This window comes from Ailuropoda melanoleuca, chromosome 3 (assembly GCF_002007445.2).
Source record: "Ailuropoda melanoleuca isolate Jingjing chromosome 3, ASM200744v2, whole genome shotgun sequence".
Taxonomy (NCBI): domain Eukaryota; kingdom Metazoa; phylum Chordata; class Mammalia; order Carnivora; family Ursidae; genus Ailuropoda; species Ailuropoda melanoleuca.
The window spans coordinates 4,447,282-4,518,167 of record NC_048220.1 but is presented as its reverse complement, the minus strand read 5'-3'; the positions used below and the strand labels follow the sequence as shown (position 1 = coordinate 4,518,167).

Below are 70,886 nucleotides of genomic sequence, written 5' to 3'. Positions count from 1 at the left end.
TTCTAGAAGTTCACAGCAAGCAGGACGTAAAATACACATATTTCTTGGGTATGGGCTTTGTCCCATCTCTGGTATCCAGGCCTTTTCTCTCCACTACTTTTCTCCCCTTTGCCCACTTACATAGCACAGCGCTCTCTGTCCTTAAATGAAAGCCTCCTCCATGGCTTTATCCCCGTTCCCTTGTCCTTACTTCTTTCCATATTGTCCTCTCTCATCTTTTCACCTAAGTCTGAAGTAATTTCATCTAGCTGCTTCTGATTCCTTATCTTCCACTAAGCCTTTTACCACTGTAAGCTGACTTCTGCCTTCACTGCTCTGCTGAAATTAGCTCATTTTCCAACCAGCAGCTCTCTTTTCAGTCATCATTCTGTTTGACTCACTCCTTCCTCCCCAGCCTTCAGTTCTGAATCTCTTTCCCTCCCCCCTACACTCTCACTCGCTCTGATGGGGGTTGGCTGCAAGGGTTCATTTCTTGACTTTTTCCTCTCACAACATGAGGAGACAGGTGGCCCTGGGTTGGAGTCCCAGCTGTGTGGTCATGGAGAAATTATTTAGCCATTCTGATCCTCAGAGTCCTCATGTGTAAAACGATGACCTTAGTGCTAGCCATCTAGCAGGTCGTCCTATGGATTAAATGAGGTGAGGTGCGTGCCTCTCCTGTTAGTGCAAAACTCAGTGCAACTGTGAGCACTCGGTTAGCACTCCCTCCTTGTACTAGTCAGGCCTCTTCAAAGAAACAGAACCCATAGGCTGAAGAGTCCCCACGATCTACCCTCTGCAATCTGGAGGCCAGGAAAGCCAGGGTGTAGCTCCACTTCAAACCCAGAGGCCTGAGATCCGGGACGGAGCGTGTTAAGTCCTGGTCCGAGTTGGAAGGCTCAAGAGCTAGGAGCACCGTCTGAGGGCTGTTGCGGCTCAAGCAGAGCCAGCAGATTTGTCCTTCCTTAGGCTTTTTGTTCTGTTTGGGCTCTCAGTGGATTGGATGATGTCCTTCCACACTGCTGCGGGCTGATCTTTACTCGGCCTACTGACTCACTAGGGAGCACCCGAACAGTAACACCTAGAAATAATAACACTTTACCAGCTATATGGGCTTAGCTTAGTCCGGTCAAGCTGACACATAAAATTAACCATCACACTCATTAGATACAGAATGCCTATTGTGTTTTACTTCCTAGTCTAAGGGCTAGAGAACAAGGCTGAAATGGGCTTATAAATTCAAAATGCCACTTTCAGGTCAAGCTGGATGTTTTCTTGGGCCTCTCAACCATATTCTGCATGTATCCTGTTTGTACATGCTTTCCTTCCATGAACTGGGATTCCGCCTATATTGTAAAGCCTGAAATTCCATGTGCTGCCTCGACAACGCTGAGCCTCATTGGCTCCAGAGACCTGGCTATGAGTTCTCCTGGTCTCCCTGCCCCCACGCAGCAGGAAAAGCACCCTACTTAGCTGTCCTGTCAGCCAGACCAGGTGCACCCCTCCCTGTCCTCAACCTAATGGGTTTCGCCTCCCTACCAGCCCATGAAATGGTTCAAACAAGCCGACTGCATCTTCTCACGGTAACCAAGGGTCACCTCACTTGTCATCACAAAGCCTGCTTCCCACAGCCCCTTCTGGTTCACAAGTGCAGCCCCTGAGTGGCCCTGCACGGTGGGTAGCTCCTCCTTCCCCAGGCTATGAGAATATGTGACTGATAAATTGCTGTCAGTCTCTTCTGTCTGGTGCTGGGTGTCATGTGTTCAGTCATCTTGTGCTCTGTAAGGCGCGGGATCCCTCCTTCACCAGTGGGGTAAACAGAGGCCATCGGAACAGTACTGCTCTTTTCAGTGGTAATCTAGAGCAGCCTTCAGGACCTTTCCCTATTTCTCTATTACTTCCTCTTCCTGTCCTTACATGTCAAAGCACTTTTTTAAAATTTACTCACTTATTTCATTATTTGAGAGAGAGCACACGATGGGGGAGGGGGCAGGAGAGGGGGAGAGAGAGAGAGAGAGAATCTTAAGCAGGCCCTATGCCCAACACAGGGCTGGATCTCAGAACCCTGAGATAATGACCTGAGGTGAAATCGAGAGTTGGATGCTTAACAGACTGAGCCACCCAGGCGCCCAAAGCACTTTCTATATTACGTTTATCTCTCATTATTTCATGATAATGGGTACATTTTTTGTTTAGTTTCTTTGGCAGATAAGACATTTTTCTCACACAGATCTCTTTATCCTGTCCCTTCTAATGCTGCTTCCCCCCCCCCACTTCCCTCAGAGGGTTTTATTGGCATAATCCTCTGAGCAGGAATTTATAGTTTCGGGAGTCAGTGACATTCAGGGATGTGTCTGTGGATTGCACTTGGGAGGAGTGGATTCATCTGGATTCTGCTCAGAGGAACTTGTATGGGACAGTGATGCTGGAGAACTACAGGGACTTGGTTTCACTGGGTAAGGACCTCTCATTCTAACTCAAAACCTCCCTACTGACATCTTTCCCCACCTACTGACACCTTGTACAACCGCAGAAGTTCAGAAATTTGCACTTGAAATCCGATGTGATAGGTCATTGTTTTAGGGTGGTTGCTTGGTGTCCTCTTTGGACATGGAATGGAAAATGGAACCTTCAGAAGGCCTGACGGGGAAGGGACAAGGACAGGTACCAGGAGTGGTGGTAATACTCAGTTCAGAACCCAAATTTAGTATTTCTCCTCCTGAGCAGGGCATCAGCTTTCCAAACCAAATGTGATTTCTCAGCTGGAACTCGAAGAACTGAGCTGGATGAAGAAAGAACTTTCAGCATGCCTCTCTCCAGGTACGGATCAGGCTGCAGGGACTTGTTATATGAGTGTGTCCCCTTGGGAGAAATCACCGCAGAGCTCCCTGGGTCTCCAGGAGGGACCTGCATCCCTGCCTGCAGTATATTCTCTCAAAGGCCTCTGCATTACTCATATCACTCCTCCTTCCTCTGTCTCGCAAGAGTCCTCACTGTGGAGGGAGGGAATAGTGTAGGAGGGTTAAATGAGTTACTACACTTTTGGCACACATTAATTGCTGTGAACATCAGTAAATTTTACCAATTATTATTGCTTTGCTGTCTTCATCTGTATTTTGAATCCCTGTCTTTCTATCTTCCTCCATGTTACATTCTCTTTCCTATTTCATGCGTTTTTCCTATTGGCCATAACCTGTATCCATGGCTTTCTTTCCCTTATTCATTTAAACCTTTGTCAGCTTTCTTAAAGGAAACTAATGTTTTTCTTCCTCAGCTGCAAACTTGTATATGTGTTTTATAGTCTTCATTTAAAAACAAATGAAGATGACTTTAGCCTTGTTATTTTCACTAGTAACCTCACGTTTTATACATTCCCTTTCTGATTCCTAAATTTTCAACTGCACCCCATTCTCCTCTAAGCACTTAATGCCTCTCAATCTTTGTTAACTGTTTCTAATCCCCCTCACAAATGAAATTTGTTAGAAGTTATTGCTGACTTTCCTCTGAAAAAATACATTTTACAGTCTTATATTCTCTACTCAATATGAAAGCATTGATCACCATTTCTTCTTAAACATTTTTTAAATTAAAGAGATAGACACATATTTTTTTTTAATCTCTGAATAGTGTATGGTTACCGAAGTATAAAGCAAGAAAAGAAATCAATAAAAGAACGTACTGACAGGAAAAAAAGAATCTTACGAACATTGCAGCAGTTTCCAGTAAGCTTTCTAAAGGATGGGATTTTACAAGAATCACTGGGTCAAAAGATGTATTTTTTATGGCTCTTGCTACATATTGCACAACTTTGGATATTTTATGCCTTTTAATGCTAATTTATTAGATATAAAATGATCCCTTATGGTGGCTTTAATTGCCTTTACTATAGATTCTGTGGTTTGATTACTATTGCTATATGTATTTATTCTTATGTAAATAATTTTTTCATTCAACAAACATTTTGTGAGCACGAGGCCCTGTTCCTAGCACTGTGGCTATAGCAATAAACAAGACAGGCAGTTTCCCCGTGGAGCTTATAGTCTAGTGGGGGAGATAGTAAATTAATAAAGAAAGCAAGCATGGAGGGAGAAGGGAAAGGAAAGGAAGGAAATGAATAGCGTAGAGTCTTAGTGCTGTGTGGAAAAAGCAAGCAGCATAAGGGAACTAGATCAGTTAACAGAAGCTTTATTTTAGACGGAGTGATCAGAGAGGGCCTCTCCTTGAAGGTGGCTGTTGAATAGATAACTCACAAAGTGATGGGCCATGTAGACCATTCTGGGCCCAGGGAACAGGTGCAAAGACCCTGTGGTTGACTGCATGGCCTTGTTTGAAGGGAAGACTGCCAGGAGATGTAAAGATTTCCTTAGTCTTTCCGTCCTTCTCTGAAAAAAATTTATTTCTATTTTTTATTAAATTTCTATGGGCCTTCTTCTCATTCTGAGTGTTCCTTCTTTCTTAATAGCAATCTTTTTAAATGCATACATGAATTTCTTTTGTCTATACAAGAATATTTAAGTTATTTTTTTGGTTTGTTTCATTTTTTAGTATATGTATACAGCATTTTTCCTTTGTTCTCTAGATTACTTTGGTAGGTTTATAGATGCCTTTTTCATTATCCTACTGTCATTTTGGTGGGTTTTCTGGAGGCAGCAGAGGCAAACACATGTATTCTTTTTTTTTTTTTTTTTTTTNTTTTTTTTTAAAGATTTTATTTATTCGACAGAGATAGAGACAGCCAGCGAGAAAGGGAAGACAAGCAGGGGGAGAGGGAGAGGAAGAAGCAGGCTCATAGCATAGGAGCCTGATGTGGGGCTCGATCCCATAATGCCGGGATCACGCCCTGAGCCGAAGGCAGACGCTTAACCGCTGTGCCACCCAGGCGCCCCAAACACATGTATTCTTGATCCTGGGTTTTCCTCTCTCTTCTTTATTGGTCTTTCAGGCTTCTCCACTGGGCTAAATCCTAAATATTCTTCATTGTTTATGAATCCATTTCACATTATATTTGCCTTGTCTCTCTGAATGTCTGTCTAGCCACTAGTATGCAGGCTCACTGAATTGTCATGATTGAGCTAACTTTGCTTTATGTCTCCTGCCTGGCACGTTGCCTGCCAGAGTAGGTATTTAATATATGTTCGTTAAGTGAATACTGAATGGCATCAAGTAGAATTTTTAGAAAATAAGTGAAAATACAGATTTGAAAGTTATAATCCTGTGACATTCATATCAATGAGTATTATTAATGATCAGGGAGAGGGAATGAGAAGGTCAAGGCAGCAAGGACGGAACCCTAAAGGACAATAAGATTGACTTGGGGCCAAAGATGCCACAGTGAAGGGGACAGAAAGAGTTGTCAAAGGAGAAGGAGAGAATGTAGGGCGAACCAAAGGAAGAGAGAAGCAGTGGGAGAGTACAGCATGCCAAGTGAGAACTGGAGGGTGCTGTTGGCCTTAGCTAGAAGGGCATTAAGGATCTGGCCTGGAGAAGAGCACTCTTGGTGCAGAGGGAAATGTGCTGTGGGTAGATGAGTAAAGAAGCAAACAAGTAAAGACATTACAGACAGTTTTTTCAACAGGGTTCACTTTAGAGGAAAAGGAAGAAAGGGCAAGAGCTGAGACAAGTCAGAGGTCGAGCGCCTCTGCTTTGTTTACCAGTGAAGAGACTCAAGTGTATTTACGGGAGCAGAGAGGAGAAACTAAAGACCCAGAAAAGTGGAGCCATAGGATGAAGCCCGAAAAATGGGTGGTGTGCTAATTGTGGGTCTTGTTTTTTCCAGATTTTCTTCAATGTTACTGCCAGATTAAGGTACCATTTAGTCTTCTGTTCAAAACCAAGACAAGAAAGCGTGGAGGACTGAGTGCTGTGCTCAGCTCTTCTCCAGCCATCATGACTCACTCCTCATAACCATCCTATGGGGTAGGTACTGCCAGCCCTCCTCTCAGTGGGAGAGACGGGTTCAAAGGGGGAATGACATGCCAGAAGTTGAACACAGGTTTCTTGTTTTGTTTTGTTTCTGCCTTCGAGTTTAATGCTAATTCTGAAACAAAAAAGTTACAGCTTTCTTTCCCTGCCTTGCTGTGACTTATTTCCAAGTACATCTAGCAAAGATAGAACCTCTAGGTCACGGCCCAATTTTTCTTTTAGATGATTGTTTTCTTTCTTTTCTTTCCTTTTTTTTTTTTTTTCCTTAAAGAGAGAGAGTGTGTGTGAGCTTGTGGGGGGCAGGGAGGGGCAGAGGGAGAGAGAAAGAATCTTAAGCAGACTCCAGGCTCAGCACACAGCCCGACACAGGGCTCAATCCCACAACCCTGAGACCATGACCTGAGCCAAAATCAAGAGTCAGATGCTTCACCGACTGAGCCACCCAGGTGCCCCGGATGATTGTTTTCTTTTTCTGTACTAAGGTTTTCATGTGTATAGTTTTGGAAAGCTTCATTAGATTTTGCCTCTATTTTATAAAAGCTGAGTAGAAAATATACAGAGAGAAGTTCTGTTAGAGACAGCATAAACTTGTTAATGTTGAAACACAGATGGGAATTATTAGTAATGTGGAAAGCAGTGAATTTTTAGCCCCAAATCAGTGGTCATTAGACTTAAATCCGCTGGTGAAGTACAGTCATGAAGGAAACAAACAAGAACATGTGCGTAGTATTAAAATCTATTACCAAAGATTATGTCTATAAAATAAGATACAGTTAGGGCTTCTGTAACATTTTAAGCTCTCCAGGAAGCCACCCTTTACTATCTATATTTACTATACTATTTCTACTAAACGTAGAAACCTATTATTTGTGTTTTATACACGATTTTGTATCATTCTCAGAATGAGAATGGGTGACTCTGTGTGTGTTTGTGTGCGCACACACGTGTTAACATATATGTACATACATGGAATTTATATACTTAGTTACAGAGTTCCTGTTTACCTTCATGCTAACCTGAGACTCCCTCGTGTTTGGTACAAACACATGTCTTTGCCTCCATTAATAGGAAAACTAATCTGAAAGACCATCATACACGTAGACGTATCCACAGTGCATTGATCCTTACACAGGGCAGGCCCACATCTGCCCCGAGGCCTCAGCACTGCTACTTCCTGCTGTGTGGGATGCTTTCCCTTCAGTAGTCCTGTGACTCCCTCCTTGGTCCCTAAAGTCTTGGCTTCAGTATCACCTTTTCATTGTGGCCTTTCCTGAAGACTCTATGTGAAATTACAAACCATTCCTCTCACCCATCACGTTCCCTATTTCCATATTATTGCTTTTATTTTTCCCATGAGGTAGGCCTTCTAAATTCTAAGTATTTTACTTATTTATTATGTTGATTGCCCCTCTTTCTCTCATGGAAATACAATTTCCTTAAGGGCAGAAATGTGTTTTGTTCATTGTTAGCACCTTAATCAGCACCTGGCTCAATAGATATTTCTTGAAGAGATATTTCATGTTCAGAGGCTCCATCTGGCTGCTACATGGAGAATGCCCTGTACAGTAGCAAGACTGTTCAGTAGGAAGTCCAGTCAGGTGAATATTGAAATTATCTGGTGCAGTGGAAGGAGTAACTTACCGACTACACAGGGGATTGAAGAAAGACAAAAAGAAATGAATTGACTTGCCGAGCAGGACCTGCTGCCCGAGAGCTGTACCCACCCCAGTTCTCTGCAGGCTCTTGGCCTCTACTGTGGCTAGTGTCAGCCATACAGACTGAAAGGATCTGTGTTCTCTCAGATGCCTCTGTCCTGGGGGCTCTTGTTCATGTCCTGACGTGTACCAAAATTACATAAACCCTATAACTAGACATTCTAAGACAATAAGGGAGTATGGGCTATCACTCGAAAGTCCTGTTTAGGAAGTAAGGAAGAGGGGGCTGTATATTGTTTAACACGAAATAATAATGGTAATGATAACAACTAACAGTCCACGAACCCTTATCCTGGCCAAGCACATTGCTGTGCCTGTTACAGGGTCCTTGTTTAATGAGACAGCAAAATAGCAAGCATCTGAGACCTCATCCAGTCCTAGAAGAGCTACAGTTTTTGATCCTTAGTGCTCCAGTCCCAACCCCTCAACACTTCACTAATTCGGAGTACAGCTACCCTAAGAATTTTGTTTTCCAGGGATACAGTCATGTGATCTGAGAAAAGTAAAATTTCCTCCCCTCTAAGTTGTCTGATGTACTGGTCACACTATGGGAACAATATTAAATAGTAAGCATCCTTTCCTTGATTCTTTTGTTAGTGTGAATTCTATTATTTTATGTGTATGCTTGGTATGTTGCTTATAATTTTATTTTTAAATCAGGATCCAGCATTGGATATTATCAGATACTTTTGAAGTATCCCTCAGGTTGGTCACGTGTCCTTTTCCTCATGTCCTATTAATATAGTAATAGATTCCTAATAGCAAGCATTCTGGAACTCCTAGATAAATCATTTGTTCAAATCGAATATCTAAGTAATATTTCAGGAATGGCATAGGAGTGCTATAATTACTAAATCTTTCATGTTTAAGAATGTGTGTTTTGGTTTTCTCTGCGCATGTATAGAGTACTGGACAGGGGCAATTCTTGAGTCACATTGGTCTTTCCTCAGTCCCTTGTAGAGATGGCTTCACTGTCTTTGGTATTCCATGTTCTTGGAGCAATTGCTTCAGTCAGTTTTTTAAAAAGTTATTGGTAATCCATTTTTCTTTTCCCACAGCAAATCTCCAGAATTAACTTTTTAAATTAGATCTCCAAATTCCATGAAGCTATACTGAGTCTTACTATTACGTTTTCTTTAGTATATAGTGATGTTTCAACTTAAAATTATTTAGTATTTTACAAAATAGCAAATATTTTGTTCTCATTTTTAGAAATGCCATATATACAGAAGAATATGTAAAATACATGTACTATTTTGCAAAAAATCTACATATTCTTCTAAGTTCTTTATAAATATTAACTAATTTTTGTTCTTTTTTTTTAATTTTAATTTATTTGACAGAGAGAGAGACAGCCAGCGAGAGAGGGAACACAAGCAGGGGGAGTGGGAGAGGAAGAAGCAGGCTCCCAGTGGACAGCAGGGAGCCCTATGCGGGGCTCGATCCCAGGACTCTAGTCTCATGCCCTGAGCCAAAGGCAGATGCTTAACGACTGAGCCACCCAGGCGCCCCACTAATTTTTGTTCTTATATCAACACTATACAATAGGTGCCATTTAACAGATGAGGAAACAGGAGCACAGACAGGTTAAGTAACCTGCCCAAGGTCACACAGCTAAATGGACCCAGGCCTGGCTCCAAAGTTGTTGTCTTAACCATTATGCCATACTGCTTCTCTTTATGGTTCATGACAATACAGATGAACGAATAAGGAAAGCAAACATCCTGGCACTAGAACCCAGGTTCGGAAACAGAACATTGCCACTATCTTAGACATGCTTTGTGTGAGCCTCCTCATTCACATCCTCTTACCCAAGACATAACCATTCTTCTCGTGTTTGTGATAATTCCCTTTCCTTGCTTTTCCTTACAGTATTGCCATCCATAAAGGGATCTCTAAACAATACATTTAGTTTTAGTATGTTTTTAAACTTTATCTGAATGGACTCTTACTATATATATTTTTGTGTGACTTTGCTTAAATTATTTATTCATTCTGATTATCCTATGTAGCTTTGGTTAATGTTCTCTGTTGGTTCGGGCTGCTATAACTGAACACCATAGACTTGGTAGCTCTAACATCCGCCATCTATTTCTCATAGTTCCTGGAGGCAGGAAGTCTAAGATGGGAGGCCAGCATGGTTGACTTTCTGGTGAGGGCCCTCCTCCTGCTTCATAGACAGCTGCCCTCACATTGCATCTGCACATGACAGCAGAGGGAGGGGAAGCAAGCTCTGTTTTGTGTGTCACTTCTCACAAGGGCTTTACCTTCATGACTCAATGACTTCCGAAGGTCCTCCCCCTCCTAAACTTATCTTATTGGGAATCAGGCTTCAACACATGAGTTTTGGAGAGACACAAACAGGACATCCTTAACATTCACTGTTTTCAATTATCCTGTTGTCATAAATACTTCACAATTTAGTTATCCATTCTATTGTTGGTAACACTTGGGTGATTTCCAGTTCTTTGCTCTTGTGCACAATGTTACCTTAAAAATTATGAATTGTGGTGTACCTTTGCAAAGCAGATTCCCTAAGCGTATGTACCTGCTGGTGGGTTTGTTAAATCCCAGTCTGTGTGCCTGTCTTACATTACTAGGTAGTGTTAAACGTTTTCAGACACCTGAACCAAATTACATTTCCACCAGCAGTAATATAAAAGTTCCCATTACAGCTCATCTTTCTAAAATCTGAAGCTACCAGTCTACACTTTTCAAATTTTTTTACTCAGGTGGATGTTACTCATTGGAGCTTTAATCTCTCTTCTCCTGGTTACTGTTGAGATTGGGTATCTTTGCTTGTTAACTCACCACCAACGTTTCCTTTTCTTAAGTGCCTGTTTAAGTCTTTTGCCCATTCTTCTGGTGGGCTTACTGTTCCATGGACATTGTTTTCCAGATCTAGTTTCTAGTCCTGTGTGGGCCATGTGTTGCAAAGATCTCTTCCCAGTATGTCACTGTTTTTGTTTGCTTCCTTTTTGATGCCTTTTGATGACTGGAAGCATTTCATTTTTCTTCCAGTGTTTATTTTCCAGGTGGTTTTTATGTTTTTTCCTCATTCTCCTGTTTTTATTATTTTAAAATTTTATTTCTTGAACCTCTACATAATTTCCACATTTGTTATTTTCTGTGTATCATTTATCTTTGAATGAGGGCAGTACTGTCTGGAGTTTGTATTTGTCTAGCAGTATGAATGGCTCCTCCTTTGCCCTTTATGTTGTTTACTGGGTAGAGTTTTGATTGCACAGTTGGATGTGATACAGTGATGGGGCAGGAGGCGGCCTCCAGTTCATGTGTTGCCTGTTGATATTCACACTCGATTGGATAGGTCCTTTCTGGGATTACCTGGTGGTGTATGTGTTTTAGAAGTGGACCTGCGTGGCTTTCCACTTTTTCTCTTATTTTACATAAGCAGCTCAGGTTGCAAGGAGGCGGTCCAGTTAATGCATCCTTCATGCTTCATAGTAAAGCCTCCTGCCCACAGGCCTTTGGTTTGTTGGTTTAGTGTTGATCTTGGCTGTGGTAATTTTGATCAAGCTGACAGCTGATTCTCAGATTGTAGTTTTCTGTCCTCTGCCTCTCATTGCCCCCCCCCCCAGCCATTTTGTTGAGGATAAGTGGAATCTGAGAAAATAAAGTCTGAGTGGCCACAAGGTCCTTCCTTCAGCCCCATCTCAAGCAGCTCAACAGATCCTGCTTTCCCTCTCCCTGCCACCAGTTCACATCTCTAACGAATGGCTATTTAGGAAACGGTAGGGCTCTGTCAGACCCTCTTACCTAAAGAGAATGAGAAACTTGTAGCCTGTTGAAAGTTGGTGGTGGGGGGAACCTTTAGATTGTGTCATCCTCCTTTAAGTTTCAAGTAGGCTGTGGTATTTTATGTTCCAAATAAGCATATTCCTGAAGGGTAGTTTATATGCATTGTCTTACTTAATCCTCATCAGATTATTTTTATCTTTATTTTATATCTGTGAAAACTCCCAGAGGGTAAGTTAACAGCCAGAGTTTAAGCCCAAGTGTGTCTGACTCCAGAGCCAATAATCTTTTGCAGTGTCACACTGCAGTGTTGTACAAAGATTTAGTGTCAGAATTAGAGGCAGCATTGCAGGGGGGAAGAAACTGCTGGTGGGAATATCAGGTACAATGTGGCAGGGCTTTCTGATCGGCCTCCCCCTGATCCCAGCCTGTCTGTATATTTTCCCTTCATTCCATCTCCATTATTCAGCCTTGTCCAGAGGTCAGTGATTTCAGTGTCCATCCCTCCTGATACATAGGCTTACTCTTTTCTCTGTTTACTATCTCCTCTAGTTCTCCTGTTATTTATGGACTGGTTCACTGTTCTTTCCCTCCCTTCTGGTTTTCTTCCTAATTGTAGGGACATCCTTTTTTTTTTTTTTTTAAAGATTTTATTTATTTATTTAACAGAGATAGAGACAGCCAGCGAGAGAGGGAACACAAGCAGGGGGAGTGGGAGAGGAAGAAGCAGGCTCATAGCAGAGGAGCCTGATGTGGGGCTCGATCCCATAACGCCGGGATCACGCCGTGAGAAGGCAGACGGTTAACCACTGTGCCACCCAGGCACCCCTGTAGGGACATCTTTTAAAGCTCTCACATGTGCCCCACAGTTATTCTGTTTCTTTCATTCCCACCTTATACAGTTTTTTGTCTCCCAGCACAGAAACCAATGTGTATTTGAATTTTTTATTTTTTTCAGACTGGGAGACAAGACTTGAAACCAAAGAACAACTACAAAGCCCAGCATTACTGAAGATTTATCCTATGGGGTAATAATGGAAAGGGAAGGTCTCTGGCCTTCTTCTTTAGGGGAAGCCTGGGAACCTGATAATTGGTTAGATGGGTGACAGAAAACCCAGGACAGACATCTGCGCCAAGTGGCCATTACTCATAAGGAAACCCTCCCTGAGAGGAGGGCATGTGAAGGTCATGAATTTGAACGACGTTCTAGTCAGGGGTCAATCCTTGATATACAACAAAGTATTCCTGTGGGACAAAGGCCCCATAATCAGAATTCACACGGAGAAGACACTAAACAGAATTCTGAATTAATTAAAACGCAAAGTATGTTTGTAGGAAAGAAAATCTATGAATGTAATGAATGCGGGAAAACCTTCAGCCAGAGCTCATCTCTTCTTAAGCACCAGAGGATTCATACCGGGGAGAAACCCTATAAGTGTAATGTATGTGGGAAGCACTTTATTGAACGCTCCTCCCTTACTGTACATCAAAGAATTCATACTGGAGAGAAACCCTACAAATGTAACGAATGCGGGAAAACATTCAGCCAGAGCATGAACCTTACTGTTCATCAAAGAACTCACACTGGAGAGAAACCCTATCAGTGTAAAGAGTGTGGAAAAGCTTTCCGTAAGAATTCATCCCTTATTCAACATGAAAGGATTCATACTGGAGAGAAACCGTACAAATGTAACGAATGTGGGAAAGCTTTTACCCAAAGCATGAATCTTACAGTGCATCAGAGAACTCACACAGGAGAAAAACCCTATGAATGCAATGAATGTGGGAAAGCCTTCAGTCAGAGCATGCACCTTATTGTACATCAGAGAAGTCATACTGGAGAAAAACCCTATGAGTGTAGTGAATGTGGAAAAGCCTTTAGTAAAAGCTCAACCCTTACTCTGCATCAACGAAATCACACTGGAGAAAAACCCTACAAATGTAACAAATGTGGGAAATCCTTTAGCCAAAGTACATACCTTATAGAACACCAGAGACTTCATTCTGGAGTAAAACCTTTTGAATGTAATCAGTGTGGAAAAGCTTTCAGCAAGAATTCATCTCTTACTCAACATCGGAGAATTCATACTGGAGAGAAACCTTATGAATGTATGGTATGTGGAAAACATTTCACTGGGCGATCTTCCCTTACTGTACATCAGGTTATTCATACTGGAGAGAAACCTTATGAATGCAATGAATGTGGAAAGGCTTTCAGCCAGACTGCATACCTTATTGAACATCAAAGAATTCATACCGGTGAGAAACCCTATGAATGTGATCAGTGTGGAAAAGCCTTCATTAAGAATTCATCCCTTATAGTGCATCAGAGAACTCATACAGGAGAGAAACCATATCAGTGTAACGAATGTGGAAAAGCCTTCAGTCGGAGCACAAACCTTACGCGACATCAGAGGACTCATACGTGAGTTGAGTTTTCATTGAATCCTTCACCAGGATTAACTCTTCAGTGGTAATCAGGAAGTCATGTAACATAGAAACCTAATAAATGTAATGATTGTAGGAATCTTTCAGTTGAAGTATAAGTTACTATATCAGATAATACCACTGCAAAGAAACCATATAAAACAGAGAAATCTTAATTCAGAATGTAAAACACTCCTTTACACCAGAAGGTTTAAATAGCTAATGTTCTAAACGATGGAGATTTGTGCTAAAGATAAGTTCTATTGTGTCATACTGTAGATCTCCTTTGGATATCAGAGACTTCACACTGGAGAGAAAAGGTGAGAGTGCTAAACTGGACAGCCCAAAGACCTGGTATGTAGTCCTGATCTGCCACTAACTTGGACAAGTCACCTACTTTCACCAGGTCACAGTGTCCTTATTTGGTAAATGAGGGATTTTGAGCTTAGAAGGTCTCCAGGATCCCTATTACCTCTAAAATGCTATAAACCTATAAATATAACCAATACTGGGAAATCCTTGATCTTTTACCATGTTATATATGTTATCTAGATGCTCCTATTCCACAATCTGGTTTCCCTGGATGTTTTGAGTCAAAATTCTCTATGTCTACCAAATCCTGTTATTATCCATCCATGTCCCTCCCTTCCCCCTGCACTGTTATTTTCTCCCCTAAAACACAGGCTGGTTGCTACCCAGGTGATGGAATAGTTGTACAGATCTTAATGCAACAGCATGCTATTCTGACTTCTCAAATAACAGGCATTAAACTACTGTTAAGTAACCTAATTATTTAGAAAACAGTATAACTTAAATATAGTCTCTAAGTACATAGGATTCAAATATGTATCTTTGTGCCATACTCTATCAAAGGGAAAGAAGAAAAGGCTAAACACTAATGGACACAAATGTGACACATTAACAACATCTTTGCAATTCAAAACATATTCAAAACAATCGTAGGTTTTATATACCTCTAGTGATGACAGTGGTTAAAACAGTTTCATTTATTCATACATACTTATTAAGTGCTAAATATATAATAGACATGATTAGAAGATCAAAATGGATAAGATACAGTCTTTGTTTTTCAAGGGCTAACCTAAAAAACTGGCCATGGGATGGGAGAGGAAAGGAAGAATTCAAACAATAATGAGGCAGAATCTAGATAATCTGGTAACTGATTAAATGTAACTTGAATTTATTTGGGTGGATGGAGTGCCATAATTAAGAATACATAAAGTTGACCGACTTTTGAGGGCAATGGTAAGTTCAGTCTGGGGTCATTTTAATGAGTCTGAGTATCCAAGTGAAGATTCCTGATAGACACTAGAATAACTGGCAGGACAGTTACGAAGGGTACTCTCAGAGTACTGTCATTGAACGGGAAGTGGAGGAAGTGAAACCAGGAGGAGCTGAGAGGAAACAGCAACCAAAAGGAAAATGAAAAACAGAAGGAAAAATTAGAAGATGGTGGCACAAAGGTAAAAGAATTTCACATAAGGTAAGAATAGTTAATATTTTCATATGCCATAGAGGGTTAAAGTAAGATAAAAATTAAAAATGGCCTTTGGTTTTGGTTACTGATAACCTTTGTTAAATATTAGTGGGTTGAAGAGTGAATTAAAGGTTGAAAAGGACTCATTAGCTTGCCTGAGAAAGGAGATACTGAGAAAGATAACTAGAAGGAGACTGGCATTGAGAGTGGGCGTATCTGTCAGAAGAGCTTTATGGCTACAAATACTGGAAAGCCCAGTTAACAAGGCTTACAAGCAAGCAGGAATTTTTTTTTTTTTCTCACATAACAAATCTGGAGGTGGGTGGCATTGTTTCAGAGACAAAATTAATTCAATGTCTTTAGTTTTATGGCTTTTCTATCATGGTCATATCATGGCCGCTCTGCTTCAGGTAAAGTATCTGCATTCAAGGCAGGAAGAATGGGGTGGGAAGCACTAGCAACATCTGTGCCTTTTCTCAAAAAAGGTTGTCCTAGAAGCCCCTCAGCAGATTTTGCCTTACATCTCATTGAGCACAGCTGTGTCATATGGAGGCCAGGAACAAAAGGAGGCTGAGAAAAGAAATACTCTTCCAGCCTCTAAAGTGGAGGCAGGCAAAGAAAAGGAGGTTTGAGCAAGGTGTTGTTATGGCCAACGAACAGTCTGGCGAGAGTATGTTTACATGGCCACTGAAAAGAAGAGGTGTGGGAGAGTCGAAGGTGCAGGATGGAAGGGATGGGGAGCTCAAAGTGGGAAAACAGGATTGGGACAGAGACAGAAGCTAAAGGAAACTTTTTCAAAGGAAGGGAATTTTTCACGGGGAGAGGTGGGACTCAGGAAGTGATGGGTACAGAAGATGTTTGTGGGTGGCAATGGAAGAGGATCCCTGTGGACACTGGGTCCCCGGGCAGGTCAGTCTCTTTGGGCTATGTGACCTCTAAGCTCTAACTCTTGGGAGCTGGAACAAAGACAGAGGGGGAATGAAACAACTGTATCCTTGGAAAATTAGATCTTTTATATTTGTCCCTTACACCTAGTTTCCTCCTTTACCTTCACATATTTTTTCTAGAGGAGGCAGAGAGAAGACATGGATAGAAAGTAGATGAAAATGATAAAGACAGCAGCAAAATAAAGGGTCAGAAGGAAGGCACAGGACAAGGGGGAGAGGAAGAATGAAACAATGAAGCCTAAGACGATGCAATAACTCAAAATTGGTGAAATATTAACCTTTAGAGGAAGCAGCTGGAGAAATGGGTCAGATACATGGAGGCTGCACTACTTTTTCAGGAGTTTTGGATGCCTTAGGCCCTTGTATGTCAGTTCTCAGTCATTCTGGGCAACAAGTAAGAACGACAGTCTCTGTACCTCTCCTCTATCACCAGGGCCAGGACTCCGGGTTCCACTTAGTAGACATGAAGCCTCGGGCAAGACACTTAACATCTCGGTGCTTCACTTTTCTTATTCTTAGTAGCGCAAACCGCGTTGCTTCGGATTACGGTAGATACCCATGTAAAGTGCTTATAAAAGTGCCCAACACATAGTTTGTGCTCCATAAATATGTTACTATCATCCTCAATTACCTGGAAACAAAATAACATTCAGATTCCTTAGCATGGCATCCAGAAAATTGTCTTAGAATCCTCAATTACCTGGAAACAAAATAACATTCAGATTCCTCAATTACCTGGAAACAAAATAACATTCAGATTCCTTAGCATGGCATCCACAAAATTGTCTTAGAATCACTAGACCCTCAAAACCAGTGCCGTGTACGCAGCAAGATTATGTCACTGTGGGAGGCGGTCCCTCCCCGGGACTGTTGTAACAGCCTCCTGCCTAGTTTCCCTGTATTGCCTCTGACCCCACTAGAGGCTCTCCCCCCCTTCCCCCGCAAAATGTCAAAATGTGCTCTGCCACGTCACTCTCGCGCAGACTCCTTCAGTGGTTGCCCATCCCGCACGGAACGAATCCAAAGGTCTTCTGATGGCCTTCAAGACCCCTGGTCCCCTTCAAACCTCCCGTCCAACGCTCCCTTGTGTTCACTGTGCCCTCTCCAGTCCCTCCAGCCTTGCAAAGCCTCAGGCTCAGCAAGGACACACTGCTGTCTCGGGACCTCGCCGACCCCTCCCCTTACATGGCTCTTCCCCCACGTATTCACACGGTTGCCTCCCTCGCAGGAGTCCAGTCTCTGCTCACGTGTTCCCTCTTCAAAGAAGATTTCCCAAAACACGACTTAACATCCTCCCCACCCCCGCCCACTGTCCCAGGTTTCCTGACACTGTCCAAGCGCAGGTTCCACTGCTCTCTCCCCAGACCCTAGAACAGTGCCTGACACACACGTGCTCCCAAAGTGTCCAGAGGATGAAATCTTCCATAAAACCCCAAACAGAAGGCTGTCGTGTGACCTAAGTCACCCTGCTTCCTAAGCCGACAGTTCCCTGACAAGCCTCAGGTCACATTTTTTACTTTTTTTTTTTTTTAAAGTCACCACTGACAAAGTTAAAACCTCTTCTTTCCTCCCCGAGCTCCGCGAAAACGTGTATTCAGAGGCAACTTAACATCCCCAGTGGGATTTCCCACAGGTCACCCCATCCCCGCCCGCCCCCGCAGAAATGAATGCCACCGCGGCCTCCGGGCACCTTCCTCCCCCGGCGAGCCGCCGACCTCCAGGTCCACTCGACCTCCTTGGCGCTTATCCCGGGCCCCGTGGCCGCCACCCCGGTCCCCGCCGCCGGCCCCGCACCCCTGCCTCGCGCCCCCGCCCGGCCCCCGGGCCACACCGCTACAAAGGTGGTCGTCCCCGCGCGATCCTCCTTCAGGAAGGCGCCTTTTGCGGCTTCTCACCTCTTACTCCGTCCTCGGGACCGCTCCTCACTTTATCCCGTCGTCAACTTCTCGCTGGTCTCTACCTTTCCCGGGCGTTACTTCAGGGCTGAGGTGGACTCCGAGTCTGACTAGAACGGAACGAAAGCGCACGGGGAAGAGCTGCGCTAGGGGCACCGCGACGACCCTGCCGTAGCCTCTGGGAAATGTAGTTTCAGTACGCAAAGCTGCCAGGAGTCGTGAAGGGCGAGGCCCTATCTGCGCAGGCGCATGATATCACTTTCTCCGCCTAGCGCAGGCCAGCGCTTCGCCCTCTGGGAAGTGGAGTCTGGGAAGCCGAAGGGTTGCAGTCCTCGGACTCGCGGGTATTCGGCTCAGCGGCTCCCCGGGCAACGCGCAAGCGCAGTTCCGACCCGGGCTGCCGACTCCAGCTCATTGTGTTCCGCCTGCGATGTGGCGGTTGCGGTTTCTCGCCGCGGGCAGAGGCTCCTCGAAGGGCAATCCGGTGGTGACCAGGCACGGTGGCCAGAGCCGCGTCGGGAGAGCGGGAGCGGCCGTGGGGTGGTCGGGCCCGGGGGTCAAGGGCAGAGGGAAAGAAGGCCGAGTAAGTACGGGTCGTAGTCCGTTCTGGAGGACGCTGATCGGATGCCCTGAACTTGCCGGGACATATGGCTGAGGTTTGATTCTAAAGAGGAAAGGGGAGGACGGCCAGGTGCGGGCTGTTGGTTTTAGGGTCCGAATGTGAGTGTGCATGTGGAGGAGGATGCGGTCCGGGCCTCTGCGTGTGTCTCGGAGGAGCCAACTTCGGGAAGCCGGTGGACGCTTCGGGCGTGGATGCTCCGGGCTGGGTCGGAGCCCTGTCTGCGGACCTCGCCGAGGCCGGGGCAGCCGCTTTCGCAGCAGCAGCTCCCGCGGGGACCGGGTCGGGGGCCGGAGGGTGGGTTGTATGAATGAGACTCCCAGCACCCTCCCCGCCACCCAGCCTCACAAATGCACTGCCTCTTGCCCACCTCTGGCTCTTTGTCACCCAGACTGGGCCCCTGAGGGGGAGAGGCCTGAGCTCAGAGAAGGGCTTGGCCCCAGAGGCCTTGACAGTGAAGATCCAGCCGTCCTAGCTTGCCTCTGGAGGAGAAAAAAGACCATCCTTCCCCACTTCCTCCATTCCCCTCCCAGGCAGGGGAGAAACTTCTGTTGAGACCTGTCAGGGTAACTTAAGGGTAAAGGCCAGAGGGTGGGTAGAAAGCCTGGGATCTGGGGCTGAAGGGTGCTTTCTGCAAGGAAAAGCCCACATATTTAAGATACAGAAGGGAAGATGTGGAGGATTTGACTCAGATGCTGGGGGAAAGTGTGAGGGCTGGGAATGGCTGGGAGGGATTCCCTTTACAGTGGAGGCCAGCAGAACTATCCTCAGAAAGAGGAGAGAGAATTGGGAGCAAATAGGAACCAAAAATCTACTGATTCAGGGTATTGGAGGACTGCCAGGATGTGACTGCTCACAGCCTCAGTCTGGACTGTCCTGTGATCTCTTTTAACCCAGTTCTCCTCATAACAGGTGTGTAGAAGTTTCTAGCCTAAGTCCCGCTCTGCCGGTCCCTGAAAGGGCTTATGAAAGAAGGAATGGCCGTCAGGCACCTGCCAACCATGGTCCAGGTGAGTGGGGAGTTGCTGCAGGGTTCCCCCCTAAATTGCCTTAAAAGTTTTGAAAGTAGAGGTTGAAGAGGATGGGCTTGTTTTTTTACCCTGACCAAGAGCTTTTTTCTTAATCCAGTCTCAGCTGGAGGCCTGACCCCATTGCTCCTATATGTGTATATATATATATATATATATAGAGAGAGAGAGAGAGAGAGAGAGAGAGAGAGAGAGAGATAGACCCTTGGCTTTCTTCTCTGGGCTTCTCCTTAACTCCTTCTCAGGGCACACCAGCTCTCTAGGCTTCTCAGCCAAGAAGTTTCCAAGGAAGGCGCTAATTGTGATCAGAGGGGACAAGGTCATATTGTCCAGAATGACTATTCCTATGGGAACCGTGTATATATTTTGGGGGTGAGCAGGTTGAGCAGCCGAAGACAAGCCGGAGTTGCTAAGCTTCAAGTAATAGGCGCTGGGTACATGGGCCATGTTCTCTAAGACATGCTGGAAAGATGAGAGATGTGGAAACTGTCCCTACCTTCTTGGAGTTAACAGCCCAGTGGGGGGAATCCGAAAGTAAATGAGAACTCACAACAAAGTGGGACAGTGCTTTGCTGGGCCTGCACAGGTGAGAAGGGAGTTGAGGAAGGCTGCGCCCAGGAGGAAGTGTGGAAACCGAGGCCTGGGTAGGATTTGGTCATGGGGCGGGGTAGAGGCAGGGCTGGGCAGATTGAGGGTGACGGGAGAAAATGTTTGGGGCAAAATGAACAGCAAGTATGAAGTCTCGGTGCTGAGGAGTCGCATCTTCTCCACAATACGTGTTTCTTCAAGGCCGGAAGTAAAGTCTGATAAGGCTCAGCCATTAGGACACCCTGAGAAAATGCTTACGTTGTCACAGAACACCAGCCCCGCACTATGCTAACAGTCCCGCACCTCTCAGCTGGCTCCTGGGGACTCCCAGAGTGCTGTCGGAGGGGGTCACCGCGGGTCACCAGGGACGGGTTTGCTGTTACAGGAATCCGTGACCTTCAAGGACGTGGTCGTGCTCTTCACCCGGGACGAGTGGGCGCAGCTGAGCGCCGCTCAGAGGGCCCTTTACAGGGATGTAATGCTGGAGAACTACAGTCACCTGGTCTCTCTGGGTNTTCTGGGGGGGGGGGGGGGGGGGGGGGGGGGGCTCCGAAGGCTGATCTCACAGCTGGGGATCCCTTTGGGACTCTTGTAAACTCTTAAACTGGTTCCATACAGAAGACTGGGCTAGGAGTGGGCTGATCGAGGATGTTCTCTTCAGGGCTGCTGCTTGCCTACCCCTGGTGTTCTGGGGACGTGACCCCTTTGGAGTCGAAGTGCAGATGCTTCGAAGGTGACGAGGTTGAATCCTTCTCCGTTTCAGCACGGAGGAGGATGTGGGAACAGATGGTCTGTGTCAGGCCCCAGCCATCTGTTCTTCTTCTGGGAACTCGCCTGTCCCCTGGCCTTCCTATCAGGTCACCTTTTCCAGGAAGTCCCAAGGACTGGGTCTCCTCCTTGCAATGATTTTACCGCAGGTATGAACAGATGTGGTCCATTTCCCCCCTCAAAAACAGGACTGTTAGGATCCCAACCAGATGTGTTTTCCCAGCTGGGAAAAGGAGAAGAATGGATGCTGGAGGACGCGTCGGGAGGCCTCTGTCTTGGTAAGAGCCCTGCGTGGGGGAGGCACCGGCAGGGACTCCACAAATACTCCAGGCCCATGGACTGCGAAACAACATCTTTTCCCTTCTCGTTCACCTCAGTATCTGATGGCCACACTGGTCCCCGTGTGCACGTGGGCCCTCCTCTCCCCGGATTTTCTTCTCCCTTCTTTAGCATAGATTCATAGTCTCCAGTGTGGAAAAGGCCTCCGGTGTAATCCGGGCAGCTCCCAGCACCCCATGTCTCGTTTAGCATCTAACGATCTCTGCTCACGGTTCTTGGGGACGAGGAACTGTGCCAGGTTGCAACAGCAGGTGCGATGGGCCAGCTCGCCATCTGCCTTCTGAGGCAGCCCTCCCAGCGCACACGGCACACTTCTTCACCGTGGCCTTCATGTTGGTTCCTCTGTGTGTACATAGATCCGGCCGGTATTTAATTATTCCCTGCCCGTTGTCAGCACCACACTGTGCCGGAAGCACCAGGTGAGGCCCGCCAGGTTTATGCTTTGCCGGGTCGCTCACTTGGTACCTGGTAGCTGGCACAGACTTGTAGCCTGAGGATACAGAGAACATGACAGTGGGTGGCGGTTACTTGAGTCGCTCTGTGGGTCTGGTAGCTTAAGTGCGGGAGCAGGGGTGCCCCTTCCTTTGCTCCCGAATTTTCTAGAGAGTGTGTTGCCTCGTCTAAGACGTTAGGACATTTCCCTTTGAGCTGGCATTTTGTAGGCTGGAAAAGTATTTTTTCAAACCTTTTGGTACTGATTTTTCACCCAGCAAAACAGGCAGGGATTTATATCCTACAATAAATAACTCTATTCCCGGGATGTCTAGGATCCAATCTGTTACGGAATTTAAATGTCTTAACTCTAAAACTCAGTTATGCAAAAAAAAAATCTTCTAACTTACCCCAGTAGCGTGCTGAATTTGCATTTCTGCCATACCCAAGCTAGGGCATTTTTTAGTATTTCGTTCTGTATTATACATGTGGTGTCCTAATAAAAGAAGGGGGGGTGAGGGAATTAAGCAAAAGAAATTCATCCACTGTCCTGCCACTCTAGCATAACATCATCCATTCTCCCATCACTCGTCATTACCGCTCGTCCTTTCTTGTACTTGGGTGGGGGGAGTATGAAGATGAAGGAGTTTTTATATATTCCTAGAAGAATTTGACACTCAGGTGTGGGTAATGACATGAAAAACCAGGTGGTCGTCGTTCAGGCCCTCCCAGGTGCCTTTCCCGACCCTCAGGGCCCAGCACCTCATATTCCTGAGTTGCCTGGACACCCCAAACCTTGAGCCGATTCTTGAGGGGTATTCAGTGGTTAGCCCCGATCAGGGATGGAAAAAAGTCCTTTTTTTTTTTTTTTTTTTTTTTAAGATTTGAGTTCATTAAGAAATGAATACATTTGAGAGAGGGGGACAGAGAGGGCACAAGCAGGGGGAGAGGGAGAGGGAGAAGCAGACTCCTCACTGAGCAGGGAGCCCCATGTGGGGTTCAGTCCCAGCGCCCCGGGATCATGACCTGAGCTGGAGACAGACGCTTAACCGACTGAGCCCCCAGGCACCCCAGAAGTCTTATTTTATACTTCCCAGTAAAGTTTGATAGCCGTTCCTCTCATTATCTATTGAAGATACATTTTTACTTTTGAATGGAACCATCTTTTTTTGTTTTTCTTTTTAAAGATTTTATTTATTTATTCGACAGAGATAGAGACAGCCAGTGAGAGAGGGAACACAAGCAGGGGGAGTGGGAGAGGAAGAAGCAGGCTCATAACAGAGGAGCCTGATGTGGGGCTCGATCCCATAACGCCAGGATCACGCCCTGAGCCGAAGGCAGACGCTTAACCGCTATGCCACCCAGGCGCCCCTGTTTTTTTTTTTAGCCAGAAATTGCTGTTACAGAGAAATGGTAGTCCCTTCCAAATATGTATTGCCCTCTTGTCTCTCTCTAATTATTATTATTAAAGCATTCATTAGTTCATTTTTAGTTTTGGTTTTTTTCTTATTTCTGTTTCACTTCATAATGACTGACTAGGACTTCAAAAAACCATCTAGAACTTCTCCATTGTTGCACCAATTACCCTTGGTTTAGAACAGACACTTATTTTCAGTCGTAGGAAGAAAAAAAGTCTTTCTGACTGGTTTTCTCTTCTCTGGGCCATGTGCTAGCAGAGGGAGCAGAGAGTTGGCAATCGGGCACCCGGAGACCATCATCCTGCCGGGTGTTTTCCGAGGGCATTTATGCGAACTGCCTCATTCAGGCCTTACAGCCTGTGAGGCAAGTCACATCAACCCCACTTACAGAAAACCAGGCCTCAGCACGGTTAACAAATTTGGACAGATTTAATGTTGTTATTTCCTGGCAAGTCAGGATAGGGGTGAAGCCAGCATTGAAACCCATCTGACCCTCAAACTCATTTTCTCCCCTCCTCCAAAATAGCTTGTCACCCACAAATTGTGTACTCAGTAAACCTACGGATAGCCAGCTGGTCCCTTAATTTGGGTCGTGTGCTACTAACTTTTTTAGTTCTTTCATATTTATTAATCTGTGGAGGTTTCTTTCTGTTACATCAGTTATACATTTTACCAATTAGCTTTAAACTGTTGGGGTTTTTGTTTTTGTTTTCTTTGAGCCATGAAGTGTATTCGTTTACAACCGAGCATAGATAGCATTTATCTAAAAATTTAACACTTCATATTATGTCTTCGTCCTCATTTCCAATTTTGTCTGCTTTTTTCCCCCTCTCTTATATTTGTTGGGAATTTCTTTTTCGGAGAACCAGCTCTTATTTATATTTCTTACAGGTTGTAATTTTATTTCTACGCATGTGGTCATTTCCTTGTTTCACGTATTTTGATGGCTGTACGTTCCGTATACAAAAAAGAATCCGTCGTATTTTTTGGCAGTTTGAAGAGTAAGGAAACAGCACCCATTCCCCCCAGCTGAAGAAACAAAATGTAGGGGCACCCGTGGAGTGCGGTGCACCCCGCGTCACTGCCCCTTCCTCCTCTCCGTGCCAGCCAGAGCTGCTAGCTTGAATATGACACCAGCAGCCCTGCGCTGCTCGTCATGGTCTTACCACGTTTATCTGTAGCTCTGAGCGATCGTGTTCAGCTTTGCAGTGCTTTAAAGTTTGATACATGTGTTGTACAGTTGATACCTTTCCCCAAGTTGCACTTTTTTTAAAGCCTTGTTGAGATGCGTAGCCCTGCACTTTGATATTCCCTCAGTTTTTCCATGCTTTTTCTGGTAGACCTGTAGGTTGTTTCCAGACTTTGCTGTATAGGATAATGCTGACTCTTTTTTTTTTTTTAAGATTTTTTATTTATTTATTAGACAGAGATAGAGACAGCCAGCAAGAGAAGGAACACAAGCAGGGGGAGTGGGAGAGGAAGAAACAGGCTTCCAGCGAAGGAGCCTGATGTGGGGCTCAATCCCGTAATGCTGGGATCACGCCCTGAGCTCAACGACTGAGCCACCCAGGCGCCCCTGACTCAATATTCTTATACACGTTTTCTTAAACACGCCTTCTTTGGGATTCTTTTTTAGGCGTGATTCCTAGGTGTAGAAATACTGGGATTCAGGGGCGCCTGGGTGGCTCAGTCATTAAGCGGCTGCCTTCGGCTCAGGGCGTGATCCCAAAGTCCTGGGATTGAGCCCCACATCAGGCTCCTCCGCTATGAGCCTGCTTCTTCCTCTCCTACTCCCTCTGCTTGTGTTCCCTCTCTCGCTGGCTGTCTCTCTCTCTGTCAAATAAATAAATAAAATCTTTAAAAAAAAAAAAAAAAGAAATACTGGGATTAAGGGTATATGCTTCTTCCACTCTGCTAGAGTTTCCCAGATTACTGATTAAATTAGCTCCAAATTACACAGATGGTTGATGCAAGTTCTTCTTACTTTACATTCTTGCCAAAATTGGGAACTGTTGGACTTTTAAAAATTCTCCCAGGCCCATTCCTGCGAAATGGTATCTCCCTGTGGTTTTAATTTACATTTCCTTGTTTCGTAGTGAAATTGAACATCTTTTCGTGTGTTGCTGATTTGTGTTCTGTGACTTACATGTTCATATTCTTTGCCCGTTTTCTATTATAGTTTTTCTTTTTCTTAGTCGTTTGTAAAAAGTCCTCTGTATTCAGGAATCCAGTATTTTATTGGTTAATATGTGTGTCACCCTATAGTTTCTCTTTTCTCTTTACAAACAGAAGTTCTTAATGAAGTAAAATATATCAGTCTTTTGCCTTAATGATCTTTATTTTCATGCTTTTGCTGTTGTGTTGAAATGATCCTTTTTACCCTTAGATCCACGAGGGAAGGACTTGGTCTTGCTTATTCTTATATCCTCAGCACACCGGGTCCCAGTGTGTATTTGTTGAGCAGAAGCATGAATTTCTAATAGTACTTAACTTTTGTCTTTTTTTTTTCCTGTAAAATCTTGTCAGAGGTTTATTTTTAATAGACTTCCTTTTTGAGTAGCCTAACATGGGGCTTGAACTTGCAACCCTGAGATCAAGACCCGAGCCGAGATCAAGAGTCAGTTGCTTAATGAACTGAGCCACCCAGGCGCCCTGTTAATAGATTTCTTAAGGAATGTTTGACTCTGCTGATCCTTTCTATTTTATCTTGATCTAGTTCATTGGGGTTTTTTTTTTTTCCCTTTATTTCTTACCTTTGACTTTCTTGGAGTTTATTCTGTTCTTTCTATTTTTAGTGTTAAATTTTATCACAGTAATACATGCATTTCATGAAACTGTGGTATTTATTACAAAAAATGAGTGGCCCTTTTGTCCCCCCTTTTCCCCCTTCTCCCCACTGGAGAGATAGCCACTTTTGTCTTCTTTTAGCTGATTATTTGATGTACTTCTTCCAAATAATGACGTTTTTCTATCCCCAACCTAAGAGTTCCCTCTGACCTCTTTGCAGTTAATCCCCCCATCCCTAGTCTCAGGCAATCCCGGGATCTGCCAGGATTTCATAGGAACGGACACGTAGGCTTCTGTGTCTGACTTCTGTCACTTAGCACAGTATCTCCGAGACAACTCCTTGCCGTTTCACGTGTCAGAAATCCTTTGCTGTTGCCGAGTCAGCGCCCTGTCATATGGCGATAGCTCTGTTCAATCATCGTTAACGAGCATTCAGGTTTGGCTAAAGCTGCTATGAACATTCCCGTGCAAGGCTTGTTGTGTGGATATATTTTAGTTCGTATGCTCTTTGCGGACATATGTTTTCACTAAGGTATGTGTCTAGAAGCAGGAATCGCGGGTTGTGTACTAGTTGTGTGTTTAAACTGGGAAACTGTTTTCAGTGGACACGAGGTCCGGGTCCTCCTTTCTGTACTGGATGGGACTCCAGCACCCTGCCGAGCAGCAGCTGTGCGAGGGGCCATCCCTCCTTGTTCCCCATCTTAGGGGGAAAGCACTCGATATTTCACGATTATGTCAGGTGTGGATTATTTTGTAGATGCCCTTCTGACGTCAGGTTGAAGAAGTTGGCACATCTGATGAGAGTTTTATCGTGACTGGATATGGCATTTCTCTCAATGCTTTTCTGAATCCTTAAGATGCTGCTGTGGTTGATCAATTACATTGATTGGTTTTAAAATATCAAATCTGCATTCCCGGAAAACCCAACTTAGTTTTGCTTTATTGTTTTTGAAATATTGCTGGACTAAATTGGCTAACATTTTGTTAAGAATTTTTGCACCTGTATTCATGAGAGTTAGTCTGATCTGTGCCTCATAATATCTTTGTTTTTGGTATCAGAGTAACGTTAACCTCACAAAATGAATTTGGACGTTTCACTTCACTATTATTTTGAGGGAAAATCTGGATAGAATTGGTGTTATTTCTTCATTTAAACGCTTGATCAACCCAGTGAAGTTTTCTGGGCCAGGAACTTTCCTCACGGGAAGGTATTAAACTGCGCGTTCAGTTTCCACAGCTTCTCTTCAGTGGGCCACAAATGTGAGCTGCCTCAGCCTCCCCAAACCCTGAGCCCTGTCACTTCAATTCGTGGAGCCTCCTGGGCTGTTTTGGTCCCTGTGCTGTGACCTGGACACTGTCCCCAGGGCCTAAATCCCTAGGCCTTCCCTTATCTGTTTCCTTTTTTTCCAGGGATCTCCATCTTTCCCTGTCATTTGTCCATTGCCTAAAAAGTTGTTTCTTTCTCTCTCTCTCTCTCTTCCACTGATTTTCTAATTGTTTCACAATGGAAATTCTCAGAGTTTTCAAATCCTGCCATCATTTTTAATTTCTAAGAACTCTCGTGCCTCTGGATATTGCTTTATCTGTATGCTCGTACTCACATTTTGTAGTTAAAATATTTTACCTCTAAAGATAAATGATTTTTTTTAAACATTTTCTTCTCCCTTCATAAGCTCTGTGTTCTCGAAAATTTCTCTTTGATTATTTCAATATCTCTTTCCTGTTAGAAGCTCTCCCCCGCTATCTGGTAGTCCTCGATTGTTCTGCCCAGGGAAACAGTGGGGGGATCAAGGTCCTTTTTGGAAGCTCTGCGTGGGTGAGTGGGGCTTGAGTCTTTAACACGGCTCTCCTGCCGCCAGCTGCCCTGGTGTCTTCGGTCCAGAGCACCTTTGGTTTACTCCCTCAAAGAGAAAAGTCCTCCGGTCCTCTGCCAAGTTGAGAGAGGGGAGTCCCTGAGCTCCTCTGGGTTGGGGAAGGGATGGGGGCGCCTAAAGGCTTTGTAAACTGATCTTAAACCAGTGCTGCATAATCCACTCCCCACTTCCGGATGTACCTGATGGTGCCAGTTCCTGAAACTCTTGGTGATTTGGAAGTAAATTGGGTTAGTTTCTGGTCCCTCCCTGGGGGGGACCTTTTGAGTACATTGTAAAGGGGACTTTCATGCCTTGTATGAAACCCTGGAGTTCCATAGTTAAGACCATACTTTGTTTTTCGTAACGTGGGACAATGCAGCTAGGGGTATTGCTCCTTAGTTCAGCCCACCCTGAAGTGACCTGGGCTCTGGGGAGAGCAGACTCTGTGTGCTCCTGGGGGTCCAGGGTCTCCTAACCTTAGTTCGTCTTCAATGTGGGAAAACCAGGGTGCATTTGACTCCCCTCTTGACTAGATGAGTGTTCTCATGGAACACTAAGCATTCAGAAGACAAATATTCTCTTAAATGTAGATGATGGGATTGTTTTATCACAATCAAGAAAGGGCTTTAATAGATATAACTAACCAGCAGCTGCTAGAAAAGAAAGCCAGCAGTTGGTTCTTTTTGTTGAGCTACAGTATCCTTTTTGAAAACCATCTGCTGGATTTTTTTTTAAGTAAAAATGTTTCATAGTAATACTAACCCAGAAAAATACACAAATTATAAGGGTAAACTCAACAAATTTTTGCAGTGTAAATACTGTATAACTGGCACCTATAACAAGAAATAGAATGCCACCAGCACGTCAGAAGCCTCCCATCCCCTCTATTTCTTTTGTTCTGAAGATACTACTACCCTGACCATAGGTTTGTTTTGCTTGTCTTTAAAGTTTATACAAATGGAATCATCTAGTATCTACTCGGTGCATACAGTATGTTTGCGATTTATCCACGTATGACAATAGTTGGTTCATTCTCACTGAGGTTCAGTATTTCACTCCGTAAACCTGCCAACATTTCTACTTTCTACTGCTGCTAGGCATTTGATTCATTTCTAGCTTGGAACTGTTATGAAGTGTACTGCTTTGAATGTGCCTCTACGTCTTTTAGAGAATATACACGTACATTTCTCTTGGGTATGTAGCTAGGAGTACTGTCTTCATGAGTATTCCCGCTTTAGTTGACACTGCCAAGTAGTTCTCCAAAGTGGATATACCAGCAGTATGTGCGGGTTCCATATCCTCCTATAGACCTAGTATTACCATTGTAATTTTTTTCACACCACTCTGAGGATTTATGGAGTTTTAAAGATTTATTTGTTTATTGTAGAGAGAGAGCGCACAAGTGGGAGGAGCAGAGGAAGAGGGAGAGAGAATCTCAAGCAGACTCCTCGCTGAGCACGGGGCGACTCGGGTCTTGATCTCACAACCCTGAGATCATGACCTGAGCTGACGCCAAGAGTAGGATGCTTACTTAACCAACTGCGCCACCTAGGTGCCCCTAGAATCCTCTTTTGTAAAAGTACCTATAGGTTTTTCCCTTATTTTCTATGTAGTTGTCTGGTCGTCTCTTATTGATTGATAGGGTTGCAATTTGGGATTTGAGTCCTCAGCTGTCGTGTGTGTGTGTGCACGCGTGTGTGTTGCAAATGTTGTTTCCTACTCTGAATAATAGTGTCATTTGATAAACAAGATAGTCCAGTTAATCAGTGTGTGGGTTTTTGTGGTTTGGTTTGGTTTTGTTTTTTCTTTTTGCCCCTTGTAGTTAATGCTTTTTGTGTCCTACATAAGACCTTTAAGGCCGTGAGGATCTTTGTTTTCCCGTAGCCGCTTAATTTTTTTGTCTTTCATACTTCAGTCTGAAATCAACATGAAAGATTTATCGTTCATTGTTTTCCATATGGGTATTCAGTTGACCCAGGATGGTTTATTGAAAAGACTGTCTTTCTCCCCACTGTATTGCAGTATCTCCTTTGGTGCATGAGTCTGATTCTGGGTTCTTTAATCTCTTGCATTGGTCTGTTGGTATGTACGTCTGTTTCTAGACTCTATTCTCTTTCTTTTTGTCTAATCTTGTGCAATACAATACTGTTTTGATTACTCTAACATTATAATGAGTCTCACAATTGATGATATGTCTTCAAGCTTTGTTCTTTTCTTTGCTTTTAGAATTTTTGAATTGACTATTCAGCTTCCACAAAATTTCTGCTGGGATTTTAATAAGAATTGGCCTGAGTCTATAGCTTAAATGGGGAGAATTGGTAGTATTCCATTCTGTGAACATGTTATATCCCTATATTTCTTTAGGTTTTCTTTATAATTTCTCCGAAATTTTTTGCCATTTTATGTGTATGGTTCTTGCACAGCTTTCATTATATTTATTTGAGTATTTTTGTTTTTGGTACAGTTATAAAATCTCTTGAAAGTTTTATTTTCCGGTTATTTGTTGCTGATAGATAGAGACTGCTGGTTTTTATATATCGTTCTTATGTCCAGCACCTTTACTAAGTTCCCTTGTTAATTCTAAAAGATAGTAGATTATTTTTTGTTTTATATGAATATAATCATACTATCTGAGAATAATGATATTTTTATTTTTTTCTTTCTTTACCTTGTACCGATTAAGACTTTTAATACAATGTTAAATAGAAATTGTAATAATGGAGTGCCTGGCTGACTTGGTCGAAGAGCACGTGACTCTTGATCGTCAGGGTCATAAGTTCAAGCCCCGCTTTGGGTGTAGAGATTATTTAAATAAACTTAAAAAAAAAAAAAGAAATTTTGGTAGCAATTTCAAAAATAACTATTATTTTAACAATATTTAGCAATATTATTTAACAATAAGGACAATTAACAAAAAAACAGACTTTTTTTTTTTAATTGCAGTCTCAGGGGAATGTTTTCGATATTTTCAATTAACTGTGATGTTTTGTGTAGATTTTTTGTAGGTACTCTTTACCAGATTAAGGAAGTTATATTCTACTCCTAATTTACTGAGTTTTTATCACGATTGGGTATTGAATTGGGTCAGATGCTTTTCAGCATCTGTTGAAAGAATGATGTCATTTTTCTCCTGTATTTTGTTAATATGGTGAATGACACTGAGTGATTGAAATGTGAAACAACATTGAATTTCAACTTATTTGTGATCCATTATCCTTTTTTATATCACTTTTTTATGTTCCTTTTGCTGAGTATTTCTTTAAGGAATTTTGCGTCTGTGTTGATGAGAGAGAATGGTCTGCAATTTTTTTTTAATTGTCCTCATCAAATTCTGGCAGGTTGTGCTAACCTCATAAAACCAATTAGAAATGTTTGTTCTCTTCAGTGCTCTGAAAGAGCTTGTATAAGATTGGTGTTATTTCTTCCTTAAATGTTTAGACAGATTCACTAGTGAAACCATCTCTGCCTGGCAGTTTCATTGTGAGAAGGTTTTATTTATTTATTTTTTAAAGATTTATTTATCTGAGAGAGAGTGTGTGTGTTGGAGCACAAGTGGGGGGAGGGGCAAAGGGAGAAGGAGAGAGAGAATCCTCAAGCACACTCCCCACTAAGCACAGAGCCCAACGCGGGGCTTGATCCCAGGACTCTGAGATCATGACCTGCACCGAAATCAAAAGTCAGCCGCTTAGGGCCGCCTGGGTGGCTCAGTTGGTTAAATGTCTGCCTTTGGCTCAGGTCATGATCCCGGGATCCTGGGATCGAGCCCCACATCAGGGTCCTCCGCTGGGAGCCTGCTTCTTCCTCTCCCACTCCCCCTGCTGGTGTTCCCTCTCTCGCTGTCTCTGTCCAATAAATAAATAAAATCTTTAAAAAAAAAAAAAAAGTCAGCTGCTTAACCTACTGAGCCACCCCAGGTGCCTCTGTGAGAAGGTTTTATTTATTTATTTATTTTAAAGATTCTATTTATTTATTTGACAGAGAGACAGCCAGTGAGAGAGGGAACACAAGCAGGGGAAGCAGGAGAGGAAGAAGCAGGCTCCCAGCGGGGAAGGGAGCCCAATGCGGGGCTTGATCCCAGGACCCTGGGATCAGCCCTGAGCCAAGGGCAGACGCTTAACAACTGAGCCACCCAGGCGCCCCTGTGAGAAGGTTTTAAAATGAAGATTCAATTTATTTATTGGATGTAGGACCATTCAAATTTTCTGTTTCTTTTTTTGTACCTTTTTAGGAATTTGAGCCTTTGGTCTAAGTAGCCACACTTCTTAGCATAAAGTTTCCTTATTACGTTATTGTCTTATAAGTCTCTGTGGAATCTATCCTGATGTCATCTTTATTATTATTGATATTAGTAATATGTGCCTTCTCTCTATTCTTGATCAGTGTTCCTAGAAGTCTATCAATTTTTATTAAGTTATCGATTGATTTGTCTTTATTATTCTTTCCTTCTCCTTTGTATTTCATATGCTATTTCTCTAATTTCTTTTTTTTTTAAGTTTTATTTTTTTTTTTTAATTTTATTTATTTGACAGAGATAGAGACAGCCAGCGAGAGGGGGAGCACAAGCAGGGGGAGTGGGAGAGGAAGAAGCCAGGCTCATAGCAGAGGAGCCTGGTGGGGCTCGATCCCATAACGCCGGGATCACGCCCTGAGCTGAAGGCAGACGCTTAACCGCTGTGCCACCCAGGTGCCCCTATTTCTCTAATTTCTTGAGGTGTACATTTCGTTCTGTACATGACTGTAGCTACATCCTGTCAGTTTCATTTCATATTTTTATCATCATTTAAATTATTTTCTAATTTTTGTTGTGATTTTTTTTCTTTCACCTATCAGTTATTTAGAAATGTATTGCTTAATTTAGAAATATCTATGGATTTTTTTAAGTATCTTTTTGGTATTTTGGTGTTCATTTCCAGCTTAATTCTACCCAGTTGAGAGAACATATTCTGAATGCTCTCAGTCCTGTGAAATGTATTCATTTACAGCTCAATATAAGGTTAGTTTTGGTAAATGTTCTGTATGCATTAATAATATGTACTCTGTCATTGTTGGGTGTGCTGTTTTCAAGTCTACTAATTGGGTCAGATTTGTTTGTCAGATTGTTGAGATCATGTCCATTCTTAAAGGTTTGATTTCTGAGTTATTGAGGGTGGTGTGTGAACATATGTTACTAGGATTATTAAGATTTCTCTATTTTTGCTTTTCATTTTCTTAGTTTCTACTTCATACATTGTGAAGTTATGTGCAAATGTAGATTCGTTATATGTTCCTGGAGAACTGTCCCTCTGTCATTGTGAAATATCTGAAAGTCTATTTTTTCTAATATTGTAAGATTTGTCTAATATATACAACCAGCTTCCTTGTGGTTAGTGCTTGCATGATAAATCCTTTTCATTCTTTTCTATATTTCTATGTCTATATTTTGGTATTTCTCTTCTAATAAGCATTTCGTTGGATTTAATCTAGTCTTATAGTCTTAGTTTTTTAATAGGATATTTAAACCAGTTACTAATATGTATGGAATTGGATATCTGTTATCTTAATATTTATTTTGTGTTTTACTCACCTGCTTTAAATTATCTTTTGTCTTCCATTTCACCTTCTCTTGCTTTATTTTCATCCTGTATTAGCTTGTTAATATATCTTCTTTAACTATTAGACTTTATTGCTAGTACCTTAAAATATTAACTCCATTTTCTTCCACCTTTCATGTTATTTTTACTATGTATATTTCATTACATAAATATTTTCAGCCTCTCAAGACATAATTATTGTGTGCAGTCTTACATGTATTCACATATTTACTTTTCCTATTGCTTTTCATTCCTTTTTACATTTCCATGTTTCCACCTGGGATTTTCTTATGCCTAGAACATTCTTGTTATTGGTTTTTTTTTAATATGAGTCAGCTGGTGACACAGTCTCTGTTTTTATTTGTATAGCAATACCCATTTCATATTCACTTTTAAGGATATTTTCTTTCTATTGAATTCTGTTTGTCAATTATGTTCTTTGAACACTACCTGATGTTGTCTCATTGTCTTCTGGCTTCCATTGTTTTTGTTGAAAAGATGGCTGTCACTCTTATTTTTTTCTTCTTTAAAAGTAATGTATTTGTTTTCCTCTCAAGCAACTGTCAAGATAAACTTGAGTTTTCAGTAGTTTTGTGCGTAGGTGTGTTTTCTTTGTATTTATCCTGGCTGGAATCTCTTAGTGCTTCTCAAATTCATTTTTCAGCCTTTATTTTTTTCAAATAACACTTTTGTCCCATTTGTTTTCTTCTCCCATTCCAGAATTCATCACACATATGTTGTCTCTTCATCATGTCTTCTATTTCTCTTTTCAATTTTTCAGCAGGTTTTACCATAGATGTTTTCTGCTTATGTATTTTTCCAGTGCACTATTGCTCCTTTCTGCCATGTTCAGTATACTACTATTAAATCTATCTGTTCAGTCTTTTTTTTTTTTAAGATTTTATTTATTTGACGGAGAGAGACACAGCGAGAGGGAACACCAGCAGGGCGAGTGGGAGAGGGAGAAGCAGGCTTCCCGCTGAGCAGGGAGCCTGATGTGGGGGCTCTATCCCAGGACCCTGGGATCATGACCTGAGCCAAAGGCAGACACTTAACGACTGAGCCACCCAGGCGCCCCATATCTGTTCAGTTCTTAACTTCAATTATTATATTCTTTTCTAGAATTTTCATTTGATTCTTTGGTTCCAATATTCTGTTGAAATTCTCATTCTTATCTGTTTTATTGAACATATTAATCACACTTATCTCAAAATCCATGTCTGATAACTTTCATATCTGAGTTCTATGGCTCTTTGTCTATTTTCTGTTTTTTCTCTTGACTTAATTTCTTAGTACTCCTGGTACATTTTGATTGAATCCCTGATATTGTATTTGAAGAAGTGAAGAGGCTCTGGGTGATGTTATATTCCTCCAGAGAAGATTTGCCTTTTCTTCTGGCAGATAGTGAGTGTAAGGGAAGCATCTTAATCCAACCGGGGACATGTTATTTGGAGCTTGGGTTGTGGTGTTTATAAAGCTTTGCCTATCTCTTGTTTGCCCTTGCTACTAGGTTGTAGCCCTCCAGGAGTGCCTACTGAGAGCATTACATGTTTACTCTGAGCACTACCGCCTTCTTTGGAAGATCCTGCTCTCAGTTTTTGGCTCCATATTTTCTTAAGACTAGAAAATTTTGAAATTCTGCTTAGCTTTGGTCTCTTGCCCTGAGAAGTTTTAGAATTCAGCAAATTCTATAAGGAAAAAAACCAGTAAGTATTGGGATTACCTTTCTGTATTTCTCTTCTCTATCAAATATTGGACTATCAGGTTGGCCTCAAGGGATATCTGATGCCTTTAGACAGAATTTTTGTTTCTCAGTTAAGATTTTCCAGTTGTTTTCTGCAGGAACGTCTGCCACAGCCTACTTCATAAGGTCCAGAAGTGAAAGTCAGCCCTTATTATGTTAAGATTTGACAGTCCTGGCATTTAACTGACCATTTTTGTTTTGAGCAACATTATTCTGAACTCACCAGGATTTTAGCTTTAAAATGTACATGTTTAACTTTCTTTTCCAGATAAGTAAAGGGGTTAGTTTAGTTTGGTTTGGTTTGGTTGATTATAACTCTTGGTAGGTTTTCTGGAGTGTGTAGGAAAAAAAAGTGATGAGGAAGGCTCGTTCTTGATAGGATTTTCCAGAAATCTTTGCATAATTGCAAAATAGTATCTAGCTCTTATTATTTCATTTCTTAGTGCAAAGTCTTAAATAGACTTAACATAAAAGGCAGATATTCACCAATACGTAGGAAAAACTAGTATGCAGTCCAGAACTCTGCTTGGTAATACAGACATACCTCATTCTGTTGTGCAGATACGCATTTCTTACAGATTGAAGGTTTGTGGCAACATCAAGCAAATCTGTTGGTGCCATTTTTCCCACAGCATTGGCTGGCTCACTTCATGTCTCTGTGTCACATTTTGGTAATTCTTGCAATAAAATTGAAAACGGCTGGAAAGGATTCCTTTTAAATACCATTAAGAACATTCATAATTTATGGTCAGAGGTTTCAAAATATCAATATTAATAGGAGTTTGGAAGTTGATTCCAGCACCCATGGATGACTTGGAGGGGTTCAAGACTCCAGTGGAGGGAGTCACTGCAGATGGGGTAGAAAGAGCAAGAGGACTAGCATTAGAAGTGGAGCCTGAACATGGGACTGAATTGCTGCAAGCTCATAAGACAACATGAACGGATGAGGAGTTGCTTCTTACAGATGAGCAGAGAGAGTGGTTTCTTGGCATAGAATCGCCTCCTGATGAGGATGCTATGAAGGTTGTAGACGTGACAACACAGGACTTAGAATAGGACGTAAAGTTAGTTGATAAAGCTGAGGCAAGATTTGAGAGATTGACTCCACTTTTGAAAGAAGTTCTACTGTGGGTAAAATACTATCAAAACAGCATCTCATGCTACAGAGAACTCGTTCTTGAAAGGGAAGAGTCCGTCGATGCAGCAGACTTCATTGTTGTCTTATTTTAAGAAATCCCACAGCCACCCCCGCCTTCGACAGCCGTCATTCAGCGGCCATCAACACTGAGACCAGACCCTCCGCCAGCAAAAAAGATTTTGCTGAAAGCTCCGATGCTGGTTAGCACTTTTTCGCAATAAAGTATTTTTTAATTGTGGTATATACAGTGTTTTTCTAGTCATGATGCTGTGCTACTTAATAGACTACAGTATAGTGTAAACATAACTTTTACATGCACTGGGAAACCAAAAAATTCATTCGGCTCACTTTATTGCAACATTTGCCGTATTGCGGCAGTCTGGAACCAAACCTGCAGTATCTCTGAGGTATGCCTGTCCCGTGAAACCAGGTGAGACGATTGTTGAGTAAGTGCAGAATTGGTCTGTGGGGAGAGAAATGATTCTGTCAGATAATGCATGGAACCATGGCTCGTATCCCAGTAGCAGAGTCCCATTTCTCGTGACTCGTATACTGCTTTCCCCAGTCAGGGCCTCACCCTCTAAGATATACTGGGTGTATGCAAGCAGATTTGCTGCTTTGTTCCTAATTTTCCATCCTCACACATACATCCTCATGGTACATTTTCCTCACACAGATGTTACATTATTCATATGGTTTAAAGACTTCCTCACCAATAGTAGGAGGTCCTAATTTTATTAGTAGGTACGAGTATTTTACACAACCTTTATAGTGGCCTTTTTATTAGCCATCTGAATGGTAAAATGAGTCTATAAAACATAAAAATGTTGCTTTTAGTAGTTACGGGAGTTGAATTACTTTTCTACCAAGTGTTGACCTCTAGTTTTCCTGGTTTCTTAATGCCGCATCTAGCTTGTTAAGACCATACCACTAAAATAGACAAGGTACATTTTTTTCTTATCTGTTAGCATATTAGGGTCTGTGTAGGCTTTTTGAGGCTTAGAAAGTCAGGTAACGTCTCTGTAATCACAAAGAAAATGAGTATTGTACTGAGAATCCCACCCCAGGCCTCTGACTTCTGAACTCAAGCTCCCAAGCTGTCCTGCTTCATACATCTTACATTAAATCAACCCCTTCCTGCCACGTCCTCTGCTCACCTCTCTTCCCCTTTCCTTTCCTACCTTCACTTCAAGAAGCCCTCAAAACTGCAGACTCTTTGTTAGCATTATAAACAGGCTCATCTTCCTACCCCAACTAGATAAAGCATGTTTATGCTTGATATCTTTCAGACTGGATGACTATGCCTGTGAGTAAGGACTCTACTCCCAAGGTGGATATTCCTGACGAAGACTTGGATCAGTGGATGATAAAGGAAGGATTCACTAGAGATGGTCACTGGAAATACGGTGGCCTGTTGGAGTGGCAGCATGGAGGCCAGGTGGTACTTGCTCACCAGAGAACCCCCTCTTTGCTCAGCACCCGGGCCAGGGAAGAACCTGGGAGGCACTGCACTGTGAGCTCATCTTTTGATCAGAGTCAGGGATTTCGGTCTAGCCAAAAATCCTTCGAGTGTAGCGAGTGTGGAAAAGTCTTCACTAAGAGTTCAACCCTTAATAAACATCAGAAAGTTCATACTGAAAAACTGAATGCAAATCGGAAAACTGTTATTAAAGAGAAACGATATGAATGTAGAGAATGTGGGAAAGCCTTTCACCAGAGCACACACCTCATCCACCACCAAAGAATTCACACTGGCGAGAAACCGTACGAATGTAAGGAATGTGGCAAGGCCTTCTCCGTGAGCTCCTCACTCACTTACCATCAGAAAATTCACACCGGAGAGAAACCTTTCGAATGCAACTTATGTGGAAAAGCTTTTATCCGAAACATACACCTTGCCCACCATCATAGAATACACACTGGAGAGAAGCCTTTTAAATGTAACATATGTGACAAAGCCTTTGTGTGCAGGGCACATCTTACCAAACACCAGAATATTCACAGTGGAGAAAAACCCTATAAATGTAATGAGTGTGGGAAAGCCTTTAATCAGAGTACAAGTTTTCTTCAGCATCAAAGAATTCACACTGGAGAGAAGCCCTTTGAATGTAATGAATGTGGAAAGGCCTTCAGGGTGAACTCTTCCCTTACTGAGCATCAGAGAATTCATACTGGAGAGAAACCTTATAAATGTAGTGAATGTGGGAAAGCTTTCAGGGATAATTCATCCTTCGCTCGACATCGGAAAATTCACACAGGAGAGAAACCTTACAGATGTGGTTTGTGTGGGAAAGCCTTCAGGGACCAATCAGCCCTAGCCCAACATCAGAGAATTCATACTGGGGAAAAACCTTATACGTGTAATATATGTGAGAAAGCCTTCAGCGACCATTCAGCCCTCACTCAACATAAGAGAATTCACACTAGAGAAAAACCTTACAAATGTAAAGTCTGTGAGAAAGCCTTTATTCGAAGCACACACCTTACTCAACATCAGAGGATTCACACAGGAGAGAAGCCCTATAAATGTAATAAATGTGGGAAAGCTTTCAACCAGACTGCAAACCTCATTCAGCATCAGAGACATCATATTGGAGAAAAGTGATAGCATTATAGTTTATATGGCAGAGCTTTGAGACTAAGTATGTTAATTATTGAATGTAAGAGAATCCATTCCAGAGAATAGCCATGAAATCTTACCTGAAGATGGAATTTTTGTTTACGGAGAGTCAAGCTTCACAGTATTGTGGGTTTGAGAGTTTAAGAATGGCTGCGCTCCTAGTTCGGAATGGCCTCAATTGAATACCAGTAATGTTTAATTACTCTGGATTATCAAGTATCATAACCAAAATGAAGCTTCATTGATAACATAGAAATTAGATAATCAAATTTACATTTTGACTATTAAGAGAAAGTATAAAATGGTAAAAGACCAGGTTGAGAAGCAAAGGAACAAAAAAGTAAGAAAATGATCTATAAGCATTTCGCTCACTTTTATATAAGAGGGTTTCTGCTTTTAATGGAACCCTTTGTTCTCATCCACCCACTTTCCCAGTGTAGGGAAAGTACAGTCACCCATGCATTGGCCCCGGAGTTACTTAAATTATGTTGTCCACCTTCTGCTTCAATCCATCTTGTCAGATTTCCCTGACTTAAGTGTCCACTGGCTGCTTACCCATATTCTCTTTCTGGGACAACTCATTTGAATGGTGTGTCCCTCTTGATTTAGCACCTCCTAACTGGTGACATCGTGTCACTTATCACCACCCCATTTGCCCTTGGGGAATGTGGGGATCTGGCCTCGTACACAGTCTGTGGTTTTGGATATCTCACCCAGACCCAGCATTCAGAACTTGGGACCCCCGGGAGGCAGAGGGCGATCAAATTTCTTGAGTTACCCAGTTCCTCTGGGCCCCACCTTGACTCTGACACTGGGATGGTACCTAAGAGTAGGGGCTTAGTTTGTGTAGACATTACCTCCAATTGTTCTGCACTGTACTTATCCCACAGAGAGCAGTCAGGGGCCTGCTCACTTCGGGTGTGACAGTCCAACCACCTAGCAGTGTTTTAGGCCCCCTCCACTACTGTGACTTGCTATTCCTAACCAGCTGACGCAAGTTGAGCCCCAAAGCCAGTTCTCAAAGGCTCTGATCCACTTTCTTTCCCTGGCTGGCAGTCCTCTGTGTCCCCTGCACTAGAGTATATATCTGTTACCCCCAGAATATGAACTGCATCCTGGTCCCCACCTGCCCTTCCTTTCTTCTGTCCAATTTTCTGAAGGTCTTGACTGTGTTCACAGGACAAACAGCTTTGAATTTCTGCTTTTGCATTTGAAAGTGGACATTTCCTCTCCTCCATCTGAGTATTCTACTATTTAAAGACTGTCCCATTCTGACAGTGGTGAGCTACCTGTGGAGTAATTCCATGGGTCAAGAACTGGTCAACAGCATTGTGACGTTCTCTGGGAGGACACTGTCCATGCCCAAAAGTTTTAGCGATACTCTATTCCTGCAGGTACAGTTCCTTCTCCATCTTTGGTCCTTCACTGCTCTCAGTAGAAATCACAGAGAGAAAATAACATGTGTGCCTTCACACGCACAGCCTCTGGTAGCACTGTCCCCTTCCCCACCACAAAGGATGGGGAGCCCACATGACTGCAAACTGGAACCATGTCATGAAGATGGAAGAGCAAGTCAACCATTGTTCCGGGAAACGGAGTGGCGAGTTCTTAGTCTGTGGAGGTGCTCGCTGTCAAGTCAGGCAGCCCACTGGCCCCACAAATGCTGCACCTTGACTCCCAGATACAGAAGAGGATAGTCTGTATTCTGGTGGAATCTGTAGACTCCAGGTTGAATACAGACTTGGAAGCTTCCAACAGCTCTAAAGCCTAAGTTCTCTAAATTCTACTTCTGTGGAATAAAGGCTGCCAGTGTGGGCAGGCATCTCCTGGGAGGTGATCAGCAGCTCATACTTTCTCCCCTATTAAGCTGCAGGGGAAACAGCATTTCAAGGGGTGACTTGGAGCTCTTTGTACGCTGGACCCACACATGTTCATCTGCAGCCTCATAGGGCTGGCAACCCCAGATGCCACAAGAAGCATGGAATCCTGCTTGCTGCTACAGATCGATGCCTTCAGGACTAGCCATATGGCCTGGTCCTAAAAATCACCCTCTTACCTCGAATCCCCGTGGAACAGTGCTCAGCTGAGTTCATTGTTCACTTTGTGTTGAAGGAGACCGGCTGCCCTCCGAGAGCCTCCTCCATCCCCGGGGCAAATCCAGCAGCTGTTCCTGCACTGGAATCCATGCAGCCGAAGGCCCTCAAGTCTGGGATTGCTCCCTGCCCTGTCAGTGCACAGAGTTTCCAGTGCACCTGCGACTACGCCATCACAAGATAATGAATGAGCCAGCCTCCCCACCCCCTCAACAGAACCAGAGGTGGGGGGCAGAGAAGCAGATCTAGACCCCGTCTCCTACATCAGACACATCAGAGCTCCCCTGGCCTGTGGAATCACCCAGTGGGCAAACCCAGTGGGAGTGCCAATTTCGCTGTGCCCGGGGGAAGGGTTTGAGAGGAGGATTAGCCCCTAGACTTTGTTAAATTCATCATTGTCTGGGCTCCCGTGAATACCCCTGAAACTGACAGCTCTTGGGGGGAAAATAATTGCTCCAGTTTCCCTTTCACATACCTCTAATGCTGTCACGTCAGGCCCTCCCATCTCCAGCTGATAGATCGGGCACCTGCATTCTCCCTTGCCACCCGAGCTTGCCGAGCTCTGCCAGCAGTGTCTGCCCAAGACGTTGCCTTCCTCCATATTCAGCAACAGCTTTTAGAATGGCACCTTGACCCTCAACAGACTGGGGCTTCCCGGTTACAGTGCCTGAGCCTCAGAGACTTGGAACAAAACAGCCCTAAACTGCATGCATCTTTGGTTGAGACAGCAATTTTCTTGAACGTGAATTTAGTCTAAGTGCATAGCCTCCAGCTGTCTGACTCCTCTTCCCTTTGCACTTTGCCCTCTCCTGCCCTTCACTGGATTAGCCAGCAAGGCGACGTGGACACATAACACACTCCTGCCCTACTCCTGCCTGCAGTGGGAGGGGTCCCAGCTTCCGGCCCCACCTCAACTCCTGCTAAATATATTTTTTGGTAATATTTTTACTTTTAGTATTTTTATACCAGTTTGTGAAGGGGGGAAAAAATACAAGGTTTGATCGTTTCCCATCCCTCATGAAGTTCTCAGTTGTGCTAATGACCATTCTCTGCCAGTGCCACGGTTTGGTCATTCGGGCATGTTCCTCCTCATCCTGTGTGCTACCCTGTCTACCACGCATCACTCTTCTTAAAATTTGTTGCCACAGAACGATCCATCAGTGTGTCTTTCTGAAAATAAATGAGAAAAGTACACAGTGTTGTAAGACGTACAAGCTGTATTTGTGTTACCTGGTTATCTCTTAAGACATAGCCAAAAATAGCGCTTCTGAGTGTTTTTATCTTTATATCCTGCCCACAGTGAGCATCCAAACTTACCCAGCCCCAGAAACCATAGGTCAGGCTGTGGAACAGAAAGAGTTGTATCCCCAGTCGCTGGGGACAGCAGTTAACCTGTGAGGACATCCCTCAGACCAGGCACTGTTGTAAGTGCTCTGCACATACTAACTCACTTAATCCTCACAATTATGTGAGACTGTCCCATCCCCACTTGAAAGTTGAACAGAGAGGTTTAAGAGCATTTCAGAAGTTGCACAGCTGGTAACATGCATGATCTGAGGACGTGACCCAGGCACTGTAGCCCTAGGGCACACATGCCTCCCTGCTGCACTCAGCCCCCTCCTTCATGGACACATTCTAGGTCGCTTGACTCCAGACATTGGAGTGGAGCTGATGTGCCTATTGATGGGAGGGGGGCGGTATTGTATCAAGTCCCCAGTCTTGCAACTGTGTTCCAGACATGGTTTTCCAGACCCACTTCCTCCACAAAAAGACCTTTCCTGGGTTGGCAAGGTAGAAAGGGCTCGGGTGCTACTCGAACCTGAGAGTACAAGAACCGTGGGTTCACAAACACCTATCAGCCCTGGGATATCTCATGGGCACAGCCTGATAACTAGGGTGGGTCCTCAAGGCAGGCCAAATGACAGTAATTACTAGGAGTGCCCTTCTGGAGGTATCCCAAAAGCAGAAAGCTGGGGCGCCTGGGTGGCTCAGTCAGTTAAGCATCTGCCTTCAGCTCAGGTCACGATCCTGGAGTCTTGGGATTGAGCCCCACATCAGGCTCCCTGCTCAGTGGGGAGTCTGCTTCTTCCCCTGCCCCTCACCCACTCTCTCTAAAATAAATAAAATCTAAAAAAAAAACACAAAACCCACAAAAGCAGAAAGCCAAAGCTAGTAGCTAGAGAAACAGAAAGTGAGCGATAGCCATTAATAGTTTCTGCCAGCATGGTACATACACAGCATATGCATGCATCTAAGTACTGCTTTCATGGGACTTAAATACAAAAGATATGTACTGCAGAATGAAACACAAATAATTAGCCAAATAATTGTAGTTTGTGGGATGTGTATTTACACAGATGGGGTACCACAAAAGAGCATGTGAGATGCCCAGCTATAGATTGTGTGGTTGTGTGGTTGCATTGGGCTTCACTAGAATTAATTGACAACAGACAAAGCACAGTTGAGTGAGACGGAAAGAGGTTTGGACACATGAGGCAGGAACTGGCAGAGGCTGCTTAAATGCCATTAAAAAGGTGTGGGTGGAGCCCAGAGTCAGGACTTGCATTAGCAAGATGGGGTTCCACAGGAAGAGGCGGGACCACGGCCCGATCAGCCACTGCAGCGAGCTTGGCTGGCGCTCTAAACACAAGCTGTGGCCGGGTGTCAGGTTTTGCACTCCAAACTTCTAAGCTACAGGTGGTTGCTATGGATGAATAAATTTTACCAGAGCCTAGATATTGGGAAATTTTCCGATTAGTTTGTTCTTTCCCAATTAATTGTCCTTGCACTGAATAAGAAATTCCAAAATTGGAAGGACTTAAATACAGAAAGTTAAAAACTTAACCACATAAGGCTCAACTGCTAATTTATTTCAGCAATATAATTCAACCAAGGTATAGACTGCTCACACCTAATGTTATCATTTCTAGCCATTGTGATGGGGGAAATGGGGTTATAAATATTTACAGGGGGAGATATACCAGATTCCCCCTAGTGCATTGCCTCAGGCTCCTCACCAATCTTTCTGGTCCCCCCCCCAGAGCCACCTCCCACTCCAGACATTAGTGACTTTGTCCACCCCACAGATCCAGACCCAGCACTCACCTGTGTAAACCCTTCCATGGCTCCCCTGGGCCAACCATGGGAAGCAAAGCCTTCAAGACCCTTCACAGCCAGACCCGTGTAGAATTCATATTTTGATGAGGGAAATACAGTACAGCTTTCTCTAGAGAGCAGTTTTGAGGAAGGAATGCTATTTGGGGGGGTCTGAGATGGGGTCTTGGGATCAGTCAGCTGAGGGGTTTGTGTAATGAGTGGGGTCTGCATGAGCATTGACTGGTAGGACTGGGAAGGTGGATGTTGGGAAATGGGGTCAATGATGTGGGTATCTGCAGGGATCAAGGTGACTCTGGCTGTCAGTGACTATGGGAGAGGCTAATCATCTTGGCCAAGGTCACTTACTAACATGGCAGAGCTGGCATTGATCTCAAGAAGTCTTAACCTTGACACTATAATTTCTAGATACAAAAGCCAACTGAAGGAAGTCTGCATGGAAATTTCCATGTCTGGCAGATTGGGATGGGAAAAAAAATAACTCAGAAGTTGATAATATGGGTAAGTTCAACATTCAAGAGCCCTGGTAGAATAAGCTAATAATACTTCATCGGACAAATATCAGTGAACAGCATGTGGAACCTGACCCATGTGCCCTTCCTGCTATGTCTATTTCTGAGTCTGCAAGCAAATATGAGAATGAATTGCAGCCAGATACAGGTGCTGGGAGAGGGCAGGGCCCATAGCAGCGTCCCTGTAAGAGCGGGAAGCTGGTGCCCCAGAACGGTGATTTTGATATTGGTGTGTGGGATGGAGGGGAAAGACACAGGAAGCACGGACTAGTGAGTATCCTGCCACAATAATCCACAAAGGAAGCGATGAGGCTCAGTGTCCACACCCGGTCCCTTCACCAATCTGCCTCTCCACACCCTCGACTGCCTTTCATCAAAGCCTCCCCTCAGGGTCTCTGCCTTCAGAACTACACCCCATCTTGGTTCCTGCTCCACAGGCTGAAAGGTCATCTCTGAAACTCCCAGCCCCCTATAGCTGTCAGTACTCTGTCCACATGGCAGCAGGCTTCCCTCCTCAAAGCCTAGGAAATTGAAAATATTTACACTTGGGAATTTTTCATATTTAGGAAAAAAAGGTATCAACATAATGGAGGATTTCTGAAGAGGTTTGATTCTATAAAATGACGGTGGAAAGATTCACTTGGAATTGTGCACTTTATTCCAGTTTAGAAGGAGTCTTGCAAATTGGTGACTACATAAAAAAGCAGCAGAAAATGCAAGTCAAACTTCTGCGAAAAGTTACATTTATTCAACAAGAAGTCACTGAGTGAGAGACAATGAAAGTAATGAATTTGGGGGAAATTTCCAAAGACCACAAAATGCAATAAATGTGACAAAGCTATAGCAAATGTAATAGAGGTGTCGAAAGATTCACACTAGTGAAAAGACATAGCACAAAGTTAATATGAGAGAGGCCCTCCTTATATGACTATCCTCACACTGGACACAGATGGCACTCTTACGAAGAGGTGAATAAAAGTTCATATCAAAATGTAATCTTCTCCTGCTTTAGAGAACTCATACTGGAGAGAAACACTGTGATCATACTGTGAGAAAGCCTCCAATCCAGAATCCCATTTTCACAGGAACACAGAATTCATACTGGGGAGAAATCCTTCAGGGGCAGCAAATGTGAGAAAGCTGACAAGCATAGCCCAGTTCTTATTCAGCATAAAAGAAACCACACAGGCAGAATGCCTTATAAATTCCACAAATTTGAAAAGAAACCCACCTTTATTCAGGGGTTCACACTGATTGAACCTCAGAGAAGGCAAACTATGTATGTAAATAGCATGGGAAGACCTTCAGGAAGTTGTCAACCCCACACGGAACACCAAACGATCCTTTGTACACACCGATCATAGAAAAGCCTTCTCCTGGGAGTCCAAACTTTGAGTACATTAGAGAACATGTGCTATGTCTGATAACACGTTAGTAACAGAGTGTTCTCCACCGCATACAAAATGGCGCATGCTGTGGAAATCATTACAAGTGGACTGAATATGAGACGCCCATAAGAAGGAGCCTGGACCTCCTTGTGGCAAAGCAGTCACATCAGAAAGACCGGTATGAATGAATGTGGGGAGTGTGTGAGAGTCTTCAGGAAGAAGACAGGATTCTAAGGCAGAAACCTCACACTGGGGAGAAATCTTCTAAATGTAAAAAAGTTCTACTGAGAAATCATCCAAACTGTAAGTCACGGAGTTCAAAGTGGGGAAAACCACAAATACGTAAAAAAAAAAAAAAAAAAAAGTGGGAAAGTTTTCAACTAGAAGTCAACACTTGTTGCACAACAGGGAATTCACCCTGGGAGAAACACCAAGAAGACAACAAAACAAAACAAAAACCATAGAAACACCTTCCTTTGGATATCAGAGCTCACTGACTCTCCGAGAATTCATAGAGGACAAAAATCCCATCAAAGCACTAATCTGGAAAAGCCTTCAGCAAGAAAACACACCCCATCACACTACACATCAGAAAACTCACAAAGGAAAGAAGCCCTACGAAATCATGAATTTTGGAAAGCACCGAGCGATAAATTAAACTTCATAATTCACACTGTGGAGAAACCATAGGAATGCAAAAAACACGAGGAAGGAGAGTTTGTACACCAAAAATGTTATTCTGAGGAGAAGCCCTATTTACTTAAGGAACACAGAAACACCTGGCCCCAGGGTCAAAATCTATTTACACAACAGAGGAAGAGGAAAGAGTCTTTATGTTGTATGAAGTGCGGTTGACTTTCAGAATCAGTTCCAGACATTAGATACTAGAGAATTCAAACCGATAAATGAAAAGAGTCAATTTAACAAATGTAAATCCTACCACAGGGGAATACAATTCCATAACGAAACCAAGCTTTTGGCGGGAAAAAAACCTGAAAAAAAAATGTCCATGCATCTGAAGTCCAAGTATCTTCCTCCTCATGCCTCGTGCTTGCCTTTCAAAGGGGACCTCTCAGTAAGAATTGGGAGAGGAAAGTTTTGATATTCGTCCTAAGATGTCTACTTGGAATTAATCGTCACCATGGACACAACTCTCTGTCACTGGCCCCAACCTGAAACTCCTGACCATAATCCCTCATGGGCATCAGAAAAGGGCAACCGCTGCCCTGTTGCTTTATTCTCACACCACTAACACCACACACATGTTTGGGGGTGTGCATGGGAAAGGCAAAAAGCTATAGTCTAAGTGCGACATGCCCCAGGTCCCAGGGTCGAAGGTCCTGAGAAAAAGACCTCAACGCAAGTAACCCCATGGGGTACATCCCAGAACCTCTGCTGGCTCCCACGTCCTGTCTCAGGTCCACCCTTGCTCACAGGGCTGTCTCACCCAAGGTTCAATCCCTCAGTGCCAAGCCTGAGTTACTCGGTCCAGAAGACAGAACCCCAGGTCTCCTGTGGAAACCGCCCCTCCCCAAATCCAGCCCTGTATTTCCAGAGTGAGATCTACACATTCTTGCATGCTGCCCAATCCCCAGGTTCTGGTGGCGAGTTGGGTAGAAATCTCACCCACGCTGGGCCAAACCCAGGGGCTTCATGACGCTCTCTGAACCCAGAGCAGGGAGTGTGTAAGTTCAGTCCCTCCCTAGGATCCTCTCAGTAGCTGTCTCCCACCATGAGTAGAAAGTCTGGTCTGCAGCAAGTACGTATGATGCCAACAGGCATGGAAAAGCAGGGATGAAGTGTGGATCCTGGCGGGCATGGGCTTCGTGGACTCCCTGCTTCTGATTGTTCACTGCAGACCTGGGCTTTCACAGTGAAGCAAGAGAAAGAAAAGAACAGAAGAGAGGGAGCAACCATCCCCACTCCTGCCCCACTCGCTACTTGGGCTCCTCTGTGTCCTCGCTCTTGGGTGGGGCTGCCACTGTCGAGGTCGCCTTGAGGCTCCTCTTGCGCTTCTGCACGTTCTGCTCCGGGTGGAAGAGGATGACGTAGGTTTTGGGCACGTAGAGCATGCCGAGGGACACCGACGCACTCAGGCTCAAGGACACAGTCAGTGTGGTGGTTTGGATGTAGATCTGAGCCATGGAGGAAGGCACTGGGTAGGACTCATCCCTGTTCTCTCCCACCCCCACGAGTCTGTGTTCATTGGGTGAATGGAAAGGGCAACCGTATAAGCAAAGGCGCTGTGGCATGAAAGAAGTGATGGTCGTCGTGTGGCTCTGATGTAGGCAGGAAGGAGGATGAATAACACAGGACCAAGTGGACAAGTGACCCAGGGAAGCAAAGGGCTCATTCACAGCAAGTGACACCTGGGGAAATGGTCCTTACACCTAAAACAGTCCTAGAGCATGTTAATGAATGGATGGATATGTTTTCAAATCTACAAATGAGTGAACACATTGAATAAAAGAGCAAGCGGGCAAACACATGAACGACAAGGGTGAATAAACATGTTCTGCTATACACACAAATAAATGACTGAATAATGAGCAAGTGAATGGACCAACAGATTCATGGATTGATGGGTATAAAGCATATAAAGAAGTAACTGAATAAAATTAAGTTAATGGAGGGGTTCCTGGGTGGCTCAGTGGGTTAAATGTCCAACTCTTGGTTTCAGATCAGGTCATGATCTCAGGGTCATGGGATTGAGCCCCATGTTGGGTCCCGTGCTCAGCACGGAATCTGCTTGAGATTCTCCCCCACCCTCTTCCTCTGCCCCTCCCCCCACTCACTCACACACTCTCTCTCTCCAAGATAAATAAATCTTTTTAAAAAAACCCAAGTTAATGGATGGTTAGAAGCATGGATGAGCACATGAATGAACGAAGGGAAACGGGACTGACTGAAGCAGCAAAGGAGACTGACGAATGAGTGAATGGGTTTTTAAGTACATGAATGAATTAACAAACAAGCAATCATTCATGTGGGTGGCCCAGCTCTTGGGACAATTGAGCCTTTCCACAGACAGGCAGGAAACAAAGAAGGCACTGGAACCAACGGAGGGACCCCAGATTACCTTTTCAGCCGACTGGGCGGTGCCAAAGAAGATAGGCACAAAAGCCAGCCAGATGATGCAGGTGGTGTACATGGTGAAACCAATGGGCTTGGCCTCGTTGAAGGTCTCGGGCACGCCGCGGGCTTTGATGGCATACACCGTGCACGTGACCATGAGCAGGAGGCTGTAGCCCAGGCAGCCGATGAGGGACAGGTCTGACATGTCGCACTTGAGCACCCCTCTGGCCTGCTCTGGGTCCACTGTCCGTTGCTCTTCATAGTCGATCACGCTGTGTGGGGGCTGGGCCCCCAGCCACGCCATCACTCCCACTACCTGCGGGAGCCAACACCGGATCAGGGACACGCCCAGCCTGGCCACCCACCAATGTCTCTGGCAGGTTAGCGTCGCCTCGAGGCTCTTGGCCTACTGAGTGGGATGTTTAGGCCTGAGATTCCCCCATGGAGAGGGGAGGGCCATCCAGAAGGGGACCATCCATGCAAAGGCCAGTGGACAGTGGAGATATGTGCTGGCAATGTCAGGGCTGGCTGGGTAACGGGCCCTGGATGTCCTCTTCCTGTATTCCAACCATCACCAAGCCCGGCAAGATATAGTGACTGCCTAAACATAGCTTCTCCATGCCAGCTTGGGGAAGGAGCCTGTGCCTGCCCCACTGATTAAGGGCCAGACTCAGCAGAGATTCTCTCTCCTCACAACCCCTGCGTCAGCAGTACCATCTCCATTCTGTAGATAGGAAAATGCTAGCTTGATCCCATCTAGCAACATGGCAAACCTAGTTCCTAAGGACCCCTTCCTTCTTCAGATCCAGAGAACTTTTGGACATAATGTAATGAAATCATGTAGGAATGCAGAGTGAAGCTCAGAATGAGGCATGAAACAGGGAGAAGTAAGGATGTGAGCTGATGCCAGCTGGCCTGGGAGGCTATCAAAATCAAACACAGGGCGCCTGGGTGGCTCAGCTGGTTAAGCATCTGACTTGGGCTCAGGTCATGATCCCAGGGCCCTGGGATCGAGTCTTGAATCAGGCTCCTTGTTCAGGGGGGAGTCTGCTTCTCCCTCTGCCTGTAGCTCTCCCTGCTTGTGCTCTCTCTCTCTCTGACAAATAAATAAATAAAATGTTTTTTTAAAAAAGTCAAATGCAAGCACTAACAGGGAGGAGATGGAGTAGTTCCCTCACAGTGACAGGAGACATGACTTTGAGCCAAGGGAAGCTGGGGAGCAGGAAGTAAGACTCCTGCATAAAGGTGGGACCCTGGAAGGGCTGCCCCGTTCATTTATGCAGGTTGTTCACTGCACAAGACTGCCTGGTGCGTGCGTGTGTGTGTACTGTGGCGGCAGGTAGGGCTGAAATTTAGCTAACACTTGTGTGCCATGCTGTGTACCTAGAGTGGGGCTGTGTGATCCTGGAGGAAGGGATGCTTTTTAATAATTTGTGGACCTGTAAGGAGAACCTTTATGTAATTCTTCCAGAGGCAGTAGCTCCACAGACAAGGGACTAGTAACACCCCACCCACCGTCCAGGAAAGCAGTATGGAGGCTCCTCCTAGAACAAGCTTCTAGGTAGGGAAAAAGTTGCCTATGAGAAACTCTTATCCAAGGCCTGAGATACACAGGAATAGCAACCAAAATGGACCCACCAACTTCACAACCCCTGTAACTGATAAGGAACTAGCATCCAATACATGTAAAACAAAAACAAACACAAACAAACAAAAAACTACAAAATAATAAAAAATGAGCAAAGCATAGGAACAGGCACATTGCAGAAGAGGAAACGTCAAAGGCCTGCTGCACTAGTAATTAAGTAGATGCAATTAAAATAACAAGATGCCATTTCATGTCTGCCATATTGATGAATAACCTAGTAAAATGCAGGTGTGCCTCTTTGCAGGGGTCTGGGATTTCTGGAAAGAAGGGTATAATGTGGGGAGTCCCCAGACGAGGCCGGAAGTACTGACTGTCATCTAAGTATCTCTGTCCTGTGAGGCAGGGGCAGGGGCAGCACAGGGGTTTCGGGCAGGGAAGCAGGGAGGTAAGAAGTTGGGATGCGCTGGGCATTGGTGTTCTGGCCCTCACAGGGACAGTTCGGGCCCTGCTATCTGCAGGAAGATGGCAACACCTTTCAGCTATGGAGAATCTCAGGGTCAGAGGCCTGAAGGTGGGAATGAAGGTGGCAGACGCAGAGCTAGGCAGGGGGAAGGGCTTGCCTGGAGTGCAGAGTGTGCCATGTCCAAAGCAGGCTGAGCACAGGCCCTCCACGTAGCCCTGAGAACTGGCCTGGCTTTACGATGCCACCATGTCACCCACACATGTCCGTGAGCCGTACCCTTTGCACAGAAAACATCCGGTGCTTTCCAGACCATGAGAATAACTTCCAATGCCATAATGTTACTACCTTAGAGAAACCCCTGAAGGAACTCTTGCTTTTGCTGCACGTAGGTCATGAAATCCTGGCCATTTATGGAGCTGGATGCCCCCCCTCCACAGTAAGGTCGCTGGAGCCCCTGCCTCCCATCCAGGTTACCCCAGTGATTGGGCAGCAGGAACTCCCTTTATGGAAACATTCTTTTTCTGGCTTGAGAAAAACTGCTAGATAGCTCTTTGCCTTATTTTTCATATGGGAGTCAAATTGTAAAGGAGCCTGTTCCGTGTAGGAAAATAATGTCATTGTGTTTACAGAAGCGGAGCTGGATGCTGACGCTCCCCAGCTTACTGACCCAGGTCTCTCGAGATGGAGCAGGATGGGGGCCGGGGGGGGGGCAGTTCTGCTTATAGCAAAACAGTGGGGCCCTGTCTCCTGCAGGCTTTTTTTTTTTTTAACCTAGGAGTCAAAATAGAAGAGGGCTCCTCTGATTTTCAGAGGGGAGGACAACCCCCCAGCCCAGCCACGGTCCATCTCCCCCCTCCCCCGCCCCCATCGTGGCCCTGGGAGCCCGCGGCCCACCTGCACCGAGGTGAGGCTGAAGGTGATGGCGAGCTGCGAGGTGGGGCTGATGAAGGGCGGGGGCGTGACGGCGCGTTTGCCCTGCTCAAAGATGCGGTAGATGCGGTTGGTCTTGGTGAGCAGGGCCGAGTAGCTGAGCGTGGTGCCCAGGCCGAGGAAGAGGCGGCGGGCGGCGCACACGGCTGCCCCGGGCTCGGCCACCATGAGGAAGGTGATGGCGTAGATGAGGAAGATGCCGGTGAGCAGCACGTAGCTGAGCTCGCGGCCCGAGGCCCGCACGATGGGCGTGTTGTTGTGGCGCACGAAGGTGGCCACCACGGTGGTGGTGGCCATGCTGCCCAGCACGGCCAGCAGCAGCGGCGGCGCGGCCCAGGGCGAGGACCAGGTGAGGCGCACGACGGGCGTGGGCCTGCAGCCCGTGTGGTTGCGCGTGGGCCGCATGTCCCCGGGGCAGGCCTCGCACGTGAACTCGTCCACCTGGAAGCGGTACCCGTCGCACGGCTCGCAGTGCCAGCAGCAGGGCACGCCCTTCACCATCTTCTTCCGCTCTCCCGGCCCACAGGGGAGACTGCACTGGGACGCGGGCACCTCGCGGGGCTCCCCCGACCACTGGAGGGCTTCCACCTGGGGCACAGGAAACGCGCGGGCCTGGGACCTGCGTCCGGCGGCCGCTGCGCCTCGCGCCCCGCCGCCCGAGCTCAGCGCGTCCGCGCCCACTCACGTCCAGCCTGAGGGTCTCCGCCCACTGGCCCACCGCCTGGTAGCCGCCGCTGCCCGCGCTGCCGTTGGCCGCCTGGTACTGGAAGATGTCGTACCGCCCGGGCGCGTCCCCGTTCTCGTTGAACATCACGGGGGTCCCCGCGCTGCCTGGAGCGAGAGCCCCGCATCCTCAGCGGGCTCTCCAGCCCCTCCCGGAGAGGCGCAAGGCCCCGCCAGGGTCAAGGAAGAGCTTACCGCGCACGCGCAGAGACGCCCCGTGTCATCAGGGCAATAACCTCCCCCCCATCAGGACCCGGCACTGTTAGCACCGCGGGAAATAAAAAGTGGAACCCCGATGCGTGGCTGGTGAGGGTGCAAAATGGTGCCGTCACCGTGGAAACCAGTGTGGCAGGTCCTCCAAAAACTGAAGGTAGGATTACCCCCTGACCCAGCAACCCCACTTCCAGGACTCAGCTCAGGGACTCAAAGATGAGTCGCCCATGTTCACGGCGGCATCATTCACAACAGCCAAAGGGTGGACGCAACCTAAGTATGTGTTCACTGGGGGCTGAATGGACAAACAAAGCGTTGCCTATTCACGGAAGGTTATTCTTCAGTCTTAAAGAGGAAAGACATTATGACACAGGACGCAACATGGATGAACGTTGAGGACGTTAAACTGAGGGAAATGAGCCAGTCACAAAAGGACACGTATGATCCCTCTCGTAGTAGATACGTAGAGCAGGCAAAATCATAGGGACAGAAAGTAGGATGGAAGTTGCCAGAAGCTGCAGGAGGGGGAATGGGGAGTTGGTGTTTAATGGAGACGGAATTTCAGTCTTGGAAGATAAAGAGAGTTCTGGAGAATGGTTGCACAGCAGTGCACACGACCAAACTGTACACTTACAAATGGTTGAGATGGTAAATATGACGCTACGTGTATGTCACCACAATTTAAAAAGAAAAGAGAAAGAGCTTAGCTGGCCAGGCGAGACGGTGGGTTCAGACTTGTACAAAGATTTGCACCGATCTGAACAATCAGGCTATTTCTTTCAGAGGCTTGTCCTACCTGCTCGTCGAGCTGGTCTGGGGTGATATTAAGCTGTACTATTTAACAGCGAGCTCGGTAGAGAGAAGGTGGTGCTCAGTATTTGGTGGGGGAACACTTTCTAATTTTATAAAGGATAGTCAGTGAACAAGAAGTGGATCTCTCCGCACAAACCGTGAGTGTGGCCTGAGTCCATTTGGGCCTTTTCCAGACCTTGGTCTGAGCCTGCCTGTGTGCCAGGCCCTCTGCTGGTACCAGGGGACACGATACCATTCTGCCTCCCCCATCCCTTTGATCCTAGTCACCCCAGGTCCAGCAGAGAAATCCATGCCAGGGCCGTCCCTTCCCTGTGGGAGGGGATCTGGCTTCTGCTCACCGTTGAAGTGGACGGCTCGAATATACTGCAGCAGCATCCGCCCATCAGTGGTCTCCATTGCAGGGCACAGGCCAGTAAGCCCGGGGCAGAGCTCCTGGTGCATGCTGTGGAGGGCGTGGGCAATGGCGTACACGGCGTCGATCACGAACTGCACCTTCCCCTCCTGCTCGTAGGTCGAGTCCCGGCCGATGCGTTCCTCGCCTGTCCTAGGGATGCCCAGAGGAAGTGTGCCCGGCCCCGCGGGTGCCCAGCCCGGCCTCCCGCCTTCTCCGTGACCTCCCGTGCCACCCTGGGCAGCTCTCACCTGTGCATTTGCGGGTGACGTCATCTGACTGGCTACCTGATCTGGTCAGTTTGCAGTTAAAGTTCTCCTCCCAGAACTCAGCAAACCAGATGTTCCGACGGTTGTTCTCCAGGGAGCGGGTCATGAAGTACTGGTCAAATCCTGAGAAGGAGGAGAGAGGACAGCAACCATCTGAACTATCGACTCCTCTGTGTCCCTTCACCACTTGCTTACTTTGCAGCCAGGACTGGCCATGTGACCAGCTTCTGGCCCATTGATTTCAAAGCCATCCAGGGTGTTCAGGGTAGAATGTGCATCCTGTTGTAAACTCAGAGCCTTGCCACATCGAAGACTCTTATGCTGCTCCTTCTTTCCTGGTTAGGATGCTGCGGTGAAGATGTAATGGGTAGAGCTTCAGCAGCCACTTTGTGAATAAGACACCTGAGTCATGAAGGCACAGAACAATCATGGAGAATGGTGGAACAGAAGTGGGGACAGAGCTCAGGACTTTGAGAACATCATTAACTCTCTGTCCGAGACCTGAAGTGGACTACTTTCAGACGTCTTATCTGGCGATGAAATGCCTTTATTGCAAAAACAACTCTCATTCTAATTTGTTAAATGCAACCAGGTGTACTCTAAGGGAAGGAAAGAGCGTGAGGGTGGGTGTGTACCTCCAAGAGGCGGGGAGTCCCTGAAAGTCAGGGTTCTCAGTCTTTACAAGGTTCTGTGTTTCATAAAATAGCCCTGAAGCACCTTGTCAAGGCAACTTCAGTTCAGACTTTGGGAAAACGATCAATCCTGTTGTAAAGTGAACCTCTCTGCTGGATTCTTCCAGATATTCACAGGTAGGACGGTGGAGGGAGGGAGGGGAGGCAGGCTTCGTGATTTGATCAGGAAGTATGTCCCCACCCTCGGTTTTGCTCCCTCTCCCCCACCCTCAAATTAGTGTGTCTTGCAGAACCAGGAATATAAGGAAGACAGGCATTGAATTAAATCAAAAACAAAAACAGAAAAGGCACAACTAATTTTTGACCCTGTACAGTGGGGTGGGCTTTTCCTCCTTTGCCAACTCAAACATTGCTTGCAGGGATGTATTCACAGAATTTCAGAATCCTAGAATTTGGGAATCCTGGAAGGGACATGGAGCAGGATACAATTTTACAGATGGGGAGAACGAGTGCCCCCAAGAGGGGATCGTGGGGAAGGACGAGCAGGGGCCTGGGACGTGGTGGGGTGGTGGGGGCATCCCTGCACTCACCATCTATGGAAGCTCTTTTGGGCAAGATTGTGATGGCCCCCACGGCCACGTCCTCCAGGTTCAGGATGGGGGAGGTCTTGGCTCCCCAGCTGTCTGAGCCGACCCATAAGAAGTGACCTGTCAGGTTGGCCTGGCGTGCGGCCTCCAAGACCCTCCTGGTGGGAATAGGGCAAGGGGTGAGTGAGGGCCTGAGAGCCTCCTCCAACTTACCTCTGGCCACTTCCTGCTTATCTCTCTCCTTCCATCCCATTCCAAACCACTCATCAGACCCTCGTTTATTAGGAAAAGTGGGGCAAAGGGAGTTTTGGACACTTGCCCCGGGCTTCTGGGGCTTCCAGCCAGGCTCGGGCCCCAGGCCTGCCCTCTGTGCACTGCAGCCCACCACACTTGCCTGGGGGAAGGGCATCCCTTTTGCAGAGGCCTCTGCTGGCTTGGAGCCACACAGGCCTCCAGCCAGGGGCCACGGCCACCTGCGGATACCCCCAAACTGCCCCTGGGGCTCCTTCCCTGACAGCTTATTTTCGGCACTTAGATCTGCCCACAGGTCTCTCCCCCCCCCCCACTGTGAATGGTAGGAACAGACAGGGATTCCTTCGTGTTCCCCTTGGCTTGTCCTGGAGCACCTCCACCCCGATGGGGCCTGGTGCATTTCTGAGGGCACCAGACAAATGACAGCAGGAAAAGCGTGTAAGGGCAGGAGGGCGAGGGGGTGTCAAGAAGAGGGAGGAGGAGGAAGGGAGGATGTGTATGGCCGCGGAATGTGTAAGAAGAGGGCTCAGGGCCTTCAAGGAGAGCCTCTGATAATCACGGCGATTGAATGTGCCCGCCGTCCCACCTGATGTCGTCCTCGTTGGCAAAGATGATGATGCCCCGGGCGTTGGGTGTCTCCATGAGCCTCTTGATCAGCTTGTTGAATTCTCCCGGCTTTGGTTCCCTGGGAATCTTGATGGACTGAGCAATGCAGACGCCCCCTGGGCGTTGGGGATGCCAGAGTCACCTCTTGTTCTACCCAGCCACCCACCCACCGGGGCCACCACCGTGCATGACTGGGGCAGGGCTGAGTGCTCCAAAGGAAAGGGACGCCTGCCCACAGGGGCACCATCCAGGCTCCCCACCATGGACCCGGTGCCCCATCTCAGGGTCCTGTCCGATGGCCCCTGGCTCCCCCTCTGTAGGCTCGTTGATGCCTTGGACCCCACTCCCAGCTCACCAGCCTCCCGGGAGATCTGCACAAAGGCCTCAACCCCGCTCTCGCCATAGTTGCCCTCAGAGGCCAGCGTGGACACGTAGTTCCATCCCAGTGCCCTCACGATGTCCACCATGGCCTGGGCCTGGTAGGAGTCTGGTGGCACCACTCGGGAGAAGAAGTCATAGCGCGTGGAGTCACTGAGCTCAGGGGCTGTGGAGGCGTAGCTGATCTGGGGTATCTGGAATGGGGAAGGACAACTGGGCTACAGATGGAGGGTCAGTGACCCCAGGGGGAGGTAGGGCAACGGGGATCCAGGACACAGGTTGCGGCACAGAAGTCTGGGATTAGGGCGCCAGGCGCCAACGTGGGAGAGCCACATAGAGAAGCCCAAGGGTGTGGGGAGCATTCTGTATTTGAGATGTCTGAGTGTGTCTAGGCTAAGGGGAAGTGGAGGCTCAAGTCCAGCCTGCAGCCAATCCAGCTGCTGGGCACAGGCTGCATCAGCAAGGGGAATGGGACTCCTTGTCAGCCCCAGGAGACAACATATTTTCCTAATTCACACAAAGGGACAAGTCTGTGTAGGGGAGCGGCAGCCCCAGGCAGGGTCAGAGCGGGCAGGGGAGCTGGGAAGACATTATTTGATTCAAAGCTCTTTCTGGCCTAATGGAGGGGCCTGCATGGAAATGGGTTCATCTGTGTCCATTAGAGTGATTGACAGCTGGGATTACGGGCTGAGCTGATCCTGGAGAATGGCCGACAGGAAGGGCAAGTGTGAAAGGAGAGTGGAGAGGGGTAGCAGAAGGCTGAGAAAGAAGGGAAAAGGGAGGCTAGCAGAGAAGAGGAGTGATATGGGACCTGGTGTGAAGGGCAGAAGAGAGGGAAGGTTCTGGAAGGAGTGGGCTGAGCTGGTCTAGGGGAGACAAGGACGTCTGAAGCAAGGCAGAAAGAAAGTGTGGAGTGTGGAGACATGGGAAGAGCAAAAGGGAGAGAGAAGGAAAGAGGTAAAGAGGAAGAGGGAAGAGAGAAAGAGAGATGGGGAGAGACAGAAAAACAAGAAGAACCACAAAGGAGGAGGGAAGGTCAGAGAAAGGCCCGGCGCAGGTAATGGACGCTGTAGCTACTCCGGGCGGTCTAGACGCTGAAGTCTGATCTTCAGAACCGCCTTCCTGTACAGGCTGAACCTCCTCCGGGAAGTTCATCTAAAACGCCTTCGATCACAGTGATGCATGTATGGAGGTGAATTCGGAAACCCTCAACTCTGCTCCTAGACCAGGAACTGCAAGACGGGCCCCAGGGAACCAAATCTGGCCCCTGGTTGCCTTTCATGCACCAATGTCTTCAATTGTTTCATTTTTAAATTGGCAGTCAGTGTCTAAAATGTGGGAGTGGGGCATGACCTAAGTCTTGGGCGGAGCTGGCAGCAGTGGGCCCTGGACTCGTGGGGTCCTGCTTCACTCACCTACACCCCAGACCTGGCCCCTGAAGGCCCTTGAGTTTGAGATCTCTGCACTCAGCCTAGAGGGGCAGACACAGGAAAAGGGACAGAAACCAGAGCTCTAGGCAGGGGACAGAGGTACAAACGCAGACAGACATGGGCAGGTGGATGAGATGAGGACTCTTCCCCCCGCCCCCCGCAAACACACATAAGCTCTCCCTGTCCCAACTAGAAGGTGTGTTTGTATGACAAGCTGCTATCCAGTGGGAACCGGGGTGGGGGGAATTACATGGATGCAGATGATGGAGGGGGGCCCAGATAAAACCCCTACCCAGCATGGTAGAAACAGACGCCCTGCCTAGAAGAATCAGAGAAACTCTCAAACAGAAGTCCCCTTCCCTAGCCAGATGGAAGCAAAGCCTTCCTCTCTTCACAGAAAGACTGAAGGACAGAAACGCCTGCCCCTCCTACCGAACCCCAGTGGAACCCCAGTGAATGACTACTATGGAAAACCCCCCAACTCTAATGCAAAGGCCCCTAATCCCTGATTCCTATGCCCTCCCCCAGTCACTGCTCCCCAGGGTGCAAGGAGGGGGCTGCCCTTCATTTGAGATGATTCCCTAAAGATGAGGGAACTAATCCCAGCAGTCAGGGGTATGTCCTAGGTGCCCCATGGGAAGGAGGGCCCGGGTTCCAGGAAAAACTTGCACCTTATTACCCAGAGCTCTCCCCGGGGCCTGGGGCAAGACCACCCCACGAGGTGTCCCACGAGGACACCCAAGCAAGCGCCCAAGTACAGGCTAAACTAGAGGTTGCCCTGTTCTAGTCAATCGGGCCCTGGGTGGGCGGAGGCTGCAGCCTCGTCTGGGAGGGGGCCCCCTTGACCCTCCAGAAGGTAGGGTTCCTTAATATTCTCACAGAGGGCTATGTGTGCAGACGGCCGCTCTGGCAGCGCCCAAGGGCGGTCAAGGAAGGGTGGACCGGTTGGGTTGATCTGGCTCGGGCTTGCATCTGGCCCACGGGACGGGGTTTCTTTGAAGCAGCCGCTGATCTTGGGGGATTTGAGGATTTCTGCCAGGAGACCAGAGGGCGAGGACGGGACGAGGACGGGGAGAGAGTGCCCTCACCGCAAACAGGCGCAGCACGTTGGCGACCATGATGGAGACGGAGCTGGCCGAGGCGCCGACGACAGCCACGACGCGCTCGGGAGGCGCGGTGCGCAGCGGGGGGACGCCCCCGGGGCAGCGCACGGCCCCCTCGTCGCCGTCGCCGCGGCGGCGGATCAGCGCCTGCACGAAGCTCAGCGCCTGCTCCAGCGCATACGTGTCCCGCGAGCAGGTGTCGAGCAGCCGCGCGCCCAGGCGCACGCCGGGCAGCAGCTCGGGGTCGGCGTTCACGCGGTCCAGCGCGTACAGCATGGCCTCCAGCCGGTGCACGCCCTGCTCCTTCTTCAGCTGCCCGCACGCCCGGCCCGCAGCGCCCCGCGCGTGGCACCGGGAACAGGCCGCCCAGCGTGAGGCCGCCCGCTAGGCGCACGGACCGCCGCGCCCGCCGCGCCCGCCTGCGCCAGCACCAGCACCAGGACCAGCACTAGCACCAGCAGCGGCGGCAGCAGCGCCGGGAGCCGCGGCTCTCGGGGGCTCCGGGGCCAGGCCATCCGCTGTCCCGCTGCGGGAGGAAGACAGGGCCGGGAGGGGAACAGAACGCGGGGACTCTCTGAGCACCTGGCAGGGGCAGAACCCCGGGTCGCGCGGGGAAGGGGAAGGAGCCCTGGGTCCCCGGGGGAGGGGGAGGCGCGCAATAAATGTTGGCTGAGCGGGTTGGGGAAGAGATGGGTTATCAATTCGCCCTGCCCTCCCAGGCCTCCAGCGGGCTCTCACACCCTCTCAGTCTTATCACTCCGGTCTCCTGCCCGACCACTGTCTCCACCGCGCCAGCCTGCCTCTCCCGGACAGCCCTGGGCCCCTCCTCCACAGCGCACAACCAAACGCACTCCCTAGCCACACTCACCTGCGCCAGCCGCTCACGGCTGGGCTGTGACAGATGTGCAGGGCCCAGAGAGGATTGAGGGATTCTGGGGAAGGGATGAGAGGCCGCCCTGAGGATAGAGACCCCTCCTGAACGTGGAGTGTGCGCAGAACTGGCTCTCCTACAACTCCTTTCCCTCCCTCTTAGGAGAGGAGGGAGCCCTGCTTCCTGGGGCTGTTTCTTTCCTCTCTGGCAGTGTATCTGACCCCAACTCTCTCTGGCTGTCTCTGACACCCACACTGTCCTTCTCTGTGTCTGTTTGTTTCTCTATCTCTGCCCCCTGCCCATCTCTGTTTCTCTTCTCTTTCTGTCTCTGTCAATTTCTCTTTCTCTCTGTCCCTCTCTTCCTCTCTTTCCTAGCCACCAGGACCTTGGTTCCAGCTGCCTAAGGTACTCCCCAACTTTGTCCTTGCAAAACCCTGCCATACCCCCACCCCCCAGAATGGAGGGAGAAAGGAGGCCAGGCTGAATGAGCCCAGTACACCTGAGCAGCAGGAGGGAGAACAGGGCTGGCCAAGAAGGAAGCACCAGCAAGCAGACCTTTAATATTAGCAAGGACTCTGCTTAATACACACACAATAACCCTACAAAGAGGAGACGTTTACCCTGAACCTCGTTTTGCAGATGGGAAAATAGAGACCTCAAGGAATGAAGTGACTCATTTAAGGTCCCATAGGGTCAGCATCAAGATTTGCACTCAGGCTGGTGTGAAACCACCAGCCTGCACTGCGTTTGAGGGAGAAAACGGGACAGGGCCAGCTCACCCTGCAGCTCCCGCCCCGACCTCTCACATCTGATGATGGAACCCTAAAGAACTATTCTTTCTGGTCATGTGGAAAGCCTTCCTGGGCTCTGGGGTCTGAAGCAGTGACTTTCACCATGTGAGGCTCTGGACTTGAGTTTCTCCATCTCATCACTGAGGGGTACGGTGAGGGGGCTTTCGCCATGATACGCTTTTACCATCATTTGGCTGTCCGATGCAGAGAGAGCAAAGGGCATCCTGGGGACAGATGGTGAGCTCCCACCCCAGGGATTTGCAGACTCATCCCACACGGGCTTGAGCCGGCTTGTGCTCCATTAGACAGGGTGGATTAGGGCGGCCGCAGGATTTTGGGCAAAGCTGGCAGAGGGAATGAGCAGAAGCCATGTCACCCTTCTCTCCTTCCCCCACCATCTCCAAGGGCCCCGCCAGTCTTGCTCCCAGAGCTGGCCAGGCACCTCTCTCTGGAAGAGGCTGGGAGCCAGGAGAACGGGATCCAGCTCTGCCTTTACCCATTTTACAACCTGGGAAGGATGGAGCACTTAGCTGGCACTAGGCCCCGAGCTTGACATTACGAAGGTCCATACAAACTGGGTGTTGGAGGTGGGTGGGCTGGGCTCACACAGCTCCTCACAGCCCTCCCCTCCTCCAAATGGGTCAGATGAGGCCACCGCCGATGTCACAAAGCAGGTTCCAGAATCCCATTGGCTCCTGAATGCAAGACAGACCATCAGCAACTGGGGCAGAGCCCTCACAATGGTGCAGAGGGAGGCAAGAAGGTCTGTGATCAGGCTGCTGGAGGTGGGGGGGGGGAAGGGAAGTGGGTGGGCTCCAGGCATGGGGAAGGACTGTCTCTGAGGGTGAGGAAGAGGAAGGTGTCATGGCTGGGGCATGTGAGAGGAAGGGGGAACATTCCATGAGAACATCTAGACCAGGACCAGGGCAGAGCAGGTCCGTGGAGGGCAGAAATCAGGAGCTCAGTTTGGGACACAGAAAGTCGAGAATCTCATTCAAATGGTTGGATTCATGAGTCTGGAATTGAAGGAGGAGGCCAGGGTGGGAGATGAAGCTGGGACGGCATCAGCAAGTGTGTGGCATTTAAAGCCATGGATGGATGAGTTCACACGGGCAGAGATGTGGACAGAGGGTGAGGACTGAGCCCCAGGTCCCCCAACAGTAGGAGGTAAAACAGAAGAGAAGAGGCTGGGAGGGGGTGGCCAAGGAGGTGAGGAGGGGTGGGAGAGTGGGCGGCACAGAGGCCAAGAAACAGGGATTGACGAAGAAAGGAAAATTCATTATAACTGATTTAGCCCCATGCAGTGGCAAAGGGGTCATTGTTCACCTTAAACAGACGACACAACATAGCCAGAGAGTGACTCCCCCAAGTCCACACAGCACAGGAGACTAGGGGCTGCTCATACAACCCATTGTAAAGCTCAGCAACTTTTACTTCTGAGTCCATAATTTCAGCTCCAGCTAGTTCAACTGACGAGATTAAATGAAATTTAAGGCTTGGGGCCGCTGCTCTCAGTTTGTTTTCACATTTATTTTTTTTTTTAAAGATTTTATTTATTTATTCAACAGAGAGAGAGACAGCCAGCGAGAGAGGGAACACAAGCAGGGGGGAGTGGGAGAGGAAGAAGCAGGCTCATAGCGGAAGAGCCTGATGTGGGGCTCGATCCCAGATCGCTGGGATCACGCCCTGAGCTGAAGGCAGACGCTTAACCGCTGTGCCACCCAGGCGCCCCTGTTTTCACATTTCTAACCCCAAAGCTGGAAGGTTAAATATATCTGTATTTTTAGACTAGCCTGCTGACTGAACCACCAGATGATTTTCATTGCAAAATTCATTTAAAACTCTGTGTTCTTGGGGTTCACTTAATGGTTAGCTTCTGATCCCTGGATGGGGTTGCTACCCACAGTCCACCTTCTCGTTTGTTGAGAGTGGGGCACATGGTTTGTGAGAGGAATGGCGTGGTCTCTGGCATGAGGTCGTTGAAACGCCTGGTTGTCTGTACCCGAGGCCATCCCCCTGAGGCCTCCCTGAATACCCTGTGCGGACAAATGGGAGGCACGTGTGCCTTCAGAAGCCTCCTGTTCTGTTGCTACCCTGCCAGGCCTGCCCCCACCCACTGGACCCCCTCACGAATCCTTCTACACAAATGTTCATGGCAGCATTATTCATAATAGACAAAAGTTAGAAACAACCCAAGTGTCCATCGGCAGATGACTGAATGAAACAATTAAGATAGCTTCATGCAATGGAATATTATTTTGTTGTAAAGGGAATGAAGTACTGACACAGACTACAATGTGGATAAACTTCAAAGACGTTATGCTAAATGAAAGAAGCTAGCCCCCAAAGGGGACAGACGACATAACTGCAATTACGTGAGCTATCCAAGATAGGTAAATTCAGAGAGACAGAAAGCAGATTCGTGGTTGCCACGGCTGGGTGGGGGGAAGGACTGGGGAGTAACTGCTTAATGGACAAAGAGTTTTCTTTGGGGATGAGGCAGATGTTTTGAAACAATATAGAGGTTGCTCAACACTGAATGACGCATGACTATCATCAATGGAAAACAACTCAATCCAGACAAGACTACTAATGGCCCAGACCCTTGAAGGTCACTGGGTTAAGAGCAACATGCTGAGGGCAAAGGGAATATAAAATGGGCAGTGGAAGAAGAAGGTAGTTATACAACCAGCTACGACCACATGATCAGTTATACAAACAAGGATTGTGATTATCATAAGTTCATTTTGTGTGATATGAACATGTTTATATAGCTTTGTTTTTTTCTCTTATTCCCTTATCATGTAACAGAAGATTTGTTGACTTTATATCATACTTAAGTATTTTTTACTTTATATCATTATATTGAAGTTATGGCTATCAAGAAGAAGAAGACTGAACATCACTTAAGGACTTCACCTCCTCTTCTGGGGGAGAGATTAGCACATTTTGGGTTGTATGCAGGACAGTTGCGTCATGTTAGGTGGAAGTATGATCTTATTATTACCTTCATTTGAAGATTAAGTATGGTTTAAGGAGACCCAAATGGGTGCCAACTTGACAAGGGGTGGATTTGTGATGAATAACTTTATATGTCACTTGGCTGGGTCAAGCAATATTCTGGATGTTTCTGTAAGCATATTTTTTGGATGAGATTCAAACTGGTGGACTTTCAGTAAAACACATTCTCCTCCATAATGTGGGTGGCCTTCATCCCATCAACTGAAGGCTTGAATAGAACAAAAGGCTGGCCTCACCCAAGCAAGAGGGAATTCTACCGGCAGACACCCTTCACACTTGGAGTCCAGCCTTCTGAACCACTCTACAGATTTTGGACCTGCCAGTCTGCATAACTGTGTGAGCCATTCCTTAAAGTAAATCTTTCTCTCTCAGTGTCTCTCCATAGACCGCCCCCCCACACACACAGTTCTGGTTTCTGTGGAGATCCCTGACTAATACAATATGTTTTCAATTTTCTTGGCATATACCTAAGAGTAGAACTGTTGGATCATATGATAATTCCATGTTTAACTTTTCAAGGAATTATAAAAATGTTTTCCACGGTGTCTGAGCCATTTCACATTCCCACCCACAAAGCACAAGGATTTCAATTTCTCCACATCTTCACCAACACTTGTTATTTTCCATATTTTTGATTATTTTCCTAGTGTATGTGAAGTGAGACTGTGATTTTCGTTTACATTTCCCTAGTGACTAATGATCTTCAGCATCTTTTCATGGGCTTTTTGTTTGTATATCTTCTTAAGAGAAATGGCTATTTAAATACTTTGACCCTTTTGTATTAGGTTGGTTTTTGATTTGTTTTGTTTTTATCTTTTTGTGGTTTTAAGAGCGGTAAGAGTTCTTTATATATTCTGGATACCACAACCTTATTAGAGATATGATTTGCAAATATTTTGTTCCATTCACTAGGTTGTCTTTCACTTTATTGAAGGTGTCCTTTGATACACAAAAGTTTTCAACGTTGATGAAGCCCAAATAATATGTATGTTTTATTCCTCATGTTTCTGGTGTCCTAAGAATCCGTTGGCAAATTTGAGACATGATGACTTACACCTACGTTCTATTGTAAGATTTTGATAGTTTTAGTTCTCACATTTAAGACTTTATTCCACGTGGAGTGAACTTTTGTATATGATGTGTGGGTAGGGGTCCAACTGCATCCCTTTGCACGTGGACATTCAGATGGATGCATAGATGTCCTCTATGTCATATGTGGGCAGAGACCTGGACCTGAATGAAGGGTGTGACAGAGCAATGTTGTCATCTCCCAGGCAGAGGGAAGAGCCGTCGGTGATTCCAGATACAGTCAGGTGGCACAAATGAACCAAGGAATGCCTGTAGGTGTTTTTGCTGGAACACAGTGTATGTATTCCTGATAACTTCTGTGTCACGTAAAAATGCCAACAAAAGATAACTGGAGTTATTATGGGAAGAATGGGATTGGAACAGACCATTCAAACCATAAGCATGCTTAGAACCAGACCACTAACAAAAACCACCATTCTTTTTTTTTTTTTTTAAGATTTTATTTATTTGTCAGAGAGAGAGCGAGCACAAGCAGGGGGAGAGGCAGGAAGAGGGAGAAGCAGGCTCCCCCCTGAGCAAGGAGCCTGATGCGTGGAACTCCAGCCCAGTACCCTGGGATCATGACCCGGGCAGAAGCCAGGTGCTTAACTGACTGAGCCACCCAGGTGTCCCACCATCATCCTTTATTTAAAAAGATTTTATTTATTTATTTGAGAGAGAGAATGAGTGGTGTGGAGGGGCAAAGGGAGACAGAGTGAGAGAGAAGCAGATTCCCTGCTGAGCAGGAAGCCCGTTGCGGGGCTTGATCCTAGGACCCAGAAATCATGACCTGAGCCAAAGGCAGATGCTTAACCGACTGAAACACCCAGGTGCCCCCAAAACCACAATCCTAATAAAAACAAATTGCTTAGTTAAAAAGATGTTGTAAGTTATTAGATATATAAGTACACACACGAGAGAGAGAGAGAGAGAGAGAGAGAGCGCACTTCACTTATTAAGAAAGGTAAAAGGACCTTGGAAAAAGGGAATATGATGGAAATTTTGTGTCACTGAGTTATGAAGACCACACAAAAGTGTTTCAGACTGAAAGCAGGTGGCCACACTGAGCTACAAGAGACAGTGGTGTCAGGAACAGTCCTGTTCTCCCTAGTTGGACTGCTCTCAGCTGTGCTGGCCTGCTTGCATTTAGATCCTCTTGCCTGAAGTGTAAAATACGAATGTTCTGGGGAAAAATTGCATATGAACCAAGAAACCTTCCATATAACACCACATTAATCCACAATACAGAAGCATTATTGCAGAATACATTTCTTCACAAAAAAATTTTCAGAGTAGAAAAAAGAAAATATGTTATCATTCATTTTATGAAGCCAAAACACAGCTAGAACAAGAAATAAAATTTTCAGCCAAACTAAGGAACATAGAGACCAAAATCCTAGTCAAAACATTTGCAACCTGAAATACTTAAAAACCTCATAAGTAAGCCTGGTTTGTCCCAGAAATTCACTTTAGCAGATTAATGACTTAAAATTTATTAACATAATTCACCACATTAGCAGATTAAAGGGAAAAAAACATGATTATCTAAATGGATGCAGAGAAAGCATTTGATAACATCTAATATTCATTCATGATTTTAAAAACTTAGTAATCTAGGGATCTTCTTTAGTCTGATGAAGTTAGCTACCAAAAGCATACAGAAAATATTATACTTGCTGATGAAGTCATTTCAGGTATTTATTTCCTTTAAACTCAGAACAAGAGTGCAAGAAAAAAATAAGCATGATTGAATTAAAGATATACAATCTCATCATTTACAGATGTGATTAACTACTGTATTCAGCGTCCTCTAGAGAAACAGAATATGGACCGATGATAGATAGATAGATAGATAGATAGATAGATAGATAGATAGATAGATAATAGATAGATAGACAGACAGACAGACAGACAGACAGACAGACATGTAGTTTCAGTCTGAGGCCTCAGAACCAGGAGAGCCCATGGTGTAAGTTCCAGACAGAAGGCTAGGAGGCTTGAGATCCAAAAAGAGCTGATGTTTCAGTTCAACAGCAGAAGAAGACCCAACTCAAGGAAGTCAGAAGTTCCCTCCTGGGAGGGTAGGCCTTTTGTTCTGTCTAGGCCTTCCATTGATTGGATGAGGCCCACCTATGTTATGGGCGGCAATCTGCTTTATTCAGTCTGCCAATTCAAACGTGAATCTCCTCTGGAAACCCTTTCACAGACATAGCCAAAATTATGTTTGATCAGATACCTGGGCACCCTGGGCCCTTGTCAAGTTGATATATAAAATTAAACATCACATCACCCCTTGTCTACTTGGCACCCATATGCGTCTCCTTAAGCCATACTTAAGCTCCATATAAAGGCAATAACAAGGTAATACTTCAATTAACGTGATACAACTATCCTGCATACAACCAAAAACTAACCCCTTCCCCAAGAAGGAGGTAATGTTTTTGAGTGATGTTTATGCTTCTTGATATCCTGTAACATAAACACTATAAGCCATTAGTGGTCCTGCCTGGACTGGGTGGTTGCACTTTTCCATTGCCCTTGACCTTAATCACAGGGCATGGTGATACTACAGACAACCAAAGGGGTCTCCTGTATTCCACGGTGGAGTAGCTGTCTACTTTCCCCTAGGTGGTACTCGGGATCAATCACCTCGGCCAGCACAGTAACTCCCGGCTTTGCCTGTCAATTCAGAGGCACGAGGAGTCCAAAGTGACCATCTTAACTTCCGGTTCAGTGTAATTATTGCTGCATCTCCAGGCGGATGCGTTCCACACTGTGGAACTCAAGACCACTGGGCCAGCAGAACATGAGGTTGTAGGAACTGGAAGCAAACGTTTTGCTCTGGGTCTCTAGGGATAATACTGACTGGTGCCTCTATTTCTACCCCTTGAGTCTTGGGTCCTCCAATCCTGGCTACATGGGCAATAGCACTATTTGTTGGAATCGGTTAGATTAATACTAGGTCACCCACCGACCTCAAGAAAATTTCCGTGCAACGAGATATGCTATAAAACACCATGGAGTCTCCGACCCCACAGCACATCCCTCTTAGGGATCAGTTTGGCTCCCAGAGACCCAAAGGCTTAGTCAGAGAAATGGGATCCTGAAAATTCTAAAGAGTTCAGGATGCCCCCTTCCACCACACCTGCTTAAGAACTATGCTCCCAGAAGCTATAAAGATCGACAGAAATGGCCACAATCTGACTAAAGAAAGCCTAGAATTTTGTGTCTCAAGAACTTGGCTTGGCAACTGTCAGAGTGGTGGGGGCCCCAAAATGTGGCTGGACAGAAATGTGGGATGCACCCCCTTTACAGGCAGATAGGACTAGAGAGAAACATGGGGTGAACTCTGTTTGTGGCTAAGGGTCCCACCAAACTGCTGCTAGCCCTCAGGGAAAATTACAACAGCTATTACGAGGAATGTTTCAATCAGACAAGATCATTTAGGAGGTGCACTTGAAAGCAAGAGGTCCCAAATCAACAGACAGAATGAGATAACTATTTTAATTGGCATGCAGAAGCCTCCAAAGGGCTTTGAAATTCCTAAGTAGCTTCATTGGAAGATTTGTTGCAAAAGGCTAATGAAAAACTGAAGATATAAGAGGTACTTAAAACAAAAAGACCCTAAGCCTGACATCCCTCCTCCTGCTCCCCTTCAGCCTCCTTTATTTGAAGACTCAGCTCTAGTAATCCTTGGTCTGAATTGCCTCTATGAGACTGTAAACAGAAGTCCACCCAGTTCGTGGCCTAACGGACATCTATCCCCACATCTATCCCCAAAGGAGGGCCCCTGTGTGGGTACCTCTCAGAGTTGATAGGACTCGAGGATTTTTCTGGAGCCAAGGAAAAATAAAATGAACATTAAGGAAATACCTTGCCAAATTCTAGTCAATAGCAGAGTTACATCTTCTTCTTTAAACCCCATTGAGAGCCTGCAGATGGGGTCCTGGGGAAACTGGCAGAAGCCAGCTAAAGTGAGACTGTGGACCAGAATCAGCTCTCCCGCCTGGATCTCTGTCTGTAGTACCTGGTAGGGAGAGACAAATCAAATTTCACATTGTCCTTTACCTTTCCAAATCCAGGGCATTGGTTATTGATCTTTGGGAATGGCTCCGGATCTTGTGAAGATAATATCCCTTGCACCCTCTTTGAGGGTGCCTTCCCGGGGCCACGGGGCTGTTTAATGCTGCCCGAAATATTTACTGCTTGGCCACGCTGAAACCCGGCAAGGTATTTAAAAGGATCTAATAACTCTATGATCAGAAATTTGGCCAAATTGAAAGATAACATTCAGAGCCTGATAGAACATTTTTTAGGCCATTGCTCCGCCCCCCCCCCCCCCCCCCGCCAAGCAAATAGAAGATAATGCGGTTGGGCGGGTGAATCAACTTCAGTCATTTAGGTTATCGCGCCACTCTTTGCAGAGTGGAGAGCAAATGTCTTTACCTCACAAATCCTTGCAAACCTAGAGATGCGGCTCCAGAGGCAGTTCAAAGTTCACTTATTCCTTTTCGCCCATCCCCAAACCTCCCCTAGTTCTCTTAAAATGCTTGTGACTTGCATTCTCTCCCTGTGCCTTTGGGAGGCAAAGGTTAAAGCACAAACTTCAGGAAGGTCGTTCTTATCACAAGAAAAATAAGTGGGGAGCTTTAGCCATCCAAGCAGGTGGCTTTAACTCACTCCATCTGCCAGAAAACCATAAGAAAGACTGCAAACTCAAAAGGGGTACCGCACCTATGTTTCTGGTTGTTCCTGAAGCCATTGGAAGCTGCCTTCAGTCCCACCACTGCCACCAAATCTGTTAAACAATAAAAATGCAACCAAGTAAGTTTAAAGGTCTAAGTGAGCTTATTAATTCATGATTCGGGCAGCATCCAATCTAACAAATACAGGGGAGCTCCAAAATGCTGCAGAAAAGGGAAGGTTTGTAAAGGCAGAGAAGGGAAATTATTTACAGATAATGAACGCATTGTTCCAGGCCAGATGGACCTCCTAACCAGTGCTGACCAGGTAACTTCGGGTTCACTGGTTAAAGGTTACATGAAACTAATCAGATTGGGTGTTAAGTCTTGGTTTGCTGATGTGGGGTTTAACAGTAGTGACTCCATCCTGGGCCTGCTGTCTTCTTTTTAACACTACAAAAAAGGAAACTGAGTTATAACTCCCAACCCTTCTAATTTAAAAAAAAATAATAAATGCTTCTACACAGCAAAGGAAACTATCAACAAATGAAAAGGCAACTTACTGAATGGGAGAAAATATTTATAAATCATGTATCTGATAAGGGACTAATATCCAAAATAGATAAACAACTCATATAATTCAACAGCAACCCCCCTCCCAAAAACAGTCTGATTAAAAAATGGGCAGAGGACCTGAATAGACATTTTTCCAAAGGAGATATTCAGATGGCCAATAGGTACATGACAAAGTATTCAACATCACTCATCATCAGGGAAATGCAAGTCAAAACCACAATGAGATATCACCTCACACCTGTTAGAATGGCTATTATCAAAAAGACAAGAAATA

General features: G+C 46.0%; 3 protein-coding genes across 10 annotated transcripts in view; 2 read left to right on the top strand and 1 right to left on the bottom strand.

The window, feature by feature from the left end:
* Window positions 1-14,202, top strand: part of LOC100471275 (zinc finger protein 2 homolog) — a 22,266-nt gene extending 8,064 nt beyond the window's left edge. The window contains exons 3-6 of the mRNA XM_019801714.2: window positions 2,707-2,799; window positions 5,756-5,895; window positions 12,331-13,797; window positions 14,079-14,202. Coding sequence (XP_019657273.1) covers window positions 12,698-13,797; window positions 14,079-14,178 — 1,200 coding nt within the window. The 5' untranslated portion in view covers window positions 2,707-2,799; window positions 5,756-5,895; window positions 12,331-12,697 and the 3' untranslated portion in view covers window positions 14,179-14,202. The remainder of the gene's footprint in view (window positions 1-2,706; window positions 2,800-5,755; window positions 5,896-12,330; window positions 13,798-14,078) is intronic.
* A 4,262-nt stretch (window positions 14,203-18,464) lies between these two features.
* Window positions 18,465-42,336, top strand: LOC117795003 (zinc finger protein 454-like). Of its 8 annotated transcripts, XM_034655855.1 has the most exons (6): window positions 18,490-18,795; window positions 19,150-19,324; window positions 19,671-19,768; window positions 20,760-20,886; window positions 21,331-21,420; window positions 37,713-42,336. In XM_034655855.1, the coding sequence occupies exons 3-6, from the start codon at window positions 19,724-19,726 to the stop codon at window positions 39,026-39,028; spliced, it is 1,578 nt and encodes a 525-aa protein (XP_034511746.1). In that variant the 5' UTR covers window positions 18,490-18,795; window positions 19,150-19,324; window positions 19,671-19,723; the 3' UTR covers window positions 39,029-42,336. The 8 variants fall into 8 exon arrangements, with proteins under 8 accessions (XP_034511749.1, XP_034511746.1, XP_034511747.1 ...); XM_034655858.1 differs by lacking the exons at window positions 18,490-18,795; window positions 19,150-19,324 and adding an exon at window positions 18,465-18,483; XM_034655856.1 differs by lacking the exon at window positions 19,150-19,324 and having other exon boundaries at window positions 18,490-18,634.
* Window positions 42,337-48,087: 5,751 nt separating this feature from the next.
* On the bottom strand, window positions 48,088-60,118 carry GRM6 (glutamate metabotropic receptor 6). Its single transcript, XM_034655851.1, is given in 12 exon segments — window positions 48,088-48,285; window positions 49,230-49,541; window positions 52,171-52,794; window positions 52,892-53,037; window positions 54,294-54,494; window positions 54,598-54,738; window positions 55,838-55,992; window positions 56,673-56,808; window positions 57,048-57,264; window positions 59,589-59,951; window positions 59,953-60,001; window positions 60,003-60,118. Coding segments are annotated over 12 exon segments (2,658 nt in total).
* Window positions 60,119-70,886: the final 10,768 nt, after the last annotated feature.

Bases quoted from the DNA above. Each gene is read 5' to 3' on its own strand.
- LOC117795003 (XM_034655858.1), top strand. From the start codon at position 19,724: ATGAAAGAAGGAATGGCCGTCAGGCACCTGCCAACCATGGTCCAG. The intron at 19,769-20,759 runs GTGAGTGGGGAG...TTGCTGTTACAG, and splicing joins ACCTGCCAACCATGGTCCAG to GAATCCGTGACCTTCAAGGA. The intron at 21,421-37,712 runs GTAAGAGCCCTG...GATATCTTTCAG, and splicing joins GTCGGGAGGCCTCTGTCTTG to ACTGGATGACTATGCCTGTG.